At 36.2% G+C, this 65,706-nt stretch overlaps 3 protein-coding genes across 5 annotated transcripts; 1 reads left to right on the forward strand and 2 right to left on the reverse strand.

Moving 5' to 3' along the window:
• Positions 1-3,500: 3,500 nt before the first annotated feature.
• Positions 3,501-7,787, reverse strand: LOC107810588 (beta-glucuronosyltransferase GlcAT14B). 2 transcript variants are annotated; one of them, XM_075242124.1, is made up of 4 exons: positions 7,046-7,787; positions 5,534-5,609; positions 5,309-5,424; positions 3,501-4,288 (listed from the first exon to the last, which is right to left on the reverse strand). In XM_075242124.1, the coding sequence occupies exons 1-4, from the start codon at positions 7,512-7,514 to the stop codon at positions 3,774-3,776; spliced, it is 1,176 nt and encodes a 391-aa protein (XP_075098225.1). In that variant the 5' UTR covers positions 7,515-7,787; the 3' UTR covers positions 3,501-3,773. The 2 variants fall into 2 exon arrangements, with proteins under 2 accessions (XP_075098225.1, XP_016490864.1); XM_016635378.2 differs by having other exon boundaries at positions 6,986-7,787.
• A 3,345-nt stretch (positions 7,788-11,132) lies between these two features.
• LOC107810594 (nuclear pore complex protein NUP205) lies at positions 11,133-51,336 on the forward strand. The gene is made up of 45 exons (XM_016635391.2): positions 11,133-11,497; positions 12,436-12,531; positions 13,811-13,885; positions 16,788-16,892; positions 16,975-17,085; positions 17,528-17,687; positions 18,893-18,978; positions 19,495-19,617; positions 19,695-19,925; positions 23,023-23,112; positions 23,360-23,521; positions 26,209-26,325; positions 26,430-26,636; positions 27,636-27,737; positions 27,848-27,979; positions 28,368-28,498; positions 28,597-28,716; positions 28,865-28,988; positions 29,187-29,384; positions 31,439-31,557; positions 31,893-32,043; positions 35,394-35,506; positions 35,590-35,671; positions 35,851-35,937; positions 36,050-36,127; positions 36,254-36,457; positions 37,994-38,086; positions 38,166-38,279; positions 38,424-38,594; positions 38,702-38,757; positions 38,832-38,904; positions 39,004-39,194; positions 39,288-39,414; positions 39,548-39,625; positions 43,426-43,587; positions 45,176-45,346; positions 45,420-45,557; positions 47,975-48,118; positions 48,283-48,405; positions 48,523-48,618; positions 48,771-48,908; positions 49,023-49,123; positions 49,916-50,035; positions 50,110-50,209; positions 51,031-51,336. Exons 1-45 carry the CDS (start codon positions 11,357-11,359, stop codon positions 51,112-51,114), a joined length of 5,625 nt encoding a protein of 1,874 aa, XP_016490877.2. The 5' UTR covers positions 11,133-11,356; the 3' UTR covers positions 51,115-51,336.
• A 550-nt stretch (positions 51,337-51,886) lies between these two features.
• LOC107810601 (putative late blight resistance protein homolog R1B-16) lies at positions 51,887-59,588 on the reverse strand. 2 transcript variants are annotated; one of them, XM_075242401.1, is made up of 4 exons: positions 55,791-59,588; positions 53,929-55,451; positions 53,142-53,241; positions 51,887-52,597 (listed from the first exon to the last, which is right to left on the reverse strand). In XM_075242401.1, the coding sequence occupies exons 1-3, from the start codon at positions 56,665-56,667 to the stop codon at positions 53,182-53,184; spliced, it is 2,460 nt and encodes an 819-aa protein (XP_075098502.1). In that variant the 5' UTR covers positions 56,668-59,588; the 3' UTR covers positions 51,887-52,597; positions 53,142-53,181. The 2 variants fall into 2 exon arrangements, with proteins under 2 accessions (XP_075098502.1, XP_016490889.1); XM_016635403.2 differs by having other exon boundaries at positions 51,890-52,597; positions 53,929-59,588.
• Positions 59,589-65,706: the final 6,118 nt, after the last annotated feature.

The following is a 65,706-nucleotide window of genomic DNA, read 5'->3' on the forward strand; positions in this document are numbered from 1 at the left end:
AATAATTTTTCGAACACGCTCCTGAATCCAAAATCACCATACAGAGCTATCGGAATCATCAAAACTCTATTCCGGGGTCGTTTACAAATAAATCAACATACGGACAACCATTTCAACTTTGAGACTAAGTGTCTCAATTCATTCCGGAATCTCTCTGGACCCAAACCGACTACCCCGATAAGTCACATAATAGCTATAAAGTACAAAATGAGTAGTCAATGGGGGAGCGAGACTACAACTCTCAAAACGACTGATTGGGTCGTTACACTTATTTACTATTACATGTTAAATTACATTAGTAATATAAAAAGTTTGCATTGATAGTAACATAACTTAAAATTCTATTTCAAATAAATTGTAAGCTTTTTCCGAAATTCTATTAAATAAAAATTATAAAAAGAACATAACCGAGTAAAACTTCATTTTAAATATGAAACTACAGCTCTATAATTCAAACATAAATGTGATTGAACCATAATCACAAGCAAAATATAATTAAAATGTCCAAACAAGTACCTCGCATAGAAAGTATGCGACTTACTCGTATTTTTGTACTAAAACCACAAACCGAAGACCCTGCCCAGTATTTCAGCAGTTCGTGCAAGATATGGGAAGCTAATTTTTAATACCTGCGAGAAAAAAGAAAGAACGAAAGTGAAAGTAACAGAGAGCTACGGGGAGCTACAATATTAGCGTATAAGTTCAGATAAACTCAGTACCTTTTATATAAACTATATATTTGTATTAGAAAATTCATAAAATACGTATAAATATCAAAAGTGAAGCTAGTAACTATAAAACGAGTTATGTGTTCAGTAGCAAGTTCAGACCTATAAACTTAATCCTAGTTTCGCCGCGATTGGTATATGTAGACAATGTCGGAGCAGAATTCACTTGTAGCAGTACGAACTTCTTACTACGAAGCTGGAGTTCACTTACAATAGAGCGTAGTGGTGGCAAAATGAATAAAAAAAAATAGTTATCCACTCATATTATCCATTAAAAATGAGTTGAATAACCAACTTTCTAAAAATATGTTGAATAGGGATAAGAACCATATTATCCATTTAGAAAACTAATGGGTTAAATTTTTACATTTGTAAAGCCTCAAATTGGGGGTTCCTCAAGTTTGGGAGACTAGGAATTCTCCCAAAAGTGATCATATCCAATAAGTCATGGATAATATGGATATTCGTATTATCCGCTGGTTAACCCATTTTTTATCCGTATGAAATATGGGTCGGGTCGAATAATTTATCCCCTTTTGCAAGGTGAAATTAAAAAATAGCCAGATTTACAAGTGGTAATTGAAAAATAGCCACAGTTTCTAAAATAATCGAAATTTAGCCACTTTTCATGTAAAGATAAATCTGAACGAAAACACTATTCAAAATCCGGAAAATAGTCCAACATAATATACTGTAGTTCGAATTTTTTACATATGAACTTCCAGCATAATATACTGGAGTTCCAGCATAGATATTGGTTCAGCATAATATGCTTGAAGTTAATACACAAGTGTTCCAATCTCCAGTATATTATGTCGGAACTTTACGTGTGCTGGAGTTCCAGCTTAATATGATGGAAATTCATACACATGTGCACCAATCTCTATTATATTATGTTGGAACTTTCTGTGTTGTAGCAAAAATTTTCAATGACTTTGCAAACGCTGACTATTTTTCAATTATCAGTCCGAAAACTGGCTAACCCGTGCTATTTTCACGTTTTTGCATTACCCGTTTTCGACTCGTCCACCTGATCCGCCCGTTTGCCATTCCTAGTAGAGTTACACTCGATTCTAAAGTTTGCTTGTAGCTGTTTCGAGGTCTATTTGCTTGTTGCAGTGCAAACTTCAGAACTCGAGCTATATTTATCCTCCATGATTGACTCCATCTTAATAAAGACTAAACTTATCGTAAAATTAATTTTAAATCATCATATGATATAATTTCGTATGGCTATGGAGTAAGTCCACCAATGCGGCCTGGTCTCTATCTCTACGTGGTACGTGCAAAAGCAAAAAACGCAACACTTGCATGGGCAATTAAACAATAAAATTATATAATAAGTACAAGAACTACTAGTACAGTAGTAGATAGAGAATGGAACAGCAGTGCCTGACTGCCAGTTATGAAGAATATGTAACTGTTAAGATGGGGGGAAATGAAGCGGAGCGGTATTTTTGTTCAAATTTTAGTTACTTATTAAAAAGTGGCTAAACTTTAAATAGTTATACTGGCTAGGTATTAAACAGTCTCCTTACAATGGGCTTTTGTGCATTTCGGCCTTCCAACAAATGCCAGGGAGCACCTCAGTATACTATCCGGTATAACATATGGGTTCACGTGAACCCAAAAGTTATTGCCCCTGTCCGTGTTTATGTACAAAAACAACAACAACAAACCTTGTTTATATAAATATTTGTAGATATTTAACTTTTAACTCAATTATTATTGTATATTAATATGACGTTGCTGCAAAAAGTAGGAATTCATAAATTTTAAATTCTGGACCGGTCTCTGATTGGGAGGGCTATGACACCTAAGGCAAATTTCAAATCACCAAACCAAGTTTCAATATTCTGTTGTTATGATCAAGTTATTGTTTCACACTTGACATAAAGAGTTAAAATGTATACCCGCGTTCTTTTCAAGAAACACGCAGGTTATTTAACAAATTTTTGTTGCACACATTCTATTGAAGGTGTAAAAAGTTAAACACAACAAAACCCTTCAAATACTAGCTTTTACTTTGAGTAGAACCGTAGAATATGATTTCAAGGGGCCCTCGGTTTTTTTAAGAAGAACTTAAAAAGGTCAAAAATATCCCTGAACTATTAAAATTGGTACAAAAATTGACTCCGTCTACCAATTGAGCCAAATTTGACCCTACCATTAAATTTTTTGCTCAAACATATCCTTAAAACTAATAGCCGAAAACTAATTCAGAAAATATTATAAATTTATATGACGTGTCTCATTCCTTATAAATTTGTCAAACCCACCCATATAATCTGACCCATTGGACCAACCCGACCCAAATGAGATTCACGGGGAAGAAACATTAATCATGGTAATAATAGCACGAGCTAGCCAATTTTCGGACCGGTCATTCAAAAATAGCCAGCGTTTGCAAAGTCATTGAAAAATAACCACTATTTTCCTGCAACACGGAAAGTTTCAGCATAATATATTGAAGATCGGTGCACCTATGTATGAACTTCTAGCATATTATGCTGGACCGGTATATTATACTGGAACTCCAGTATATTATGCTGGAAGTCCAGTATACTTATGCTGGAACTCCAATATATTATGTTGGAGTTCCAGTATACTTATGCTGGAACTCCAATATAATGCTGGAGTTCCAGCATAATATGGTGGAGTATTTTCCGGATTTTGAACAGTGTTCTCGTTCAAATTTATCTTTATATGAAAAGTTACTAAATTTTGATTACTTTTGAAACTGTGGCTATTTTTGAATTTCTTGCTTAATCATGCCTTCGAAAAATGTACTTCATTCAATAATAACATCTCATCAGCACTTTGGCTAACAAAATTGCAAACAATGGCTCAAACATGTATCCTACAAAAACAATACATTTCTATTCCTGACTTGAGCTTCATAGCAGGATATGTTCGAATATGGTATAGCTGCTTCATCCCCGATTATTAATACATCGTTCAAGGGCAGTAAGCAACGATCGACTAATCTGTTATTGGACTGAGAGACTTTCGCTACAGCACGCCAATTTGTCACACGACCAGGAACTAAAGGCAGTGCTTTGTGTGAAAATCTTTATCAGATAAAAGATCAGAAATAAGAATTTTTATTCTCTGTGCACCTGGACCGGGTCTCAGTGAAGTTATGTTTCTTAGAATGTACTGTGTGATGGTGGCATTTACATCCCCACCTTCAAACCAACTACCAGGAACAAAACCGTCGGCTTCACGCCCCAAGAGCTCAGAATCAATCTTGTCGAGCACTGGCTCGTTCCTTCCAAATTTTCTGGCGAATGATGCATTGCTGTCGACCATGTTCTGGTAATCGTTAAGAGTGAGAAAATGCGGATGTTGCTTTGGAGGGTTGTCCCAGGATATAAAATGCAGGTCGTGACTCACTGTAGTGTTTATGAACTGCTCTGCATTGCATATGACAGTGTGGAAGTATCCTTCAGGCGTCGAAAGGAAGTTGGCATAGTACATTAAGACTATCCTCGGGAGGTTATCCCAACCCCATAAAAGGTACTCCATAAAGGGGCGAGAGAGCATCATCCAAGCAGAGCCTGAGGAAAAAGGATAACAGCACATCTTCAAAATCTTTAATAGGTTATATTGTATTGATTTTTCATTGTACAGAAGCAAAATTTTACATTTTTAATAGACGTGAGACAAAAGTGCAAAATTGAAACACTGATCATATAGTGCTAGCTCAAAATGAGTTTCTCTGTTACTGCCACACTGGTGCAGTATTCATTTCAATATTCAACAAGAAAAAAAAATGGTTGTTTGGAGTGGTGACTTTGCTTTCTTCTTACTATTTTTCAGAAGGCCTAATATATATTTAACTTATTATTCACTTTCACTTTTATTTTATTTTGGTATATGATGATATGATCTGAACTTAAAGAAAGAATCGAGGATTCATGTTGCCGACCCCAACTTGTTTGGGATTGATGGTTGTTTGGTGTGTCCTTGCTTTCTTCTTATTATTCTTCAGAAGGCCTTCTACAAACCCTTGCGAAGGAGGCAAGTACTAGGAAACAGAGGCAAACATTTGAGAGTGTATGCATATCAGGATCTCCTTTTAATTCAGACAAATTTTCTGCGCAGTCATCTTTGTGTAGTTTTGCCAAAAGCTTACAATGTTTCATCAGCTCAGGCCTGATATCCTTCCCAGTTTTGATGCCTCAGATATTCAGAACGATCATGCTTTAGGTTATAACAAAACATAATTCACGGCAAAATGTTTTGAGGTCATATTGTAGCACGAGATAACTCATGCTTGAACTAAGAACTAAGCGACAATAACAGTTTAAATGCATGCGGACAAATAAAACAGACAGCTAATCTCAGACAGTAGTAAGGAAGATAAGTGAGGTGAATCTGGTTTTGGAGTTATAACGTAATTTTAGAAATTCTTGGTATCAACATGTGCAGATACTCTACAAAGAAAAATAGTAAGAAGAAAGCAAAAACACCCGAATCGACAATTAAGGAGGCAAAGGAACAAGGCAGCCAAAAGAGCTTGATCACTTCCTTTTGCATCCACCAGTAATTGACTCAGAAATTAACAAAATTCTCACCTGTGAATAGTTTAAATGCTGTCGGCATACTTCTTTTCTGTGGGATCCAGAAGACGTCTGATTTATTCAGGCTGTACAACCCTGGATCGATTATTACAGGCCTGGCTCTGTGGTATCTACAAGCAAAAATAAAATTCGTAAGCTAAACCAGCTTCCTCAATCTCATTTTATTTTTAGCACCAAAGATATGATGATTAATTGATCAAATGAAAGCGATCCACATACTCCTTCCATCCAATGTCACTTGTATGCTCAATAAAATTAAGTTCTCTTGGCACGGTTGAAAAGGTATGAAGTAAATCTGTCAAACACAATATCAAGGCACAACATCATTAGAAATAGGGTAATCGATGAGCCAGTTCACACGATGAGAGTTATGCTAAAAATGTTTCACAACAATCCCCTGCACACAAAGGTGCTCCCCCACCCCACCCCACCCCTCCACCCCCACCCCAAAAAAAAATAGAGGAATCAATTAAATGTACCAATCAAGCACACCTCGATTCCATAATAGAAGGGCGGCTATATGAATATTTTGCAGCCATTAAACTCTATTTAATTTTAGGCTCATCTCATTCCAGTACTAAAAATTTTGCTTTTATGGCAAATTAGAATTCTCTGAAGTCTCACACTTATATCTACATGAACACAAGTCTTTTCTCAATGAACCAGTTCATGCACTTATATTAAATGGAAGCTGCTTAAAACAATTTCGAACTCCTGTTAAACTTGGATTCAACAAATTTACTAATTTATTTTTCCAGATGATAGGATTAGCATAGTATTCTAAAACTGTTGCACCACAATCCCCTGGACAGAAAGTGCCCCCATCCCCTAAACCAAACAAAAAAGAGATTTCAATCTATGTATCAATCAAGTACACCTATCAATCAAGTACACCTCAATTCCAAACTAGCCGGGCACTACATGAATATTCTATATCCATTAGTTTCTATTTAGGCTCATCTCCAACACTGGAACAAGTGCACTAAGCTTCGGTTATGTGCGGAGTCCGGGGAAGGGTCGGACCACATTGGATCTTATGTATGCAGCTTTACCTCGCATTTCTGCAAGATACCGTTTCAGCAACAACTTAAACCGCTGCGTCAAGGCTCTCATTCCAATACTAAAATATTACTTTTGTAACGCAAATTGGTATTCTCTAAAATCTCACACTTATATTTAGACAAGCATACAAGTCTTTTGTCAAATTCAAAGGGCTCCTGCATTAGAGTAACAACAACTAAGTCTTAATTGAAACTAGTTCGCATCATTTGCAAGCAGGGGTGGAACTAGAGTATTAACTACGGGTACGGACGAACCTAATAGTTTTTCTTTAGACCCTTAATTTGTACGAGGAAATCCATTAGATATGTCTAAATAATTAATTGTGAACCCAGTAAGTAAAACAAGCTATGGAATCGATGGCAAGTTAAGAACCCATAAATTTTAAATCTTAGCCCCGCCTCTGCCTATATGAAACAAAAAGAATGGAAGCAATAGCAAGCACCATATTAACCTAATCTGAAAACCAAGAATCTCAGCAAATGATTGAAAGGAAAACTGAAATATTAAACAAACAATGACAACTAGCTCATAAAAGGATACTCACTAGCAAACACACAGAAAAGGGCAAGGACTAAAAAAGATTGCAAGAAAACAGTTTTAACCACATACCATCTTGTGTAACCAAAGGATAATCAGAAGCACTAAGATTAATAAACCAATCCCACTCACCACCTTCCTTAAGCAAAATAGCAGCAGCATGAAGTGTATTACTAACCATAGTAGGACCTCTATAAGTAACCAAATTAGATCTCACAATAACTCTCACATTCCCAACTTTAACAAATAAAGGCTCATTTTTAACAAAGTTTACTAACTCTAATCTCTCATCAGCTGGTGCTTCAAGGTCTAAATGAACTACATATTGGTTCAATGGATGGTACAAAGCTTTTAATGTTCTCTTTAAACTAACCCCATCTCCACTTGAACCAGATATCAAATAAGCTAATCTGGGTATTGTTGAAATAGGCCTAGTTTGAGATGTATGTAGCTTTGATTCAACAAAGATTGGAACTTTAGCTTTATTGGGTGATTTTTGAAATGGGGTTTTAGTAGAAACGAAAATGATTAGGAAAATGGAGATTAAAATGGTGAAAACTAGAGGTAGCATCCATTTTGTTTTCTTTATGGTAAGTTCCATTTTCTTGATCTACTATTTCCAAGATTCTTTTTTTGTTCTTCGGACTTTATGTATTCTTGGAAAACAGTACTACCATTCTTGAGCTTCGTTCTTTTGCTCTTATGACTTGAAAATCTAGTGTGTGTGTGTGTGTGTGTGTGTGTGTGTGTGTGTGTGTGTGTGTTTTCACTGAAAGTTTGGACAGTTGTAAAAAGGTGTTTCTTGCGTTGGTTCTGGAGCAGTTCGCAGGTTAGGGAATCAATGAATGTTTTTACAAGATTAGTGCAAGTATAAGAAATCTTGCTTAATTCTCTAAACATGATGTTAAATGGAGGTTAGTGGACCCTACCACCAAGATAAGTGTAATGAACTGAATAATCTGTCTTTTTCTTAGGGAATAATTTTATTCTATGATGCTTCAAAAATATTCCAGTGAAAGAATCATTTAACAAGAGTTTAAGTTATATATATTTCATTACTTTAATGATGGAATGGTAAGTATTTTTTCTTTCTTATATTTTGAGTTCGAACTTTAAAATAAAGTCAGTTTTAGCTGGGAGCTTTACTTCCAAAGTGATACCTTGTGGTACGAATACACACTAGTCTGACTCAACGTGAATATTGGATGCTAGGTGAAAAAACCAAAAAAAAAAAAGTTATATACGCCATAATATAAAGAATTTTTATATTATCATGTCATCTAAAGGATATATATAAGTAAGTCTCCTTAAAATATGTGATTCATAATCTTAAAAAAAAAATTACTTGCTACAATAAATAAATATAAACTAATGGTGTGAGAAGTCATTACCCTGACGCGAATAGAAGCATGAATTCATTATTTTCTAGCGAAAGAATATCTTAATCCCTTTATTAAGAGGGTACCAGAAATCTAGCGAAAAAAAGAATTAACTTAAATAATTATTTACTCAACCAAAACTAAATACTAAATATATAATTTTATATATAATATTTGTATAATTGTATTATTTATGTATTAATTATATATATTTGTTGAAAAAATAGGTAATGAATTTGGCACATTATTTATGTGGAAAAAAAAGAAAGTTAAAAGGACTTTGTGCTAAAAGGCAATGATATCGTCAACCATCATAAGATTGACAGCTTCTCCACGCGCGACCCCACACGGTTCATTTTGTAGCATGGATTTGCATCTATACTCACTTTTTTTGTCATAATTTAACTTATACCCGTTTTACAAAAATAATTATAAGCGTACCCGCTTTTCGGATAACTTCAGACATACGGAACCTGAAGTAGCAAGAATTTATGTCTGAAGTGTGACCTTATCAAAGTAAAACTTCAGATATTTTCGTCTGAAATTTGGCCTGACTTGCAAAAGCAATCAAAAAAACTTCAGCTCGTAGTGCAAATTTCAGACAAATTAGTCTGAAAATCTTCAGTTTGTAGTGTAAACTTAGACAAAATCAGCTTGTTATATTTGAACTTCATATAATTTTCTCTGGCATGATAGTTGCAAACTTCAGACAAAATTTAACTTGGAAATGTCTGAAGTTTGGCCCTGCAGTCCCAATCTTAAGTTGATGCTTCTTCGAGTTTTGACAATAAACTCTTGTTTTATTATTTACGTACTTTGTGGTGGGGTGCAAATTTCAGACAAATTAGTCTGAAGTTTTTCAGTTTGTAGTGCAAACTTCAGACAAAATCAGTTTGTTATGTTTGAACTTCAAATAATTTTTTCTGGCACGATAGTTGCAAATTTCAGACAAAATTTAACATGGTAATGTCTGAAGTTTGTCCATGCAGTTCCAAACTTTAGTTGATGCTTCTTCAAGCTTTGACAATAAACCCTCGTTCTATTATTTACGTACTTTGTGTTGAGATGTATTCATGTTTGAGAGGCAGTGGCGAGTCTTTCTTTCTTCTTGATTTGTCGCTTTATCCAATTTCCAGAAACGATAACATGTGTAACTTACAGGATAACATGTTTGAGAGAGAAAAGAAGAAGAAGAGGAAAAGAAGAGGAGGAAGAAAGGAGCGCATAGGTCGCAGGATCTGAAGTTGTCAAAATTAGGGTATATGTTAAATAATTTTAAAAACATGGGTACATGTTAAATGTGGGCGACCAAATAAGGCGCCCCATACAATTTTTACCTAATTTTCGCACTTTTAATGGTAATCAACTATTGCGCTACAACACTTTCTTTTAGTATTGATTATACCCAACAATAATTACATTTTCTAGAAAAATTAATCTTCCTTAGCACATACCTTATTTTTTGTACTTGTATACTCTTGTATAAGTATAATGAAAGAGGTTCGTATTATCATGGTATCATACGGAACATGGGGCAAGGACCTTTGTTTAAATTTTTTAACCTTTCATAATGATTAACGTAATGTAAAAAGGTACATATGCAACTTTAATTTATGTCTCAATGACTATAAACTATTTGAAATGAATTAGACTTTTACGTTAAATGTAACCATTTTCTATAAGCAAAATCTTTGTTCTTTTATTTTTTAAGTGAAGCGTGTTAAATTCAAAATGAGCTTATCTTAATGTATTTCCCACTATAGAATAGAAACACCACTTTAAAAAACTACAATTTACATAGTTATTATTCAAATAAATCAATAAATGTAATCCACAAAAGGCCACTATATGTTCCATGACATGATGATCTTATGAATTAACCTTTGCTCACAAGTTTTTATAGCACTTAAATGGTCAATTTACAAATGGCTTGTCACCGTGAGTTTGGTTTAATGGTAAGAACATAATACGTGATATGCCGATTAAGCATATTCGCCGATTTTCAAGTCATGAGCCACTGTCCTTAGATATTTCTTTTTCGTATAAAAGAAATTCAATACTAATTTTACAACTACAACAACAATAATAATGTACCCAATATTATCCCACACGGGGGGTTGGGAAGGTAGTGCATGTACAAACCTTACCCCTACTTTGTGAGGATAGAGAGGTTATTTCTAATAGACCGTCGACTTAAGAAAGTATAAACACCACATTAATGAAAATATAGATAAGAAGGGACAGTACAAAAAAATATATAAAAACATAATAAAAACAACAAGACAATAAGGTGATCAACAATGAAAGAAAACAGTGGTTAGTCATAAAAACCTACTACTAACAGAAAGTAAGTATACGTGTCAATACTACTGTTATGAACACTCTAGACTATCTACTATACTACCTTAATTCTCGACCTCCATACCTTCCTATCAAGGAGATGAAGCTGCGCCGTGTCTTGCCTAATCACCTATCTCCACCTCTTATTTGGCCTACCTTTACCTCTCCGTAGGCCCTTTAGTGTCAAACTCTCACACCTCCTTACCGGAGCGTATGTGCTCCTCCTTCTCACTTGACCAAACTATCTAAGCCGCGCTCCCCGCATGTTATCCTCAATATAGGCCACACCCACTTTATCGCGAATAAACTAATTTCTGATTCTATCACGATTTTTACAATTATAAAAAAATATAATTTATTCAATTAAATCGAAATTTAAGCAATGCTCTTCCTAATACTATAGTATAAGTTAAATTAACGTTTTAACTCTATATTACTTATCAAAAAACCAATTAAAAATGGAACTAGAACTACAAATATAGAAAAGACTAACGTCTCGAGGCATAAAAATAAGACCGTTGAACCGGAGACTGTAAATTTCCAAAAGAGAAAAAGCTGGTGCCTTTACTTCTTCCATACTAAAACCCTAAAACTAGGGTTTTTCCCGCTTTCTTCTTCCACCCATTTCGCTGCACCAGCGAGAGGAGCACGCTCAGAAAACTAGGATTTATTTTTTATAGTTCCGGCGAAGAAAGCTGAAAAAGCTGAGATTAACGGAGAAACAATGGTTTCTGCGAAGAATTTGTTATCATTAATCGAATCTACCTTATTGGGACCCACCCCTCCTACGCCATCGCAGCGGATTGAGCTGCTTCACGCCATTCGTCATTCTCTTCCTTCTCTTCAAAACCTACTTTCCTATCCGGTAAATTTCTATTCTATACATTTATTTAATCGATTTAAGTTATATAGTATAAAGATATTTTTTACGCTATCAGGTTGTCAATTGATGCTTATCATATGAATTTGGTCAGTATTTACCTTAAAAATGACATGATTGTTTAAATATTTACTATCATTGAATTTTAACATGTAATAGCAAGTTAATTATCATACTTAGTAGGTTTCCAATTGATAATCATAATATAAGTTTACTTGTAATTCCCTTAAAAATGACCTGATTGTGCAAATATTTTCTACACTGTCAGTTAATCTTGACCTGTGATAGCGAGTTAGACAGTTAGTTACCCTATTTACTGCCAATTGATGCTTATCATATTAATTTACTTGTGATTACCTAAAAAATGACATGACTGTGTAAATATTATCTAGACTGTTAGTGCATAGAACTTAAACTCTTATTTGGTATGTTAGTGTAGCTATTGAACTAAATCTTTACACTGTAAATGTAAAGATTCTTTTTAAACTGTCAGTGACTTTTTACTTGTGAAAACAAGTTCGTTTCCAGTTTTACCAGATTACCCAATTAATGTTTATGAACAGATTTACCTGTAATTACCTGATAAGTGACCCATTCGTGTGAATTATTTTTTCACTTGACAGTAATATGGAAGAATTATTGTGAAAGAATGACTGTGTTAAGTATTAAGCATGTGGATTTTGGTGTGCATAGATTTATTGAAATCATGATTGTTCTGGACGGATATGACATGGTTTGCGAAAGTTGGTAGTTTCTCAACATGTGAAGAAGTTCATTTCCATTTTCCTAAGTACTTGGTAATTTGTATAATTGCCAGGGATATTGTAATTCAGTTTTCTGAGTTTGTTTGTGTTTAAATATTGAAATTTTATAGCTTTGTCCAGAGTTCAGTGACCAAGTTTACATTTCTTCTTAATATGTAGCCCCCCAAACCCTCGGACCGAGTTCAAGTCCAGTCCAAAGAAGTGAGGCTTCCGGATTCTGGGCCAATCTCACTGGATGATCAGGATGTTCAAATTGTGAGTTGCATCCCGTGTTGTATTCTCCTTGTGTCCTGTGTAGTTAATTCATGATCTTTCTTAAAGGATTCTTCTATCATTACTTTCAAATCATCATTATCATTTGGAACATAGAACAGGACAGTCAAAACTTTTTATGCTAAGTTTACTGTTAATGCCTGCTATAAATATTTCCTGAAGAACTGAGGGTCTCAAGTTAACTGGCCATGGAAGATAATCTGGAAGGCCATTCCACCCCCAAGAACTGCTTGTTTCACTTGGATTGCCATTCACGAAGCTTGTTTAACTCAAGACAATTTGCAGAAGAGAGGCCTACCGATGTGCAGCAGATGTTCTCTTTGTGAAAAGGATAATGAAACAGTTAATCATATACTGCTACTTTGCACCTTCACGGTGCAGATTTAGTCACTGTGCATAGACACGTTTTTGAGTTCAATGGGCTATGCCAGGGAGTTTACACTTGTTTGTGCAGATGGTATAGACAGTCATTTTCCAAAGGCAAACAGTTCTAGGATGCTGTTCCTGCTTGCATAATCTGGAATATCTGGTTGGAGAGAAATAAGAGGTGCTTTAATGATAGGATGGATAGCATTTCACTTGTCATATTGATGTTTAAAAAGTCTCTGTTTATGGGGTAGGAGAGTATTGTATCTGATTTTGACTCTTTGCTAGACCTTCTGCATTCCTTCAATCTATAGAAGGATGCCCTCTTTTCTGATGTAACTTCTCAGTACCTTGTTGGTACTTTTTAAAATAAAATCTTACCTTTTCATTGAAAAAGAAGAAGTCTTCACTGGCCTCGCCGGACCGTGTCCTGACCTATTGCAATCCCTAATGTCAAGTCTAGTCCATGTAGGTATGAGATGAATTGTATGAGATGAATTCAAGCAAGATCTTCTGATGCACTTATTGGAGATAGTGATAGGAGAAATATTAGAGTAAGAGCGTTGGAGGAAGAGGAAGACAGAGGTTACTTAGAGTGAACTAAATAAATTATTGTGGTCACTTCTTGCTTCGTGGTTAATGTTGCCTAGATAGAGAAAAATATAAGCATTGTATTTGTCTTACCAATCACTATTTCTATTTTTGTCTGGATTAAACTGTGTGTCTGTGTGTGTATATGTATCTATAATGGTGGAGTTTTAAACATATTATAACTGCTTTGTTGCTGAAGAGGGTTCATTCTATATCTCTGTGTGCATATTTTGAATTTTTCTCTTTTTACATTTGTTCTGGTGTAGCAAACCATTTGCATAGTCTCATCCTATGTTACTTTTAGGCCCTGAAGTTGAGTAATGATCTACATCTTAATGAAATAGACTCTGTTCGGTTGCTTGTTTCTGCCAACCAAGAGGTATGTCATTCTCTTTACTTGTTTGTCTTGTTGTATTTTGAAATTTTTTTGGTAATTATTTTGCTCATTGCGATGAGCAATGTACAATTTATAGGGTTCTAGTTTGCTAAGTGATGGAATTCATTGTAAGAGGTTTGATGATAAAAGAACTAAACAGAAGTCTTATAAGCTAAACATGCAGCACTGAATTTAGTATTTAAGTTGTATGCTTCATCCGTCCAATATATTATGGGCAAAATTTTTTCTTTTCAATGCGACGCTATTGTACTTTTTTGTGACCGTTCCGGCAACACTGCGCCCATGTGATCGTTTCCTGGTGGCGGTGCACCTCTTTGTGGTAGCCGTTTTAGCAGCAATGACTACTATTCCAGCAACCTTTTCATCAACTTTTTCTGGCATTCCTCTAAATACTTATCAAGCTACTTTAGCACAAGTTCAAACTTAATGATTTCATGAAGATTTGCGTCCACATACCTGTTGAATTTTCGGTAATTGAGAGATTCGTTTCTGTTTGTACTTTAAGAAGCACTTTATTTTCTTCCTTATAAAAAAAAAGCACTTTCTTATCTTGTGCGATTATCAGTGACTATCCAACGGGAAAACTGCAACTTCGATTTTCTTCTTGTTGATTATTCCTCAGCAATTGTACAATTTAGGCATCTTTGATAGGGTATATATTGATGTTGTAAGATTAGAGCCGTGTATACACGTGATATCCAAAATGTAGAGAGCCTATTGACAGTATAGTTTGAGGGGCCATACCGACAGTCTAGAAGAGCATTGACAATATTGTGTATATATTTTTAAATGTTATGTTATAATAACCAGATTTCAAAGCTTTGAAATTTTTTAAAGTTAAAAAGAAAAGCTTTCTTGTATGCTCATGGACAATTTCAATGGGAGTTTCTCCTTTTTTCTTTTCACATAACCTGTTGTGTATTCTTTGTTATTTGATTGTTAAACCATAATCCCTCATCCTTGCAACAAATCCATCATCTAGCAAGGTTTTTGATCTGAAGAGTATTCTTTTTTACTTTATCTCTCCACCATTCAATTTGAAGGGTTCTCTCCGTTGCTTCATATCCCATCGCTAATGTGTTTAATGAACCCAAAATGAATCAAGGCTGAACGTGATTGGTGCTTGTGTCCTCATTGTGTTAATTCTTCTTTACGTTGTTAGAATACGTTGGGCTGAAGCAGTGGCGCTGTTCGTTTGACGTCTTAACTGGATTGTCCTTTCCGGTTTGACGATCAGCATTGGGCCTCTTTAACCTCGGCCGATCCTTTTCTCACTTCTTAGCCTCTTACTTGTAGCCTAAGTCGGTACCTCTGCACTAACTCAATTGTCTAAATCTGAAATTCGAGGTCAGTTTATGCTTCAATAACTCTTTTGTATTGTAATTTTGTATGTTGGACTCTGTTTATGCCTCCTTAGTGGAAATTTGCAGTGTTTTCCTCGTTTATTCCTCTCCGGTATTGGAAAATTGGCCTTGTGTCCTTTCTGAACAATTGTTTTTGCCACCTCTAGTGTCTATCCTTATTGGAACAATGTAGTCTCACTGACCCTTGTGCATGGTGATCATCTACTCGATAGTGTCTTTCTAGTTACCGCCAGCAGTTGCACCTGGGATTGATTTTTAGGCCTCCTTGTATCTTTGTTTGGAGGAAGCCTCAAGTTCTCTCACCTTTTAAACAGTTGGTTTGACCAAAGGTGTAGCTGAAGTCTTTTTAGTCTCATTTTAACAGCTCTAGGTTGTTGATTGACTTGATGCAACTGGCAATTCGAGACCACCAGTCTATAACAGAGAATTTCCATCATTCTCTTGCTTTTCCACTTTGATCATCTTTTTCCTTTGATCTTGATGGGAACGAAAAATTGAGATATATCTCATTCACGTCTCTCAGCTTGATGCTGGCCGAGAGTCCCACTTAGCTTTAACTCATCTTTCTATTTCGTCCTTGCTGGCTACCTCCAATGAGATTTCACCATAACGACCAATCTAAAGATTTTTTTGGAGATCACTGTTGACTTTCCTTGAGATTGCGTCGACATATGTCAAATTCTTCCTCTCCCTTGCATGTATGAACTTTTGATCTTCTAGCTATTGGAACATTGTCGAGGTTGGACGTTATTTTTAGAAACAATGCATTACAAGCAACTCCCTCTTTCTACAATTTTTTCAATCGTGCTCTCAAATTAGCCCACCCAGTGTTGAGTCTTAGATTTGGAATGATCTAGACGCGCTTCCCTTCCATTACGGAGCTTCCACCCTTAAAAATCTTCCAAAAGAGTTGAAGTTCCGTGTCACATGATATTCATAAAGATCAGGCGTTCTGTTCTGGTTCCACTAGATTTACCCTTCTTCAATGCTTGCTTTGATGTATCACAACCCCATCAATAGTTTGATCTGTCTAGAGATTCTGTTCACTGAGCCATGTATGTCTATGTCTGACGTTTTAAACCATAATGTGGACTGCTCAATAATCTTGAACGTTTCAATGAATGAGGTTTTTCTCTCTCTAGACATCTCTCTGACTTAAATACATAAAGATCAGGCGTTCTGTTCTGGGTCCGCTAGATTTACCCTTCTTCAATGCTTGCTTTGATGTATCACAACCCCATCAATAGTTTGATCTGTCTAGAGATTCTGTTGACTGAGCCATGTATGTCTATGTCTGACGTTTTAAACCATAATGTGGACTGCTCAATAATCTTGAACGTTTCAATGAATGAGGTTTTTCTCTCTCTAGACATCTCTCTGACTTAAATACATCTGGTTTTAGGAGTTGAATTGGGTTTTCAACCACCTCCTCCTAAGTTCCTTTCGGCACACAAGTTTTCTTATGTTACTATTTTTTTGACCAATTTTCGCCCTCACTTTCCAATTGTTGATGCATGCAGTGGGGATTATTGGGACGTGAGCCATTAGAGATATTCCGCCTTGCAGCTGGACTGTGGTATACAGAGAGAAGAGATCTTATAACAGCACTTTACACACTGTTGAGGGTAAACCTCATTCTCAGTTTCAAGGAATGGAGATTTATCTCTTGTTATCTGCTTGTTAGATATGACTAAAGTGATTTTGCAGGCTGTTGTCCTTGACCAAGGACTTGAACCTGATCTTGTGGCAGATGTTCAGAGATTTTTGGACGATCTCATTAATGCTGGAGTTAGAAAGCGGTTGATTTCTCTCATAAAGGTTGTTAGATTAACTTAGTTTGTCTTTCATGTCTATCCCTTTGAGTTACATCTTTTCATATTTTGAGAATCTTCAGAGCTTAGATAGAGACTTTTTTTTCCCGGTGAGTATCTTATTTGTGTATGTTTTCCTTCAACTCAATCATTTTTTGTCCTGTTAGTTTAAAGTGTGAAAAAGTCATGATTTTGCTGGAAAGTATCTTCCAGTGTCATCTCAATTAAATTTCAGGTTATTTCGAAACATAGGGCAGTTGTCCTGTTCCCTATTAAACTGAGAACGTTCCTCAATACTTTACCTTATCAATTAAAAAAAAATGAGAATGTTTCCTAAGTGCATGTGATCATGTGAGTTTATAATTTGTTCGCTGTTCATTTTGACAGAAGTGAGGTGAATGAATATATGCTGATGGTTTCTTGATATTATATCTTGAGTATACTTTTAGGAACTCAATCGCGAGGAACCAGCCGGTTTGGGGGGGCCTAACTGTGAACGCTATATTCTTGATTCAAGAGGAGCATTGGTGGAAAGGAGGGCTGTTGTTTCCAGGGAAAGGCTCATTCTGGCTCATTGCCTTGTCCTTTCTGTTTTGGTTGTCCGTGCAAGTACGTTATGAATGTTTATATTTTGATCTTCTCTTTCTTTGTTCACTCCAAAAATCATAGAAGTTATTTTTTATTAGGACATACATATAGTAGCTCTGTTATTTTTATTTTTGATTGCGCGGGTTAGTAAATGAGTGGCTACATTTTGATTTGCAGTTTATGTGCACTCCAGAAAGGATATAGTTAAGCAAGTGTAGTTTTTGATTAGGAGTTGCTCTCTTAGCTCCCTGTTTGTGCTTAAGTCTGTTTTGTTATGCCTTTCTGTTTCTAGGCTTCTATCGTTTTCGTGCATCATCAAATGGCAAAATGGAGCTGCATTATAATGAGGGCTTATCCTTTCTTCATTCTACTTGGGCTTTTGAATGGTTTCGGGTAAAGATGTTTGTGCCTTAGATGATTTCAGGGTAAATCCTATATCGGACCATTTGGAGGGTTAATCATTCATATATTTTCTTATTCTTCTTGACGATGGCTGGTTACAACTTGTTTGTGCATAACCAAAATGAGTTTTCATGTTCAAGAGGCCTGGTGTTTTATACCATGAACACTTAGCTAACCTAGTTTAGTCACATCGTTATAGAAGACCCCATGCTCATAATATCAGCCATATGTTTCTGAAGTTATACGCTGTATGCTAATAAATGTTAGTTAAATGTTTTTGAAGTTATTTATGTTGGAGTCCAACCATTCCTTATCTGCTATACGTGCTTGTCTGGCCTTATTTTTGTGCATATGACTCCAAAATTGAAGTGAGAACATCCTCAATGTGCATTTGCATTGGAATAGAAGAGACTGGATTCATTCTATTTTTAAATTAATGTTGTGGTTTTCCCCTTACCAACTGCCCAAGCCTCGGTGGGCAGAATTACATGGTACCAGTGCTGGTAGGAGGTAGAAGGTACTGGTCTGAACTCTGCCGTTATAGAAAAGAAATGTAGTGGTTCCCCCCTTTATGATTCGTTGTATGACTTTGTCCCCCTGAATGGATCTACTTTTACTGAAGCTTCCAATGTGCTTTGAACAGCAGAAAATGAAGCAATGCTCCTTAGCCAGTGTTTCTGTTTTCAATGTAGTCAGGAAAAAGCATATATGCGTGGACAGCTCCACACCTCGTTTATTCTCCTTTAAAAGCAATATAGTTATTCTGTAATGTAGTTACTTTTCTCTTTTACCACTGAAAAGTAACTATCTATTTCTTTTTGTAGGCCCTAAAGATGTGAAGGATGTCTTTTCTGCTCTAAAGGATAGTGCAGCAGGGCTTAGTGGTGGCACTGACACTTTAAGGCATCAGGTTTTCGCAGCTTCTGGCCATGGTTCTCTCAAGCTTAATGATGAATAATTGGTTATGAAATCGAAAAGAGTAATATTGTAGTGGTTGAGCTGGGAAATTAAGCATTAGATCTTATGCGTTTAATTGATGGTCCTTTTTTAGCCGTATCTTTTCACATAAGAACCATGTAGCTTCTCCAAGTGCCACTTTATGCTCACTTGTCATTTATTATTAACCAGATCGTATTTCATTTTCGCCAGAATTGGATTTTAAAGTTCAGCCTGTTTCTATATGCCATCTCATCTTTTGTGCCATTTAAAGGTTCCAAATCTTCTGATTCTGTGGTTTTTGGCTCTATGATTATCCAGCTTTAGATTTTCTTTTCATTCTCCGTTTCTTTTTCAAATGCTGAATAGAGGACAGAAACTAAGTATTTTTATCTCGATTGCATGCCATGTACCCTCCAGCTATCCTTTTTCTTATTCTTCAGTATTTTGCTCTATACTTTTATCTGATCCTGCTTTGAAAAAACTGCAGATAACATATAGTCTTCTCTTCTCTCTTGTGGTGGCCCTCATATCAGATGCATTGAGTGCAGTACCTGATAAAACATCTGTCTTGTCTCGTGATGCTTCCTTTAGACATGAATTCCAGGAATCTGTAAGCAGACAACCATTTTTAAATGTTTGACACCAACATTGTGTCATTTTCAAAACCCTCTATCACTTTTCTTCTAGGTAATGGTCGCCGGGAAAGATGCTGTTGTTGAGGGCTATGTTGATTGCTTAAGGAGTTCGTGGGTTGTACATCTAATGTTAATACATGACGGGCTTGATGCAAAAGACACAGCAGCAAGTGCTTCGTCAAATAATGATATAAGGAACATCTATTCATGCTTGGAAGTTATATTCTCCAACAATGTCTTCCAGTCTTGGCTGAATAAGATCCTCCTAACTCCTGCCTATCAGGTGAAAATTGACTTGTTGTATCTGATTAAGGAACTGCTGATTGTTTTTCTTAGCCATTCTCCTTACCAATCATTGTTTTGGGTCTGATCATGACATTTGATTTACTTGTCATATTATCTCGTTGACGAGTTCTTACCCGCCAGTGATGACTAAGTTTTTCTCATTGATCAGCCATATTATGTAACTTGTAATTAGAGTTAGTCTGATTCTTTATTAAGAATTATCATTAGTCTCATTGGCATGGGTAATGGCATTCTCCTGTTGTTTTTTTTTGTTCTAAGACAAGTATGCAATTTTGCTATAATAAATGTAGGACAAATCTGAATCTGTTACTTTGGGATTAGCTTATGGCCGAGGAGTGAAGGAAAACGTTTAAGCTATAGTAACTTGGTAATGGTAAGAGTAGTTGATGGTTTGCAGCGCACAAGAAAATTTGATTAGGTTAATGTGTACGTAATGTATTCTATTTCTTGTGGCTTTGAGAGTCTCTCGCCAGCAACAGTTAGCTTTGTTTGTCCTGAGTGTTTCTGACCAAGCAAAGATAGTGAATTTGCTGGCCAAGGATTTAGAGGTGCTGGGAAAATTGAACGATGAGGATGGGATAAAGTTCCGGTGATCACTCCTGGCTGTTTCTGGTCCAGCAGAATGATTTCGATGGGAAAGGAAGAGATCCAAACTGAATGCGTGGACAAATTGAATAATGTTTTGATCATTTCTTTCTCCGGTATGAGGTACTGCTTCGGAATTAGCTGTAGTGCTTGTGAGCGTGAGACACATTGGAATGATATGTTCAAGCAGTGCAGATTGGATATTGAAGATTCTATAGCCGATCCCAACTTATTTTGCGATCTAGGCTCTGTTACCAGTCTCAAAAGAATGTTTGCGGTTTAGGCTTAATTGTTGTTGCTGTTGCACTATGAACTGGCATTCAGAGCGATAAGGGGAGAAAAAGCAAGATAAAAACATGATCAGTTGATGTTTCCTTAATTTCTAGTGCTGCCGATTCGTTCCCAAGTATTTATTTATTTCTTTGTTTTTCAAGAATGATACACAGATACTTTTGGAGATGTATGAACCAGAACAACATTTTTATGATTTAAGGCAACATGAAAGTCTTCTTTCGCACTCCCTTTGGGTTCTAATTGTCTTGTTTTTAAGTAACTATATATTTTCAAAAGTAGGGAAAACGGCCAAAAGGAAAAACATAGATGAAATGTGGAAGAAACATAGGGCTAATAATTGAAGAATGCGAGTATTAACGAAAGAGCTGTGAATAATTTGAAGTGGAGTAGGACATTAGATTTACTTATGTCCTAAAATTTTATTTGGGCGCATAACGGGTAACTTCCTATTGGCTCAAAGCCTCAAGATATTTTTAATAGGTTAAGAATGACTTTGTAATTTGTCGTGAAGATATAGGGAAGAAGAGAGTGCTCATTGAATTGATTGAATAACAATGTATAAGAAGGGCTCCGTATGTGGGAGTCTTGAACTATGTATATTATTTTAACTAGTAATTCACTCTTTAAGTGATTGAAGTAATTTATTCTACTGCTAAATACAAAATATTTTAGGCATTGTAGGGAAAATATTACTCCATTGTTCCTTTATATATGACCTCTTTCCTTTTTAATTTGTTAAAAAAAAGAACGATACTTTTCTATATTTTGAAATATTTTAACTTTAAACTTCTTATTTTTCCTTAATAACATGCTTTTATAGCCATAGAAATGTCATGGTATGTTTAAGACCGCAAGTTCTTAGGGTTCTTTTTGATAATGTGTTTTTCATCTGAGCATTAAATTTGCGGTTACACCTTGAGTGTCACTTTTGGAGACTTACACCTTGAGTGCCCCAAGGAAAGTGGCTTCCATGGCCCTGTGGGGTGTGGTATGTCTAACTGGTGTCTTTTAATTCTTAAATTTAACTTACTTCTTTTTTCAGTTTTCCTTTTTTCGGGAAGTTCGAAACTATTAATCTTCCTCAAATGAGTACGGGTTTTGTGTTTAGAAATGTTATATAATTGTCCATTAGTTCTCCTGAAACTAAAGGCCAACCAGCATATACCCAATATAGGAATCTAATGCTTTTAGGAAACAACTTTGGGCTTTAATAGGAATCTGTCAGACTTGGGAAATGATATTTTGGAATGTGAATGTCTAAAATAGCAAAAGGTGTTTTACATATGTCCGATGGTTTTTATGTGTAATAGCTCGGGTGAAGAAGTGGACCATCTTCTTTTACATTGTTGGGTAGCATCTCACTTGTGGTTGGAAACTTTGTTGCTCAGATCCTTCAAAGATGTCGCCGGGTGCGTGTCCGGTCATTCGAAGGCTATGCATTTTTGGAGGGTGTGACACGGATGCGGCGGTTTTTTTGAGGATCCGAACAACATAGCTGGAAAACACTAGGATGGTTTGGAATTCAGTGGGTGATGCCAATTGTTAAAGAGTGATGTTTAGCTGGACTTTTAGAAGACGTAAGAGAAGACGCAGGGCGTGGGATGTTGCTTCACTAGCACTTATATGGGTCGTATGAGTGAAATAGAAAAGTTTAGGAGTAGCGAATGATTTTGTACCGTTCAAGTAGCCTCTTATCCCTTATTTCTTATGGTGCACTCACGGGGTTCTTATAGTAGAAAAGATTGGCTCTCGTTCTTAGAAAGCCACATATTTTTGTTAGGTTTTCTACTTTTTGGTATGCTACTTGTATACAAGCTTTTTTCCCCTTCATTAATAAAATTTATTACTTTTATCAAAAGAAAAACAAAAACTAGCAAAAGACCTCATCACTTTAATGCTTCCAGGTTTCCACATAATGTACTGATTATTGGTTGCTAGCCTACTGCCACTTCTTAGGTAATTTATGTTGTTATTTCTTTTTGTTCACTGTCTCAATGCCTTGTGATCATTCACCTAGCCTTAAGATATTTTATTCCTGTAGCTTGTCATGTATTGATGGCAGCATATAATTTTGAGCTGTATAACAAATAGATGTTACTGGTAGCAGATTATGCTAGTTGGTTGACCCAACTTTTATATGTGTATTCCTTCCATTTTGTAATTATCTCAAGTTTCTTTTCTATTTTCATGGGCAGAATGACGATGAGGATATGATCTACATGTACAATGCTTATTTGCACAAGATGATAACTTGCCTTTTGTCTCATCCACTGGCCAAGGACAAGGTTTGTTTAGTTTCTTTTCTGCAGTGATTCTAATTTCTTTTGAGGGTAGATGGTTGAAATTGCCTCTAAAAAAGAAGTTATGTTTGTTATTTTCTCCCAATTATGTACTTCATTTCTTTTTAAGGCGTGATGTGCAGTTAAAGGAGTCTGAATCATACTTTGCTTGCTGTCCATTTACCAAGTGGGAAGTTAGAAATTGGTGACTTCCTCATTTCCTTTCAATTTTTTACTCACTCTTTTATTCCAGGTTAAAGAAGCAAAAGAGAAGGCTATGTCGGCACTTAGTCCGTACCGCTTGTCTACGTCACATGATTATACTGTGGATGGAATTGGACATTTTCAAAATGCCACTGAACCAGCGCCACAAACTTTTGTCTCTCTCTTGGAGTTTGTGAGTGAAATTTATCAGGTTAGTGCCGTTTGCTGTTTTTTTTCCTCGGTGGGTGGGTGAGTGGGGAGGTTTCATCTTGGGTAGGCGGTGTTAACTTATTGTTTTTTGTGTGATGCTGATGTTCTCTTTGTGTTGGAGTCTTCTGTTACATAGTGGGTTTTTTGGGGAAGACATTATCAATGTTTGCTGTACTGGTAGTCTCTTAGCTACTGAGTTTTGCCTGGTTTCTTAATTTAAGCACTGGAAAGACTTAACACTATGCTGTTACCGCAATCAGTAAATGATTTAAGACTATCTTGGGGTATAATCAAGCATAGGCAACATAAATAAAGACCCGGCTTCTTTTTGACAAGGCACAATAGCGCAAAATGGCCGCCCTTGCTCAATTTGGCTGACCTTGAGCTGAAGTTTTCCTTGTATGGGAGTCTTTTGTTACATACAATGTTATCAAAGGCTCGGTTGAGTTGCAATTAAACCCTGAAGCTCAGTTAAAGCTGAGGTATGCGCTTCGCCTCTCTTAGGTGGCACTTTAATGTTGGTGGTAAGGTGATAAGGATGCACCTCATCACCTATGTTGCTCGGACTCTCCGAAAATGTCGACGGGTGCGTGTCTGATCCTCCAAAAGTAGTGCATTTTGGAGTATCCGACACGGGTGTGGCAGCTGTTTTGAAAAGTCCGCGCAATATAGCTCATCACCCGGGGACTCTTCTTTAAGTGGTCATCAATAGACAAAATATTGATGGTAATCTAATATATTAATTGTTAAAAAACGTTATGGATGAAATTTTAGTAATCAATAATAAGAGAGTAAAAATTTAGTATAAGAAAACTAGCTTAAAAATTAAACTACGTTTGTCCACCTGAATCAAAAGTTCAAAATGGGTTTTAAACTGATGGGCATGATTTTTACTTCATATATTGTGCTTTGTTATAATTTTTTTTTTCAAATTATTTTATCCAAACAATAAATGTTTGTGTTTGTAGTTCTTTTTCTTGCATTACATATATAAATTTCTTTTTTTTTTTTCATTAGTCCCATTCTTTTTTTTCCATTAGTGGACCTTTTGTTGTAGATGTCAAACATTGCTGTTCACTGTACTGTGCTTTTTTGCTTTTGGCTACTCTAATTACATAGTGGACCTTTTGTTGTAGATGTCAAACATTGATGTTCACTGTACCTATGATCTCTGAGATATTGAGCTTGTCTGGTTTCTTTATTTAAGCACTTAAACAGATTTAACGCTATGCTGTTAGCAGCAGTGGTATTAAACGCCATTGCTTCGTAGTTTAAAGCGACGTCAAACAAGGAGTTTTTCCTTCATGGCAATGCCATGCGCTTCAAAGAAGTGTGTACTTTAAATAATGACGCATAATGTGATCCAAAAAACAAAGCATTGTTTTTTGAATGTATGTGGGATGCTAAATTTAGTTATTTTAATTGCGCTTTGATTATTATAGTACTAAATTCAAGTATGTTTGGTCTTTTCTATATTTTCCATAGTTTGGGTTACTTCAAAGAGTCTTTTATTCATTTTGCTTTGCTATATTAAGGAATGATTTAAGACTATCATGGGGTAGAACTAAGCGTAGGGCATAGGCAACACAAATAAAGACTAGAATTCTTTTTTGATAAGTTAGGTAGTTAGCCTCACTAAGAGAGTGCTGAAGTATGTACTGAGAGTTATGTACTGAGAGTGAGGGCCATCTTTCTTGTAACTATGTACTATCTAATTCTCTAAGTAAAAGTTAGGATCTACTTTTTGAGCCCTCAAAGATCCTCAAATTTATGCCCAAGTGATTCCTAGAATAGATCATGAAAAGCATGCTTGTGTAACCAAAACTTGTGTACTGTATCAATTGATACCTTTTACATATTTTAGGCTGTTAAAGGGAAGTCGATCTGCACTGTTGCATGACTCCTTATTACAAGGTAATCTATCTTCTTAAACCTGTTACGAAGTGAGATTGACCCGTTCCAGTAGATGTTTTATGTATTTTTTGAAGGCCGTTAAGGATTGTTTCATCGACGTCGGGGTACATGGTGTCTGCATTGTCTTGAGGTAATTTTAGTGAGTCTCTGTTAAGAATGAGGTTGTGGTGACGAAACTAAAGTTGTGGCATCACAGTCAATGAAGTTGGAATTAAAGCCCTGGAAGATCAAGACCTTATGGTGTGACTTAGTGGTCAATGAAATGGGTGCAAACCTTGAAAAGCAGGGTTTAAATCCATTAGAGATAAAAAAACACTAACTGATTTCTTCCCGTCTAGCTAAGCTTTAGTAGATAGAGTTACTCCGTACCTGCGCTGGTGGGAGGTAGTAAATACTCGGTGGAATAATCGAGGTGTGCAGATGCTGGACCGTGTACCACCGTTATAAAAAAAAGAAAGCAATGGAAGACCAAGATTCGAATCCCAGTAGATACAGAATTGCTGGGTTATTTCTTCCCATCTGCCTAAGCTTTGGTGGGGCATTGGTTATGCTGTACTGATAGGAGGATACAAGTATCCAGTGAAGCTGTCAAGATGCATGCAAGATGGCCCTCTCACAACTCACAACCATTATTTTAAAAGAAGTTAAAAAACATGAAATTGTGGAGACAGAAGTTACAAATTGCTTTTTCTTGTTCCATCTTTCTTGTGTTCTTTTCCCCCGTATGATTGTTATCGTCTTACTTTGACTTCCTTGTCTGTGATCTTTCATTAGAGAGAACCCGAGTTGCTGTCTGGTAATGATGTTCTATGGACATTTGTCAACTTTGCCGGGGAGGATCACACTAACTTTCAAACACTTGTAGCATTTTTGAGAATGCTGAGTACCTTGGTAAGTAAGTTTGGCTATATTGTCAAGTTGGTAAAAGTTTCATACCTTCTAATGAGATAAGCATGCTTCAACTAAGTCTTGTGATTGTCATGCATCTAACCCAGGCTTCTAGTGCTGAGGGTGCTTCCAAAGTTTTTGAGTTACTTCAGGGAAAGACATTCCGTTCTATCGGATGGAGCACTTTATTTGATTGTTTATCAATTTATGAGGAAAAGTTCAAACAAGCTGTGCAAAGTCCTGGCGCAGTTTTGCCAGAGATACAGGAAGGAGATGCCAAAGCACTTGTTGCTTACTTGAATGTTCTGCAGAAGGTGAGTGATATCACTGGCCTAGCTCATTTTTGTCTATGTTCTTTACAGTTTTCACTTTATAGACTAGAATGTAATGTGGTGGAAACGTTATCTCCTTTGTGTCTCAACTAATTTCATGTCTTAATTTTGGGGAGCCTTTGCATGGGAACATATCTTCAGTTATATATTCAAAATTACCTAGGTATTTAGCCTCCACGAAGTCTGAAACTCCCTGCATTTTATATGTGTACTACTTTGGCTTTATGTAAAAACATCACGTTGCACTCTTTCTGTGAAAAATAATCGATAATCAGTTTTTGGTGGGAAGCCCTGGTAGTTTCTAATGAATGTTGGGTACTATAAACTGCAAACCTCGTGGTTAAATTAATTTTATAATATCTTAGAGAATTGGATAAATAATAGGCTTCTGATATTTATTTAATCAGTTAATTTTTAATTCATAGTTAATTTTCTCAACTTCGTTTTTGATAAGGAGAATCCCCGAGGGCCAGCGGTGCTAGGTTGGAAACTCGGTGGATAATGGGCCCGGCCCTCTACCCTTCTCCACTTAAATATCAGGCTTTTGTCTACTTTAGGATTCGAACCCGTGACGTGCGCCTACACATGTACCACTAGACTAAAAGCCCTGGGGACTGGGGGCAGTTAATTTTCTCAACATAACCTACTTATAGTTAGTGTGGTCTAACAAATTTTGTAAGATGCTAATTGTTTTGATAGCAGGTTAGAGATAATAGAGATACCTCTGTTTAGCTAAAAAGGCCGGCGGAGGAACAGCTTTTGTACCTCAACTAAACCCTATAATGCACTGAGATAGAGATGAAATAATATTTTGTATGGAAGGTCATGGATTTTTCTCTCTCAAGTGATTAATCAAGAGATCTCTCAACATCTGATTTTGATTTATTTTTAGGAGATTGTAACGGAAATTCAGTCTATGTACGCTTTTCTGCTCCGGTGCGCGGATATAACAGACTTGAGATGATTTTTTGTGTGGTGCAGGTTGTTGAAAACGCGAATCCCGTAGAAAGGAAGAATTGGTTCCCTGATATCGAGCCGTTGTTCAAGCTCCTTGGTTATGAAAATGTCCCTCCCTATCTTAAGGCAAGTCCTCTATTTTCTCGTCTCTTTTGGTTCAGTTGCTCTTTCAGTTTCATGCTTATATGTTGCCACTGAGTTCTGCTACTAATTATTTTTGTGCCTGTGATTAATAGGGTGCATTAAGAAATGCGATAGCTACTTTTGTTCAAGTATCACCAGTTATGAAAGATACAACTTGGAGGTATTTAGAGCAATATGATCTACCTGTAGTTGTTGGGAATACAACACAACCCTTGACAACACAGGTTGGTGTGTCTGTGTTATTTTATTGGATTGGCAGTCTATGTGTCTTGTTTTTTATATATAATAAAGTAATCATTTTATTATATAGTTGGGAAAATCCCGTGTACAAGAGGTCAAGCTATTTGATTAAGTAGAGCTCGATTCTGTTGGATCTGTATTGCTGGGAGGGGTTGGAATGGGTGGGTGGCCGGTGGAATAAATTAAAAGATTAGACCATCACTCTGCTTGAATGAAGTTGCAATTTTGGGTTTTCTGATAAGGCGACTGCTTTTCATGGTCTAATGTATTGACATTTGCCTTCCCAAGGCAATTCCTTATTCTCTCCCATCTTCCCTCTGTTTCGTCTATTTTTAAAGGGGAACTATCTCATCCAAAACTTGTTTCTTGCAGGTTTATGATATGCGATTTGAGCTGAATGAAATAGAAGCTAGAAGGGAGCAATATCCTTCAACTATATCATTCATTAACTTGTTGAATACACTTATTGCCGCTGAAAATGATGTTAGTGATAGAGGGCATAGGTATTGGGCTTTTAGCGATTACATGTACCATAACATGGTTTCTAGTTAATATTTTTCGGGAATTGTATCATTTCTCATTCCGAGTTACACCTCTGCAGATTCATTGGCATCTTTAAATTCATTTATGATCATGTCTTTGGGCCATTCCCACAGAGAGCTTATGCTGATCCGTGTGAAAAGTGGCAACTTGTCATAGCTTGCCTCAAACATTTCCAGATGTAAGTCTTTATCTCAATTTCCTCTATGGCCCTTTGTACATTTTTTTATCTTTTTCTCTCTTGGGCCTTGTCTATGAGGGGTTTAAGATTTACTCATAGATTTATGAAAGAAGTTGCTGACTTTCATGTCCAATAATGTTATATGCAGGATGCTGAGCATGTATAGTATCAGAGATGAGGATATTGACAGTGTCGTGGACCAATCTCAGCTATCAGAAGCAGGGCAATCTACGCCGCTGCAGATGCAGCTGCCTTTAATAGAATTGATGAAAGTATTACTTCCTCAAACTACTCTGTTACTTTACTTTAGTGTCTCTTTGTCCTGTTGATGCAATCTGATTTTGTTTTAGTGTCTCTTTGTCCTATTCATATCTAGTAAGTATTTGCTATTATTTGTATGCTATAAGTTACTATTGCCATACTTATCGTTGGCAACATGAGTTATGTAAATTCTTTTTGCTGTTACGCAGGATTTTATGAGTGGTAAAACAGTGTTTTGGAATATCATGAGTATTCTTTCACCAGGAGTCAATTATCTAATCGGTGAACGAACAAGTCAAATTTACGGGCAACTTCTTGAAAAAGCTGTCCTGCTTTCTCTGGAAATTGTAAATCTCGTATTGGAGAAAGATTTAGCTGTGTCTGATTTTTGGCGTCCTTTGTATCAAGTAAGGATCCTAAACTTCATCTCGAGTTTCCTGCCTTTTGTTTTCTGTAGCCTGACCTCCACTGGAAGAAGCTGCTAACTTGAATGAATATAATGTTTTGCTAATTTTAGTGTAACCACTATTCACAGATTACTGCCTATACCTATTGTAAAGTGTCATAGTTGTTGTTTTCTTTGCAACTAGTTAAAACGGTCTAGCATAGATGCTGTCACTTTGGTCTGATATATGTAGTGACTGTTCATGTTAATTCACACTACCCGTTTTTATTTTTATTCAGATTATTTTATTTATTCTATGTTTGTTCATAATAAAACTTGTCAATACCAAAAGTTTTTGTCTTTGTTTTACATGATGGGAAATTTAATGAAATAATTTGTTGGGTCAATGGTTGTCTATAATTTTGACAATATTTTTCTCATACCTTAAAATGGAGAATAATTGTGTCCCCCTGAGGGCAGATGTTATTTTCTGTGAGAAATCTGCTTGATTATTCCCTCAAGCTACTGGGATTAAATAGTGAGCAGCATAGTTGTTCACCAATTTTATTCATCCCAATTGAATGAACATGATGAATAATTTCAAGGTTTGGAAACTGTTTTTCGTGAGAACATTACATCATCCGAACAGAGATGGCGAATCTAATTAAGAGCCATCGCTTCGTCGTTTAAAGCGTTGAAGAGATGTGGAACGTGGGGTTATTGCTTCATTGATAAAGCCATGTGCTTTAGAGAAGTTTGGGCTTCAAACAATGGTGCACAAAGTGTGATTCTAATCAGAATTGGTCGCTCTTTTGAATCTGAGCTTTGAGGAGTTGGATTAACCTCGGCATTACTGTATATTGGATGCTGAAATCAATTAGACTTTAATTTAGTTTCTCAAAAAAATTAGTTTTTGTTATGTTTGATTATGTTTGATATACTTTAGTTTCTCATAATTGTGCATTTGCCTTTGTAGAAGCATGCGCTTTTCTTCTCGCTTTTGGCTTCGAGCACTATGAATCTTGTCGCTTTGTTGTGCTTTTAGCTTTTAAAAAAATTGGGCTGGGAAATGATTAAGCAAATCATTCACTACAGGTGGTTACTGGTTAGTGTAGAGCGGCCAATATAGGGCTGTAGATATTAAAACAAAACCAATCATAAGATACTGAATCTAGGACGGGTTATTTTAAATTATCAGAAAAGAAGATGATGTTTGGAAATTTCACAATCTGTAACTCTTGACGCACTTTCTTAGTTCTGTTATATTAAATGATTTAGAATCTGGTTTCTTGAATGTCTTGGCTAGGTTTTTTGGTATATATTCTAGGTCTCTTACACTACACTTCTTATAGATGGGTAGCTGCCACCCCTTTTTTGCTGTATTTTCTGCTAATACAATTTCTTTTTTCCTTAGAGACCTTGTAATGTTATTTGTTAATAAGATTTTATGCAAGCATGTTAATTTTTGAACCTTTTTCAAGTGGACACTGGTTCCATAGTGGCCAGAACATACAGGAATAGTTTTGGCCATGCTTTTAGTTTTACTTACTATCAATGCCACTTTACAGGGTAACATGTTGTCTTTGCCACTAGCAGCACTATTTGATGTTCAATTCTCGAGTAGTTACAGGTGTTTCCGTGGAAGAACATTAGGGAAATATTTTCGTAGATGGAGAGTAAATGATATTAAACGAATCAATGTTACTACAATGAATATTCTTAAAATGAAACATGTTGCACGTGATTATGTGTATGCACTAAAACTTATACTCCCTCTGTTTCAATTTATGTGAACCTATTTCCTTTTTAGTCCGTGCCAAAAAGAATGACCTCTTCCCTTATTTGGAAACAATTTACCTTTATGCAATGATTTAGAGCCACACAAAATATATGTGCCTCATTTTACACCACAAATTCAAAAGTCTTCTCTCTTTTCTTAAACTACGTGCCCAGTCAAATGGATTCACATAAATTGAAACGGAGGGAGTATATGATTTGGTCGAGTTGTTTGGCTGCATATTCTTACCTTCTTTTGCTGTCATCTCATTGTCTAACTGGTGGTTCTTGTTTATGCAGCCTCTGGATGTCATTCTCTCACAAGATCAGAACCAAGTTGTGGCTTTATTGGAGTATGTCAGATATGATTTGCAGCCCCGTGTTCAACAATCCTCTATCAAAATAATGAACATCCTAAGGTAATACTTTCATCCTCGCCTTTTCATTTCTACTTCCTTAGCCCCAAATGTTTGTCATTCTCTTAGTTCCAATTGTTCAAACAACATGATTAAATGCATTGATTGAAGTTCTGTTCCTTCACGCCAATGATATTTCTGTTACCAACTCAAATGTGGGCATTTACCTTTTACAGTTCCCACCTTTTTTCTTTCCCTTCTAATTAGTTTTTACTGAAAGCACAAACTATTTTAGGGCAATCGAAAGAAGAAATGTAGCATCATATTTAGAATTAAGAAAGGATGCATTGTCTCATGTTACAGTACCAATTTCTGACGTTGATGGTGCTTTATGGCAGTTCTCGCATGGTTGGACTTGTTCAGTTGCTCATAAAATCCAATGCTGCAGGGAGCTTGATTGAGGATTATGCTGCCTGCTTAGAGCTGCGATCTGAAGAATGTCAAATTATTGAGGACTCCCGTGAAGATTCAGGTGTTCTCATACTGCAAGTAAGTTCCTGGATCTAAGACCTTCAGAATTGGAAGGTGAGAAGATTTTAATCTAGCAAATAGGGATCCTGTATTCTGTAGCCAAGTTTCACTGGACTGATGGGAATGACGGAGAAGGATGCAATATAGAATAGTTGGTAGAAGGGCAAAAAGTGCCATCAAATGACTGGAATGTTTAACTGAAACATTGAATTAGGTGGAATCTGTATTCTTTTTTACTTGGTATGATACTGTATAATTGTAACCCTAATCTACTTAAACAATGTACTATTAGAGGAACTTGAACTTTCTAGTTTAACTTCGAAGAAGGGAATGCATTGCTATATGCAGAATATGCATTGCTATATGCAGAATATGCAAATAAAATGATTTTTTTTTTTTTTTTTTTGAGATGGTAACATTTTGTATATTATAATAAAATCAGTACATAGGTTGTACTGAAACCGTATTTATAAGTGAGTAGCCAAAAGAAAAAAAACTTGGACCTCAGACCTAACAAGATTCTAAGACATCTAGGATTGAAACAATATCTTCTGCGTAGATCTGGTTACACCAAAAGCAAAAAAGCAAAACACAATTAAGCTTGATCTTCTGCACATAATTTCTTCTATCCTCAAAACATCTGGAATTCCTTTCTTTCCAGATTGTCCACCAAATACATGCTGGGATAGTTCTCCATCTATCTCTGTCTCTTGCTCCAGTTTCAGCTTCATCCCAACTGAAAAGAACTTTAGTAATCTTACTAGGCATTGTCCAAGCTATGCCCCTGAGATTAATAAAGATCTTCCATAACTGGTCAGTTATCTTGCAATGTAAAAATATATGGCTAATTGTCTCAACATCTTCTCCACATAAGTGACATCTTGAGCACAATTAAATCCCTCTCTTTATAAGATTGTCTTGTGTCAGAACAGCCTCCTTTGCTAGTAACCAAGAAAAACATGCCACCTTATAGGGAATCTTGATTTTCCATATATGCTTCCAAGGCCAGTTATTAATCTGCTGGCTAGCTTGATTCAGGATTTTGTATGATGTATTCACCTTATAGATGCCACTGTTATTTCTTTGGCACCTTATTGTGTCCACCCCACTCTGTAAACCTATGAATTTTTCCAGATGTTTGTAAAATGAGTTATTTTTGAGAAACTATGATTAAAAACAATCAATAGCATCAATTTCTAAGAACTTGCTATGGTAATTGCATATGTTGATCGAATATCTTAGTTCCTCATTAACAATATATATTTAGAAATGGTAATATTATGTGTTCCCTTGGGATGTCAAGATAAGTGTCTGCCCGCTATGATGTGTTATAGTTCTGCAGTTAGCTTTTATAACTGTTTAGTGTTGTCAAAGGCGCGCTTAAGCCCTGAAGCGAGGCTCAAAACATGTTGAGCGCTTCGCCTTGCTTTGGGGCCGCTTCAGTGTCGCATCAAGGCTATAAGGCATACTTTTCCTTGCCAATGAATGTAAGCCTGAAAAGGCGACACTAAACAATTGATATTTCATTTTATCATAATTCTTTTTCAACTTTTTTTGTCTGCATATGTGTTAATCATGCTTATAATTATTGGTCTTGGACTACATATATATATTTTTGCTTTTTCTCCTGTTGCGCCTTTTTTCACTAAAACCCACGCTTTATTTGCGCTTTGTAAAGATATGGCACTTGGGCCTAACTCAACCCCAAAAGCTAGCTCATGAGGGAAAGATTGCCCAAGTCCATATAAGGAGATCACTAGTCCATTTCCCAACCAATGTGAGACTCTAACCCACTCTAACACCCCCTCGCACGCCCAGACCACCAACTGGAGCGTGGACAATATATCACAGGGTCCCAAACGGGAATGAACCTGGCTCTGATACCGTGTAAAGATATGGCACTTGGGCCTCCTAACTCAACCCCAAAAGCTAGCTCATGAGGGGAGGAATGCCCAAGTCCATATAAGGAGACCACTAGTCCATTCCCCAACCAATGTGGGACTCTAACCTACTCTTATAACACGCTAAAAGGCCCAACAGACCTTGGAGCTTTTTTGCGCTTTTCGCCTTTGATAACACTGTAACTGTTATGTGCTTTCAATTTCACATATTTCTGCATTTTATATTTGTAACCTATACATTTATTTTTCCTTACAAAATGTAGCATGCCCTTTCTCTCCTTCGCGAGTTTTTTGAGTCCTGATCCCTAATTTAAATATTAAGCTTCCCTGTGTCTTGTTTATTAGTTTGAAGTTCTTTCCTTTTTTAATAAAGGTGTGAAGTTCTCTTTTTTCTTTCTTTAGGCAATCATAATCAGTGGGTTCCTGAACTTGGAACGTTAAGAAGAAATTAAGTTGTAGTGTTGTACTCCCTCTATCCCAATTTATGTGACACTATTTCCTTTTAGTCTGTCCCAAAAAGAATGACACCTTTTTATATTCAGGAACAATTTACCTTAAAACTTCTCATTTTACCCTTAATGAGATGGCTTATAGCCACATAAATTTCTAAGGCTTGTTTTAGACCACAAGTTTCAAAATCAATCTTTCTTCCTTCCTTTTTTTCTTTCTTTCTTAAACTCCGTGCCCAGTCAAACACCATCACATAAATTTGGATTGAGGGAGTACCTTTTTCCAAAGCTTCTGGTTCCTTGAACGACTTTGCCTTATCTGTTTGAATAAAAAGAGATGTTCTTACTTAGGCATAGATGTAGCATCCTGAAAAGTATTTGTAACTACAGTCAAATACATGCTGGAATACCGGCATGTATTTGGTGTACCGTATGGAAGGAAAGAAATGCCAGATGTTTCGAAGCCAAAGAATGCTCAATCCAGCAAATCAAATTTAAGCGTACACTTTTGTTTTCATTTTTGTGCAAAAAGGAATTCGTAGAAGAAGCAGAATCAATACTTAGCCTCTTAGAATCCCTATAAGATTAGAATAAGATTTATAAGATTAGAATAGGATTTTGTTTTGTTATTTGTTCACTTGTATGTAATTCAGCATTTTCTTAGTGCTGCTGATTTTATAAAACTTTCCATTTCTCAAAAACTATACTCAAATACAGATGTATTTCTTCGCTTTCTTTTTGGTGTAATATGGCTTCATTTAATGATGTAGAAGCCATGATTGTTTGAGCACATTACCTGACATGTAGTGGTGCTATATTGTACATACTCACCAGCATTGACTTGATGTTGGATATCAATAAAATCTTCTTTTTCCAATCAAAAAATTAATTAGTACTTTTAATTATCTTCACTTTTGATTTTAAAGAATGAAATCGGTCAAAGCTAGTGCTCTTTTCCTTCTATTTTCTTCTAAATTTTGGTTAGGATCATTGACTGATTCTCCGGTTTCAATTGCAGCTACTTATTGATAATATTAGCCGGCCTGCCCCGAATATCGCACATCTATTACTCAAATTTGATGTTGATAGCCCTGTGGAGAGGACCATGCTTCAGCCAAAATTTCACTATAGGTTCTATTCAATTGACATGTTTTTTCTATTCCCGTGCCCCTTTGTTTACTCAAGGGCTTGAAATTCCTTTCTTTCTACTGCAGTTGCTTGAAGGTCATTCTTGATGTGATGGAGAATCTTTTGAAGACTGATGTCAATGCTTTGCTCCATGAATTTGCATTTCAGGTTTGAATGGTTTGACCATCGTATTGCATTGTAATTTGTATGTTCTTGTTTAATGCCTTTTCATGTGAAAAGGGATTGTCTAATGACTTTAAGCCGCAGAGGCTTTGTCAGTCTATATTCTTGAAAACTGCTATAACTCCTTTAACTTTGGCGTGCTTATAATTGGTTACTATATGCAGCTTCTTTATGAGTTATGTACAGATCCCCTGACTTGTGGTCCTATGATGGATTTGTTAAGCACCAAAAAGTATTGGTTTTTTGTGAAGGTGCATATCAACTAATACATAGATTGAAATTATGTTATCTATTCACATTTTAGAAAAACTTTCTTCTTGATCAATGTTGTCTCAGTTGTTTGTTTAAATTTTATCTTTACAGCATCTGGATATAATTGGTATTGCTCCACTACCCAAAAGGAATAGTAGTCAGGCACTTCGCGTCAGTTCCCTTCATCAGGTCTGTTTTTGAGCTAGTAGTTCTTCCTTCTTTCTTCTATTTAACAAGGTAAATATGCTTAAATTATTATCCAAGTTTGCTTACCTGATCTAATTCATTTGTCTCACATCTCCCTTGTTTCTTCAGAGAGCATGGCTGTTGAAGCTGCTAACAGTAGCATTACATGCGGCTGATATGTCTAGTTCCACCCATCGAGAAGCTTGTCATAGTATCTTATCTCAATTATTTGGGGACGGAATTTTTGAATATGATGCTGATCTCGGTGTATCTTCTCCCAATCATCAAAGCAGTCCTGCAATGAATGGAGCCAGAATGATTAGTAAGGCTAAGGTGAAGTTTTCACTGCTCATTGTGTCATGAGTTTATTCAGGAGTATTATTGAAGTGTGTGACCATCTCATCAAAACATGGAATTCTTTTGGCATTTTTTTGATAATGAGTGGCAGTGAGAGTTGAACCTAGAAACCCTGCCTGCTCTGATGCCATGTTGAAATTCCACCCTCTGATGTTGATTCCCTTTGATAGTATGCACTTGTGTCATGTATAAGTCGCTCCTAAACCTGTGCACCAAATTATAGCTTTTACTACTATCAAGTATTTATAATGATTCTGTGACTGCAATTTCAAACCCTTTGGTGGTCGTTTCTTTGCGGACAAAATTATGATGGGATTATAATGCAGGATTGTGATACTGGGACTAATAATCGTTGGATTATAATGCTGAGATTAATACTTTATGATTTGCTTCATTCATTGCATTAAAAATGAGATATATGGTGTATAATCTAAGTTTGATTTTAAACTGGAGAAACTTGGATAGATTTTTGTTTCTGGATAAACTTGACCTGCGTACATTCCCATTGTCCCATTTTATGTGAAGCTTTCCTTTTTAGCTGATATGCAACTAGATTGTCAAACTCCTTCCCGCTATACCCAGCCAATTCTCAAGAACAAAAGGTAAACCTTACATTTTAACAGACAAAATGAAAGCCAGGTCTCTACTTCTTCTTCATTGAGGATGAAAGGCCTTGTTATCATCTAGGTCTACGTTTGTCCCAAAAAGGACGACAACTTTCTATATTTAGAGAAAATTTAACTTTAAACTTTCATCATATTACCCTTAATGAAATAATTTATAGCAACAGAAATGTTGTTGGCATGTTTTAGACCATAAATTTAAGAAAATCTATCTCTTGTTCTTGTACTCGGTACCCAGTCAATACCATCACATAAATTGGGATGAAGTAACTTTTGGAAAGGGCTTTGGCGGAAGGGCCATTTGCCATGTTATTTGTTTTATCTACATCTGGCTAATCCTTTGATTGTTATCTCACAATGGATGTGGTATACAATTATACCTGTATTACTTTTAACTAATGTGGAAAGATGTAACCGTCTCACGTGAAGTTAAACAGTTAGAGAAAACACACCTTTATATACTTAGTTATGTATTCAACACGCACATAAACAATTTTTTGATAACAGGTGGCAGTGAGAATCGAACCTAGGATCTAGCCTGTTTCAATACAATGTTAAAGTCTCTGACCATGACCATCTCATCTAAAATGTCTTCAAATTTAAAGAAATGCCACCTAGGAGATGTCTTCAACAGTAAGAATCGAACCTAGCAGATGTCTTCAACATCGAAAATAAAAATGCAACCAAATGATGTATAAAGTAATACCAAATTTAATACTGGGATTTTCGTAACCCTGGTAACTAAATGAGCCGTTATTGTGGTATTGCTTCCTTGTCATTTGTGTTTTCTTCTTGCCTTCTGTTTTATTCTTAATATTTTTTGGATAAGTATCTTCTATTTTCTTTATTAAAGCAAGTTAGAACAACTTCCTTTTGCATTCATGTATAGGTATTGGAGTTGCTTGAAGTTGTCCAGTTTAAATCTCCTGATACTTTGTTGAAATCTTCACAAGCTGTTTCGAGCGCGAAATATGGGTTTCTGGTAAGAACCATATTGTGTTTGAATCAGTTTTTCCTTGATTTTTCTGGGCGTAGGCTTTTCATTCTCTGGCATTCTGCAGGCTGAAGATATACTTACCAATCCTGCTACTTCTGAAAAAGGTGGTGTTTACTATTACTCAGAGCGTGGAGACCGTTTAATTGATCTAGCTGCATTTCGTGACAAATTATGGCAGGTGCAGTATTTTTTATCGCCGCACCACACTTTTCCTTTGTTTTGTCACCTTTATTTTTGTAAGATCCCTTTAGCCAAGTGAGATTGCTTTTACCCAGTGGAGGTGCTACATAACGGTTCTTTTAAATTTTGATCCCTCTTTCAGAAGTACAACTTTTTTGATCCCCAGAATAGCTCCTTTAATGGTGAAGTTGAGCTTAATGAAATTCGAGATACAATTCAACAACTGTTACGATGGGGTTGGAGATACAACAAAAATCTTGAAGAACAAGCAGCTCAGCTTCATATGTTAACTGGCTGGTCTCAAATTGTTGAGGTGACATTGCTTCTCCTTTGTCACATTGTTTTCAACTCATCGATATGCTCTGATATATGTGAGTGCGTTGGGCTGACATATCCTGTTTATGCAATTTTTCTTGCTAGGTCTCGGCCTCCAGAAAAATATCCTCTCTTCCCAACCGTTCTGAAATATTATTTCAGTGGGTGACCATTTCATTTTTTTTCATTTTTTTGCTAACCTGTGATCCCGTCTAACCTTTACTTCCATGCATAGGTTGCTAGATGCTTCTCTCAGTGCTTCTGGTTCTCCTGACTGTTCATTGAAGATGGCACTGATATTGACGCAGGTTGCACTTATCTCATCTTCTTGGTTTGTTGAAGTTGCGGCACCTTGTATCTAAGTTACCTCGATCATTGTCCTTATTTTGTTTAAGATATTTGTCTAGGTTGGTCTCACATGCATGGCCAAGCTACGTGATGAAAGGTTCTTATGCCCTAGTGGTTTAAACAATGATACTGTCACTTGTCTTGACATCATGATGACAAAACAATTATCGAATGGAGCATGCCACTCTATTCTATTCAAGCTCATACTAGCAATTCTTAGAAACGAATCATCAGAAGCATTGAGGAGGCGGTATAATGCTTCATATTTGATTTCTCCATTCCTTTATCTTTGCTATAGAAACAAAGGAAGTTCTGACTTTTGGTGTATGTTTCCTGACTACAGCCAATACGCTTTGCTCCTTAGCTATATCCAGTACTGTCAGCATATGCTTGATCCTGATCTTCCAACCACAGTTCTGCAATTATTGACAATGGATGAACAGGAAAATGGAGATCTGGATCTGGAAAAGGTTATACAATCTTAGTGGGGAAATCCCCCTTTGCACCTCCCTCTTGTTATGTTCTTACTGGATCAATTTAACACAATGATGTAGAAAGTTCTTTCTTCATTTTTTAATTCTGTTCCGCCTTAAACATGAACAGATTGTCAAAGATCAGTCTGAAATGGCACATGCAAATTTTTCAATAATAAGGAAGGAAGCTCAATCACTTCTAGATCTGGTGGGTATACACAGATGAAATTAAATTCTTAATTTTATTTGTTGTATCTTCTGATGCTGGTCTTAATGTCTTGATCCTATGGTATATAAATATTTGCATTTCAATTCTCTCTCCTTTCTGCATGCCCACAAGCCTGTTGAAGCTAATTAGGATCTTTAAGCTTGTCCCTTAACCCAACGAGACAATGTTATCAGTAACTTGAATATTCTCATTTGTATGCTGTGATGGATTAATGGTAATTAAGTACTTGTCAATTTATTTAAACGGTGTTGCTAATTAGGATTATAGAACTGTTGGATTTGAATACAGAACCAACTTAATAAGATCCATTTCATTAGCTAGAATCATAGATCATACAGTATAATCTGTTAGATTGCAACAGAATGAGAAGATGAATGAGACAATTTTGGGATGGGAAACTATATTTTATGGACACTACATGTATGTATGGGTGTCAAATGGGCGGGTTGGGCCAATTTTGAGCGAGTCAAAATGGGTTGAGTCAATAAATGGGCGGGGTCATTGACCCGTCCAAAAGTTAATTGGGCTGAGATTGGCTGGGTCAAGATGGGCTAAAATTTGGGTCATAACCCAACCTACCCAACTCTTAACATGTGTGTTGTTTTCTTATGAATTGTATAATTACTAAATAAGACTTTTTTCTTTTGTTATGGTCATATATAACATATCAAACAAAAAAAGAAGTGATTTCTAAGATATTTTGGTAAAGTTACTCATGGATTAATTTGGGCTAAAATCAGCCTAACTTTAAATGGGTTGAGATAGGTTGGGTCAAGATGGATTGAGTTTAATAAATGAGCGGGTCAATAACCAGCCCAACCTTGGGTGGGTTGGGCGGGTCATTTGGGCTTGGGCCAAATTTGACAGCCCCACATGTATGTATATGATCTGGTATGTGGAAGTAATTGGTACTTATATATGTTATTTGGTTAACTTTAGTGTATCTTGAAGAACATACACAAAGTGTCCTCACCCATGTCACACATTCGCTTTGGGTACGTCAAGGAAAATAAGGATCCTTGTAACATAGGTGGGAATTGGGGACGGGCTATCATGTCCTAGAGGCCCTGTGTTTCTATCTGCCAGGGAATTAAACTTTGGGAGTTAAAGAGGGAATAGGAAGACATGGGTTAACTGAGGAGAAAGAACGAAAACAAAAATGGCTAACACATTACGTAGGAGATTACTTAGAGACCAAAGCTGAGGGTATTCTTAGTTTGATCAGCTAAGCTAACAGGAGTAGATTCTGTTAATGGAGTACAAGCGAGGGGCAGATACGAGGGAAAGAGGAGATAAGAGTGGCTGCTGGCAATTTTTTACGTGAATGTGTTAGGAGGATCTGGAGTGGAGGCTAAAGCTAGAGTGAATAAATTTTATTAATAGAGAGCATAGGGGAGATGAGGTAGGCTAGTGACTTCCGAGTGGAGAGTGTGAGAAAGAAGTTGTCCGGGAGGCGAAACTCTGGGTGTTAACAGCTTCAATGTTGTTTTTGCATCAATGTTGGAACACAACAAAAGAGAATATTGTGGAGATATACTAAGTTATTTCCTCTCTGCATTTAAATGAAATATGGAAATTTGATAGGAGCCACATCCTATCCTTTATCACCCGTATACTGAAGAAGAATGTGATATTGAACATAAAAAACTTCCGACCTATGTCTCGTGGGAAGCATTTATAAATTTTTTGTATAGTTGCTTTCCTTCAGAGTAGGTCTTAGATACTACTAGTGTAAACGTCTTAGAATGCTTTCGTGGAATGAAGACAAATATTGGTTGCGACTTTCATTAGAATCCAGTTAGCGGACGCCAGGATGAAAGGTGGGTAGTCAGGAATTTTGTGCAAATTAAACATGGAGAAGCTATATCATCGTATCAAATGGGATTTCTTTTGTCTTTGTAACAGAGAAGATGGATTTGGAGAGAGATGGAAACATTCAATATACTTTTATATATACTTCGAAGTTTCACTCGTAATCAACAGGAGTCTCACAGGGTTATTTAGAAGCTCAAGGGGTCTATAACAAGTGATTTCTTATCTCTTTGTTTGTACTAGTCGTGAAAGTACTTGGCTAACTAATGGATAAAGCAACAATGTTGTTATCTGTGGAGCTTACATCTTTTTGTTTTGGTTATAATTAAAAGGAAAATTTTATTGATAAACTTTCAGTTCGAAGCTAGTATTGAATTGGTTCATCCATTGCAAGCTGGGAATCTTCTAAGACTGCAAGGATTCCAAAACCTCTAAATTTACATCAGTGTCATTCGCAAAACAACATTATACACCATATTTGTAGATTTTAAATACGTCTGTTCTTTGGTAAGAAGATGTTTCCTGCTTCCCATCAAAGCATCTTTTGCTTATTCTTTTCGAGCCAGTTACTCCACATTACATCTCACGGTGGAGCTTACATCTAACGGAGGAAGGCATTGACATAGCGGATGACAGTTAACTGTTAACTGATGCTGAGATGGTTTAGGTTCTTCATCTGGTGAGCAATCTACTATAGTGTTGTGCAATTTTGGGTCTGAGGATTTTTTTGAAATATGGTATCCTAGCCCTAAAACCCTGTGTAGGACTGAATAATGACCTTTCCCCCTTTGCTTCCCTGAGAATAAATCCGAATAAGTGTGAGATCATCAGAATGAATGAGTTGCATAGCATTAAACAGTTTGGGGAAAGCCCTTGGAAGTAAATTGAGCTTCTATCGATGACTTATCTTGGACTTCCGGTTGGTTGTGGCTCACAAGGAATGTGTAGCATGGAATCTACTAATAACAACATTGCAGAAGATGTACTTTCCAGAAGGGGAGGAAAAGGCTAATGAGGTACTCTGTCTGGCATTTAAATTTACGTCTTTATTGTTCGTAACTTTGATCATAGTAGAAAGATCAGGATAATGCAAAAGAACTTTTATAGGACATGATTGAGGAGGTACAGAGTACCACGTTGCTAATGAAGTGGATTTTTTAAGTTTGGTATGAACGGAGAAGGTTCATTGGCGAAAAATATAAGTAAATTGGGGGGTGGTCATTGCAATAGGGAGTACGTGGTGTGAATGGTTGTCATAGAGCATTAAATAATGATGACGTAACAACATGTGCAATATATTTTGATTAATTGATCACAGCGCTAGCCTCAATATTTGAAGCTTCTCGGATCCTTAGTTATCACTTCTTCTGTAGCATAGCCCAGGAGATAATAAGATTTACATATCCGTATGTTCGATATGAAGGAAAATGTAATATCGAAATTTTTTCTCCTTGATAAAAATTAAGTTGTAGTAATTGGTTACATTGAATTCCCCAACTAGCTCATATTGAAGCATAGGTGTTATTGTGGTGGTTGTTTGGTTGCATTGAATTGTTGAATATATTTTCTTTGTAGATTTTCTACCAAATGAGAAAGTAACTTCTCTCAGTCATTGGTGCAAATTCTTTGCTTTAAACTAGCTCAAATGTTACTCGATATCACTTTCTTCAGCTATCACTTTGACATTGTTGTCAATGTTCAGTACATAAATATCCTCAGAACAACAAAAAAAAAGCTCAGAACACTAGTCTCATATCATATTCTCCACTTTCTATGATTATCATATGTCATCTACTTCTATACTCGATCAAACACTTAAAAATGATTTCCTGCGGTAAAAGCATTTTCCACCATATCAGACACTCCATTACTCTATATTTTCCTTTTGCATTTTGAGGTGTATATGTATTAAAATTGCTGTTCTGCTGCATTAGCTTACTGTGTTCTTTGCTTTGTTTGAAAAATAGATCATAAAAGATGCAACCCATGGCAGTGAATCTGGAAAGACTATCTCGCTCTATGTTTTGGATGCTTTAATTTGCATTGATCATGAAAAGTTTTTCTTGAGCCAACTGCAAAGCAGAGGCTTTTTGAGGTCTTGCCTTGTGAGCATCAATAACTTTTCTCAGGTATTTGATCCATCTCCTCCATAAGATCTCTGTTGATATCTGGGCAGTCTTGCCTTTATGTCAACCATTACTGTTATACATGATAGAGAGCGATAAAAATCTCAGTTTTCCTGTTGGAGCATCTGATCTCTTTTCCACTAAGTTCATTTTTTTGGGTGTAAAATATGTTCCACTAAATTTTGTTTACAGGTTTCCATTATTTCCTTCAAGTTTCACTTTTAAGTCGTCAACACTTTGTTATGTCATTATTTATTAATTAGTAATAACCAAATTTATAGTATGTTCACTAGAGTGTCATTATTTCATGTGTCTACCCTGTATTTGTTTCCTTAGCTGTGCAGCATACCGTTATTTAACTGAAGCGTAATTCAAGCACATGCAAAAGCCTCTTTATTATGACATTTATTCCTTTGCTAATTGAAAAATCCTAGTAAGCCAGCTTACTTCTATTTTAATATTCTTCTGTTTTGGTAATAGAAGTCAAACCATGACTTCTATTAGTACCAGAAATGGCAAAAGAAATGAGTAACAAAAAATGTTGATGAATGAAGCATATGACTTTTTGTATCAACTTCAGTAGATCCAGTGTCAACCACACAAATCAGAAGGTTGCGTTTTTTTTTGGTTGTTGATGATGATGTTTTAGAGTTATTTTGGATCTTATTCGAAAAACTTTTTATTCTTTTTCTTGTATAAGTGAGTGAGCCTTGGAACAACAGAAACGTTGTCTCCTTGTGACCTATAGGTCACGGGATTGACCAGTGGTTGATTCCACTAAAGGTTGTTAGGGTAGACCGCCTACATTACACCCCGGGTGCGGCCCTTCCTCAGACCTTGCGTGAATGTCGGATTCTTCGTACACCGGGCTGCCCTTTTTTTCTTGTGTAAGTGAGTCTTTGTATGCAAAGTGCAGTGAAGAGTAAGAAGATGAAAGCAAGGGAAAGTCATGATTATGTCAAAGTCCATGCAGCGCAGTGTTGTCAAAGGCGCGCTTAAAGCGCGCTTAAGCCCTGAAGCGAGGCTCAAAACATGTTAAGCGCTTCGCCTCGCTTTGTGGGCGCTTCAGTGTCGCATCAAGGCTCTAAGTCATACTTTTACTTGCCAATGAGCGTAATCCTGAAGAGGCAACACTAAATAATTGATATTTCACTTTATCGTAATCTTTTTTTTTTTTTTCAATTTCTTTGTCCATATATTTGTTATTCATGCTTATAATGATTGTTCTTAGACTACATATGCATATTTTTACTTTTTCTCCGGTTGTGCCTTTTTTTTTATTTTATATTAAAGCCCATGCTTTATTTGCGCTTTGCGGTTTAAGAGATAAAAGGACCTTAGAGCTTTTTTGCGTTTTCGCCTTTGATAACACTGATGCAACGTCATTAGGGGTGTGTTTACCCCTCCCCTTGAAATGTGTATTAAGTTTCCAACCTGACCGAAACCGTTTGAGTGTTTTTTGTCTTTTATGACACAAATTCAGATTCTATGTATTAACTTGCATGTAATATGTTTTTAAATTTTTTTTGTTTTTGTTTTTGTTTATATATTTTTCGTGGGTTTTAAAAGTTTGATTGGAGTCCCTTATCAGGATGGTGGGCTATCTTTGGAGTCAATGCAGCGTGTCTGCACTCTTGAAGCGGAACTTGCTCTTCTTCTGAGAATTAGCCACAAGTATGGGAAATCAGGGGCCCAAGTGCTTTTTTCAATGGGTGCATTCGAGCATATTTCTGCCTGTAGGGCACTGAGTATGCAATTGAAGGTATTTGTTCCTCTCTTCATGTGCTTTAGTTCGCAATGACATTTTTCATTAAATTGTTACAACCTATTATCAGGGAAGCTACCGGCGCTTGGATGGAAAATTTGGAAGAGAATTGTCAGTTGATGTTGATAAACAACGAATGATCATTGCTCCAATCATGAGAGTGGTGTTTTCACTTACTTCATTAGTTGATGCATCTGAATTTTTTGAGGTTAGCTCCGTTTCTTCAATATAATGCACTATAAAGTCGTAAAGACATGTAAAAGATATTTCATATTGAAGTCAAAAAATTGTTGATGGCGAATAGTGCATAGAATTCTTGCGAGTAACGTTTTGTAGAAAGAAAAGAAGAATGCACTTCTGATAATTTGGCACTTATGCACATGATGTAATAATTTTTTTTCCTAAAAGAGACTTTGTTTTCGAATGGGATGGGCTCATGAAAATGAGGAAGGGGAAAATAGAAGTGGAGAGGCCTTTTGACTGAAGTTCTGTAGCACTAGGTTCATCCACAATCCCATTGTATTCATAAACTCATATACTCTTTGTTTTGAGGTATTTGGTTGATTGCAGAGTTTAAGAAAGAAACAAATGACTTTTGTCATGTAAGTTGAATATTTTGTTTTGAGGCATTTGGTTGATTGCAGAGTTTAAGAAAGAAACAAATGACTTTTGTCATATAAGTTGAATATGCAAAAGATATAAAGTAATTGATGCAACACGGCTGAACTTAAATGTCATGAAGAAGCTACTATGTCTTGATATTAATTACTCCCTCCGTTCCAATTTATGTGAACCTGTTTAACTAGGCACCGAGTTCAAGAAAAAATGAAGACTTTTGAAATTTGTGATCCTAAACAAGTCAAAAAGGGGTCAAAAGTATTTGTGTGGTTATAAAAGCTTCTCATTAAGAGTAAATTGAAAGTTTAAGCTAAATTGTTTTCAAATTTAGAAAGGGATCATTCTTTTTGGAACGGACCAAAAAGGAAATAGGTTCACATAAACTGGAACGGATGGAGTAAATGGTTTAACATTAACAATCTCCTTAAAGCTTATTTCTTTCGTGGGGTTTTCTTCATTTAACCTCACTTTTCTGTAGTGTAGTTGGTCTTTTCCATTGGGAAATGCTATCTTTCTTAAGTTTTGAAAAAACTTATGACATCCTAGGTCAATTACTAGAAAAATGTAGCCAGCTAAAGTAATATTTACTGTCCTTGATAATATTAATTAAATATATACATTGTTTAATATCTAGCACTATGTTGGTATGCATGGTTGTATCTGTTGACATTTTGTATATTTGCTATATAGCACCTCGTAGGCAGCATGCAGTTGTTCCATGTCCAAGGTACTATAGGATTCTATTTCCATCTTTTGGACCTCGTGGAATTTCTCTGCAAAGTTTTGACACTGATGGTTATTTAACTGCTACTGTTAGCATAGTGTACAGCTGCAATCTAAAACTGTTTTTAATCCGAAAATCAGGTTTTAGCTGTATGTTGAGTTAAGGAAATGGAAGTAGCACAGAGAAGTGCTACACTACCAGCTTTTGTTTGTATATCTATCAAAGCTTACATTACAATGTAACATCTATCTCATGCATAGATGAATGCGTTTATGTTTTTTCTTTTACGGGTAAAACTGTAAATGACCACATATATCTTTCCTATTGTCTAAAACTTTCTAATTGAATACTCCGTACTTTCAATTTGCTATGATAGATTCATTCACTTCTTGTATTTCATCTATGTTCAAGAGGTTCCACTTTGGTCATTGTTGTCACAGGCATTATGTATGAGGTGCACTTAAACCCTCTAGCACTTAGGGCATCCCTCAGCAAAACCAAGCAGCCAAGCACTCACTTATTCGTTAAAAAATTAGGTTGAGTATCAAAATCAAGTTAGGTTAACTTACAAGGCTCCTGTTTTCTCTCTTGCAGGACTGTGAGAAATACTAAATATAGTTAGCTAAAACGATACTAATGTATATTATGGATAAATGTGAGTCCGTGACTGTGATTAGAAATAGGAAATTAGAAACTAAATAAGAATAGAATAGTCATTTAATTTGGATTAAAATTTTTATTTGCATTATTCTTTCATGTATATCACTAAAATGAAGTTGAAGCTTTCTTTTTATGTGTATAGTTATGTTTTCTTGCTTGTACATGTCTATGTGGGTGTCTTTGTACATATATTGTTCGTGTATATTTCTTCATGCGCTCGTTTGTTGAATTGTAGGGCTTTGGTACATTTCTACACATTTTGCTTTTGACAATGCTGCTTTTGGTGAAATGAAATCCTTTTACTTAGATATAGGAGAGGGAGGGCGGGACCGAGGGAGGGAGGGAATATACAAGTATCACTGTGGGTATGTAACACCATGCATTAGAAAAATTTCAAAATTCTAACGCAATGGTGTCATACACTCGTATATGTAAATATACATGTATGTAGAATAAAGGATTCTTTATTTTCTAGTTTAAGACCCTTGAACTTTGTCACAACATTTTCCTGTTGTTTTCTGCTACTCCTGATTGTGCTCGACCTTCTCATTCCTGTTGAATTTTGGAATTGTTTTACTTTGTATCTTAAAATCTGTCATCTTAATTACGTGGGTGACTAGCAGGTTAAAAATAAAGTTGTCCGTGAAGTCATTGAATTTGTAGGAGGTCATCAATTACTTTTTGATCAAATCCTTCGAGAAGATCTTTCTGATGCTGATGACTTGACAATGGAACAAATAAATCTGGTGGTTGGCATACTTACAAAGGTACAGATATGTGTAAAGTTTGTTTGGCATTACTGTCTTTTAGATTGATTTCAATCCCAGTGATGGGTACATTCTGATGTTTTAGCCATTTAAATTACCACTTGCTAGTCCTTCTCTTATGTAACACTTCTTCTTGACCTACTTTTAACTGTAAATCTGTGCAGATCTGGCCATATGAAGAGAGTGATGAATATGGTTTTGTTCAAGGGCTTTTTGTGATGATGCGTTTTCTTTTCTCTAGTGATCCAGACTCTTTTATTACAAACCAATCCATACGTTTTCTGGAGGTAATAAGAACTCCCAGGTGTAGCTTGATTGTGTATTCCGGAGGCAAGATATATTTATAACGTTGAAGTCTGTATAGTCATAGTTCTTCTCAGTTGTGTTTCCTTTTCTATTTTCAGGAAAGGCGGAAGGCAGAAGTGAATGCTTCTCGTCTGTGCTTTAGCCTGAGCGCTTATCTCTGTTTTCTTGTAACGAAGAAGTCTTTAAGATTGCCGGTACATCAATTTTGCTTGTTTAACTATTTTCTTCTTATTAACTTTTAACTTAACGGTTAGGCATGAAATGCTTATGTCTCTTTCTCTTGCTGCTGCCTTGAGAATAAAGAATGGCATGTGTCATACAATTTTGTTCACTGTATTTGGATCAGGTCTCAGATGGTCCGATGGACTATCGTGCTTCCGCTGCTCAGCAACAGCCAACCTTGAATTTACTTGGTTTTCTTCTGAACTCTCTGACTACAGCATTGGAAAGGGCTACGGAGGACAGATATTTACTGCTTAGCAAGGTGAAAGATCTGTGTTTTGGCTACTGAATAAAGAATAAAAATTGTACTTTTAATCTGAGTATAATTATCTTATAAAAAAATTAATCTTAGCTTTAAATCTCTTTATTTTCCCAGCTCCAAGATATAAATGAATTATCAAGACAGGAAGTGGATGAAATCATTAACATGTGTATTCCCAAGGGCTGTATTTCGTCATCTGAAAACATTCAGAAAAGGTATGCAGCTTCATGTAATACAATTTCAGGAGAGATACATGTCCAGTTGTAATATGATCTCTGATCTAGATTATTGAACTTTCAATACTAGCTGGAGGGTGGTCGGTACTGACTGGGAGAGCATGGATAAGATTTTGTTTTCTCATCCTTCTGCTGTAACGTGTGAGAGATTCAGATAGGCTTACTGGGTAGTAGTGATTTGTTGATGCAAATATGCATATTCCGGAATGTCATCTATAGTTCTATTGGAGGACTAGATGATCTAACACTGTCTGTGCTTAGGAAAAATATGCTATTTATCTTGTAATTCCTGTATATATCATTCAATGTCAATATGCTTCCTTCTAATTCATGTTTAAGTTTCTCATTGAGTGTCAATGAACTTCCTATTAGTACAACTCCATCGGTCCAACTCTCTGTGTTTTGGTCTATCTCACTTTCGATTGCTGATAGAAAAGACAGATCTTTCGCACCAGCTCTGATGATAGTACATAATATCTCCTTGGAAATTTCCTTAATTCCAGGACACAAAATAGATCCTGTGGGTGGTCAAATCTTAGGAATTGCATTAGTTTTTATTTCATTAAATAAACACTGATACAAAAAATAAATTCTCTTTCCATCAAATATTGGAAATAGAGTTGTATGCTTAGTCTTGCTTGCAATTATTGTGCTGACTGGATGGTCTACATTGCTCAGAGGTGAATAATTATCATGACTAAAATCTCGTTAGTATGCTAATCAGACTAATTTCTTGATTGGTCCCTCTGTTCACATCATTTTATATTCCAGGAGATATATTGCAATGGTGGAGATGTGCCAGATTATTGGAGATAGGAATAAACTGATGACACTATTACTTTTACTGGCGGAAAATGTGATGAATATTATCCTTCTCCATTTTCAGGACAGGTATTGTTAATACATTTTTCTTTTTTTCATGGTTATGCAAATTCTGTTTGCTTAACTTCAATTGGGCGTTGCAGTTCTTTTGAATGTGGCACCAAACCATACGCAAAAGACGACTTGAATTTACTTTGTGGAAAGTTAATCTCAGCTTTGGAGAGGCTTGAACTTTTAAGCGAGGTATGCTAACTAAAACTCCTCTCCTTCCCTGCACCCTAAACAATATAAATTAAAGAACATCCAACTTTCCAGCACTAGTGGAGACCAATGTTTCTGTTCTGTTTGTTGGACCTCAACTCCTGGCTGTTACTTTCATATGGTTCACTTGTGATTGGCATACTGCTCTAATCCTTTGGATACCATCTACTTTGACCAATCTGCACAGTGACTGCACATTTGCTATATTTCACTACGAGGACAATATTTTTGGCAGTTAAGGCGAAAACTTCCTTTCTGTAGAAAGTGGAAAGAGAAATACCATCGCAAGTAAACATTCCACTTAATATGATATGCTTTGGACGTTTATATTACTGTTTTGCATTCTTTTATGATACAGTCCTAAATTAGCTTCTAAAGTTAACAATCCTCTAAGTATTATGTATATGATTCTTAGTATGTTGTCCCTGCCGTCATACTTCAACGAGCAGCCATGTTCAGCAAACTTCCTATACTTGCATGCCAATGCTTGTAATAATTCTCACCCACAAGGCTTTGTTTTAATGGTAAGAGCGCAATGCATGATGTGGATTATGTGTGTGTCACGGGTTCTAAACCTGCTGCAAAACCCTTTATTCATTGAGTCTTCAACTGTGCGCTTATTGGCCCTTGAGGATTTCTCGGTTATCAAAAAAAGAATAAAATGCTTGTGATAATTCTCTTGTTCAGCCATGCTAGCAATATTTAAACTTTGTAACCTGCATGCTAATGCTTTTTATAATTGTCTCTTGTTCCTTAATTATGGGAATTTAGCATTTCATTTTTTATCCTTCATTCGTCTGCAGGATAAAACAGGTCATGACCTTAAGGTGTTCCGAAGATTAGCTAGTTCTCTGAAAGAAATATCGATTCAGAAGTCACCTGTTTGAGTAGAGATCTTGTTCATTCTTTTTCTTTTCTAAATTTTGGCATAGGGAGGATGAGTTTGGATGTCGTTTAAATGTAATTGTATATCGTCTTTTATCCAGTGTCGGTCTTGTAATTTTTTTTAATCCTCCAATCAGTTGTACATATTGTATATCATACAACTTGCTGTAATGTGCAATTTAGTATTTCCCATTTCAATGGAGTTTTGTTTTGTTTGTTCTAAATGTTTGTACATTAGAATTGGATTATTATGATATATTTTCCAAATGCTGTATGAAATGTTTTACTGACGACATAGTAATTTTATTGGAGTTGGGCGGTGGTGTTGCGAGTTTTCTAGTGATTATGGTGAATGATTCCTAGGTTGCAGGTAGTGGCGAAATCAGAAATTCGAATAAGGGGATTAGAGAAACAATACACTAAAAGTTTTCTTAATATAAAGGAATTTTATAAGTTTTATGTATATTTAAAATATTTTTCTCTCTAAAGATGCAATATAATTTTCCAACTCACTTGAACCCATTCACCGTACATAGCTCTGCCACTGAATGTAGTTGTCTGGTGAATATTTGATGAAGCTTAGAGGAAAAATGGGTACTCCTGTGTTGATGGCGTGAGTCAATTGATTTTGTACTCTATTACATTATTTTTAGTTTTATGTCAAATCTTTCAAGAGATTTTTATTTTTACATATAAGAGATCAAAGAATAAAATACAAGAGTGTTTGCAAGATCCAATAAAATTGTGGGTACTTGTTAATAAAAAGGTGGTGTTTGTAAACAACTATTTCTCAAAGGTTGCACATATTTGAATTCAATACCCCAAGATTTTGCAGATATAGTCACACTTGCTCTAATTGATATAAGCTACTGAAAATTCTGTCGGGAATTCGCCGAGCAGATTCAACAGGACATGCAAGACAACTATGAAACATCTGTTGAGGTCCATATCTCTTAAGCTTGTAAGACATCTTCTTCCTTCTGATAATAATAATAATAATAAACAAAGGTAGTCCGGTGCACTAAGCTCCCGCTATGTGCGGGGTCCGGAGAAGGGCCAGACCACAAAGGTCTATCGTACGCAGTCTTACCCTGCATTTCTGCAAGAGGTTGTTTTCACGGCTTGAACCCTTGACTTCCTGGTCATATGGATACAACTTTGCAGATATCGTACGCAACCTTACCCTGCTTACTGAAGGAGAAGTTTTCATTTCCTTGTTTATACAGGTCTATTTTTATTATAATCCACCAACATCTAGAAAAGACTAAACAAAACTCCAATTTTGACCTACCAAAATTTAGAACATACAAATAAAAAATCCACCAAAATTGGAATTGCTAAATATGTACATAAAATTTGGAGCATTTAAAAAAACACTGACAGACGGCTATACTCAAAATCATATAAAATTAAGTTATGAATTGACTTTTCTTTCATAGAACTGGCTAATCAGTGTGGCACCTTAATTAAGGTCATCACCTGTTTCTGCAGAAAAAAAAAATAGATTTCCCAAAATTAAGGAACGAGAGAAAATTATAGTAAGAAAGAGCATGTACGTATAAGAACTTACACATTATTGGACGGATTTGAATAGATCCAATGACAACGTAAAGAATTTTTACGCTGTCAATGCAATTTAACTTATTAAAGAAGGTAATTGTAGGTTACTGTATTCAGCTTGCTATAAAGAATTATATGTTATAGCAGATTTTTACTGTTGGAACAATTTCACATGAAGCAATTTTTTTTTTTTAAAAAAACTTAACACTTTACTGTTTGGATTACAAAAACTATTTTTTATTTAAACAAAAACGGTTGTATAATAGGGAAAAGGTATAATTAAACTTAGTGGCTCAAATAAAGATCAGATTCTTATTTGTGATCACCTATTTTCCCAAGACATTATATCTTCTTGAGTAGTTCTTAATCTTTAAAGTACAAAAGAGATATTGTTGATGGCCAAATTTAGGAAGTATAATCATGATTAATTTAATTTTATTAATCTTGAGAATGATCAAAGCAACTGTACCAATGACATTTTCATTTGATATTTCAATTCCTCAAGTTGATCAATATGTTTCTTCTTCCTCTTCCTCTTCCTCTTCCTCTTTAGGCTTGAACACGGATCCCTGTTATATAAGGAACTTTTTAATCCAAAATTTCAATATCTCGAGCTGATTTAAGTAGCAAAAATAATGAAGGATGTTTCCCTTACTTCAATACCACATACTTGTAACTTCTTTAGATTGCAAAGTAGTCTAAAGAAAGATGTAAGAATTACATATTTGTCTTTTTTTATCATATTTGATTTCCTGTCTCTTGAAGGACAGGTCAACATATTTACCATAATGGGGTTTTCCTTATTTTAGAAAGAATCGAATCACGTTTAATATATGTCTCTTTTGGTATATTTCTCTTTTGTTGTCTGATTTATCGTCGTTCAGGATTTGCTTAACTAGCTTCCGCATGACACCTGATTAGAAGCTATGACACCTGATTATTTCGATCCTTTTCGTAACCAAACTTTTCTCTGTCAAAATGAGTGATCATAATAAATGGATCACTCTTGACCTAAAAAACCATGGAAATTCAATTTGAGCATTTCAAGATTGGGGAAATTTATCAAGCACGTCAGGTCACAAAGAAACGTTTCCCCTAGTATGTACTTATTAACTAGTGATAGGTTAATGAGGTTCCTATCCTAATTTAAACAGAAAACAAAATTGATCTCTACAACGATTTCTATAGATGATGGAGTAATGGTTAAAAGTAAATGAATGATATAAGAATTAAATTTAAGGAAGAAGATGTCTTACTATATGGACCACAAGGGATGAACTACCATAGTTGTCTAGCATGTCCTGTTGAATTTGCTCGGCAGAAATCCCAACAGATTCTGCACACCCAGTTACACTAATACGAACAAGTGTGGTTATATCTGCAAAATCTTGAGGGATTGAATCCAAACACCAACAATGTACAATAACTAGTCGTTCAAGGCAGGGAAAGTGATGACAACTAGCTCTCCAGTACTTAAAATCCACTTCTTCCAGGTACAAGAACTTCAAGCAAGGAAAACCATCCTCAACTACTTCCCACTCTTTCCCTTTACAAGGATCAGCTATTAGTTTAAGAACCTCGAGTTTGGGCAATTTACCAACAATGCTCAAATCCTTCCACCACAAACAAGTCATATAAAGACTTAATGTCTTCAGATTTTGTGGAAAAGCATCCGGAGGAGGTAGGAGCAAAGGTGGAACAGCATCTGGAGTAGGTGGAATAGTATGTGTAGGAGTTGGACCTGGCATTTTCAGAAACCTCAGAGGATCTTGTGGAGTAGCACCTGAAGGTGTAATGCTTTCTAGAAAGCAAGCATGATAATTTAGATGAGACATATGAAACTCCAATTCCTCGAGTTGATCTAAGCAGCGAAAATCATAGAGGTCCTTGCGACTACGAAAGTCTTCTTCAACACCCCATATTTCCAACTTCTTTAAATTGGGAAATAGTCTGAAGAAAGATCCAGTACAATACCAAGGATTCCACCCTGAGAGATGTCGCAAATTTTTCAGAACCAAACTGTTCTCTGTAAGCTCATGATAATGCAAGTAATTCCAGCCCAAGCGGAGGTGTCTCAGTTGTGGCATAGTCAAAATTTCCGATGGTAATATAAGAGGATGTCGTGGGGCCTCGTAATGTGGCTGACCAAGAATAAAAGTTTCCAAATAACATAGTCTAGATATGGAAGGAGGAATGTCTATTGATGAGAGAGTCTCTTTTCCTAGATAGTAATGCACAGTAGGAGAAAGACGCAAAGCTAGGTATCTCAAGTGAATTAGATCAAGTATCCCGCTTGGAAAAACAATAAAATTCATTAAAGAAAGATCTAGTACTCTTACTAGCTTGAAAGGCAACAACTCTGACATGAACCCTGACTTACTATTGAAAAAGAAAATAGAACGAGCCTCATTATTAGGACATCTAGCCAATTTTTTCACAATAATACGGTAGTTCAATTGGGTACTGGTCCGACCTCGACTATTTGAGGAAAAATGCATGGATTGTGCAGATGGATTTTGATCATTCTTTTCTCCAATAAAATTCACAATATTCATATTTCGAGCTTCCTTCAAGCAGAGTTCACGGATCACATCATGTATTCTACAAAACTTGACACGTCCATCACCTGTCACATAGTGGATGGAAATTAAACTTCTATCTATTAGATCTTTTAGACATTTTTCTGCCACTTCTTCTATGCTTTTCATCTCTTCTACCTTCAAAAATCCATCCGCTGCCCATAATTCCAAGAGTTTATCGGCATAAATCTCAGCATCCTCTGGGAAGATTCCAAAATACAAAAAACATGCTTTTAGGTGATGTGGCAAGTGATGATAACTCAAAGCAAGCACTCTCATGCATTGGACGTCAACATCAGTGCTTACCATTGATCTTACTTTCTCGGCAACACTTTGCCACTCATCCAATACTTTACCAATTTTGGAGAGAAGTCCAGCAATCACAGCAATTGCTAGAGGTAATCCTCCGCATTTTAATGCAATTTCTTTTCCAATTTTTTCAAATTCAGGAGAGAAACAATCTTTCTCAAAGACCTTTCTGTGCAGTAAATCCCAACTTTCATTAAAATCTAAAAGGCGCATTTGACAAGGAGGGTTACCTGAGCTAGCATATTCAGCTACTTCCACATTCCGAGTGGTCAAGAGTATTCGGCTTCCATTGGTGTAGTCCGGGAAACATAACTTTATATCATCCCAAGCTTCTGTAGTCCATATGTCATCAATGACGATCAAGTATCTCCTGCCTTTTAGAAGCTTTTGCAGTTGGTCTGCTAGTTGGCCATCATCTTGCTCAAAATATTCATTAGTCCTTCCACTTATAGAAGAAAGAAGTCCTAGTAGTACATTTCTCACGCAATACTCTTGTGAAACAGTAACTTTTGCACGAATGTCAAAGCGAGACATAATGAATGAATCTGTGTAAAGCTTGTTAGCTAAAGTTGTCTTACCGATGCCACCCATCCCTATAATGGAGACAGCTTCTAGTTCACTTGATCCTCTGGCAAGCTGATCCTGCATCATCTCGAACTCAATTTCATGGCCAACCATAATATTCTCGGGCTCTACAACACGTTCAGGTATACTGGCTAGAGAAAACTTTTGTGCTTTCAAACCTTTGATGTTAGTGTACCAGTCCCGTATCGCCATCCACTGTTTCATGATGGAATCAATGCGTTCTACCGCTTGTTCCAAGCAACAACAGAGTTTCCAGAAAGCGTTGTTTCGTAAAGTTGGTGTTTTTAAACAAAGAACTTTTATTGATCTCGAGTCAACCTTATCTTCTGCGCTGAATGCTACCTCTTTGATTTCAGCTTCCAAGCTTGTCAGTGCTTCAATATCTTCTGTTATATTACAAAGTTTCTCCATAATAGATCTCAAGGATTCAAGCTTTTCATAGAACGATCGCAAATTACATCTAGTAAGTTGCATAGATTGTTGTATGGTGTTCATAAGAGAAGTAATAGCAGCATAAGCCATAAGTCCCGTGTCCAAAGTCTGATTCAACAAATAATACTCTCTCAACGGCAATAAACCAACTTTCCTAACGACTAGTGCGTCTAGCGCACTCTTCGAGCCATGGAGCCACCGGATGGCGACCAATCGGCGCGTCCGGCTATCCAAACTGCTCCCCCAGATGGTGCGACCATACCCTCTGAAGGAATTCAATCGATAAAATCTTATGCTACAGCAATCACCACGACAGGGAAACCAAACCCTTCCCCAAATCGACCACCGGTAATAGCTCGAACCTCAAGTCACAATGCCATGCCAACTGTGATCTTCAAAACTAAAGACTATTATGGAGTTATGGCGGAAGAGTGCAAATTTCCTATTGTGGGATGATTCATTAAAGTGCGACCTCAAATCAACCTTTGAAGAGAAGATTTCAATTAAAGGTAACTCTAAAATTGGAGTCTTTGATCTACATAATGTTTTTATTGAACTCTTTAACGAGGAGGATTACAATACAGTGAGATTTAAGAGGAGAATTGAAGTTGAAGGAAAAGATATGTGGTTAACAAAATGGACTCTTGATTGGAAACCAGAAGAGGATGTCCCATACGCCCCAGTTTGGGTCTTACTTCTTAAGCTGCCTATGAACTGTCACAAATGGGAGTATATCAAGCAGATTTTAGGACCTGTTGGTACTCCCCTAGCTTTAGACACAGCTACGAGAGGCATGACTAGGCCTAGCATGGCCAAGGTTAGAGTAGAAATTGATTTACTAAAACTCCAGCTTGATCAAGTTTGGGTTGGCTTAGAAGATGAAAATGCTGGTTTGAAAGGCTTGCTCAAAAGATAGAATATGAAGTTGTTCCAAAATACTGCAAACATTGTAGATTACTGGGACATTCTATAGCTGAGTGCAGAGTCTTGGAGAAAAAAAACCAAGCTGATAATAGCAAAGTAGATGAGGGGAAACAAGTGGCAGCTAACAATGAGCCAATTCAAAAAGAAGGCCCTAAAGACAAAGAACTTGAAAATGTGATGCAACAAGGAAGCAAAATACAAGAAGTACCAAAAATAGATCAGGGTGAAGTGCCACAGGTAGAATCTTCTAAGAGGATAGGCAAGGAAAAGGAAAAAAGGAAGAAGAGAAGACAAAGAAATGCTCTCAAAGTAGTTACGCAGAAAAGGAAAGCCAAGAGCTCAAAGCAACAAGAACTGGTGGAAGGTACTTCCAAGGCACCTAGAACTAGTTCAGACCACACAAAATAAAGGACACAAGATCAGATGGTGGAGAGTGTGAACACACTAGAATCCAGTGAAAGGATGAAACAAGGAAAAGTTATTGTTGTAAAAAATCAGAGAAAGGGTGGTCAGGACCTCAGCATTTCTGCACTCCTAGACCCCCCAATTTTGATCCAAAACACTTTTCAACAGTTATACCAGGAACAAGTCAATGAAGAGGAAGCCCCCTCCAAAGAAGATTTGCAACATGACACTTTGGCGGGGAATCTGATACAAAGCAATGTGGCCTTATCAAACAGACAAATTGATAAAGTAAGTAGTCAACAACCACACTTATCCGATGAAGAAGAAGTAGTGGCTGACAGTTTACCAATTGCCTATATTCTTGAAGTGGATAATCAAACCGATGAAATAGCAAATCAAATCAAGGAAGCTGTAGATAGAGGTGACTCCTTTAGCAAAGAAAAAATCTTTCAAAACTTACCCTCCTTCCACTCCTGTTACCAGGGGCAGGGGGAAATCTAACAAAAATAGCCAATCCCAAGTATTCCAATGATTACCATAATCATATGGAATATTGGGGGTGTAGAGTCAAAAGGAGCGTTTGACAGATTGATAAGACTCACTAGAAGGCACAAAGTTAGTTTTGTTGCTCTACAAGAACCTTTCATACACAGTTCTCAATTAGACAACTACAAAAGGAAACTGGGAATGCAAGGGGCTATTGCTAATCGCAATGGAAAAATCTGGTGTTTCTGGGATTCTAATTACACTTGCACTAAGATATGTAATTACAAACAGCAGCTTACACTTTCTATTAAGCACAATACCACTCTTGAGGCTCACTGGGTGACCATTGTATATGCAAAATCTTCAACTAGAAGGAGGAAGAAGCTATGGGAGAGCCTAGAACAAATTAATAACAAAATTCAAGGACCATGGTCTATATTTGGTGATTTTAACTGTATTATGAATACCTCTGAAAAGGATGGAGGCAGACCTCATAGATTGAGCAAAAGTTTGGATTTCATTAACTGTATGAATGAATGCAGTATGATGGATGCTAGTTATTCTGGTAATGATTTTACATGGACTAATAACAGAAGAAAGAGGAAAAGGATAAGAGAGAGACTAGACCGAGTATTCTATAATGATGAATGGTCTGCGACTTTCCCTCTTGTCAATGTTAGACACCTTCCTAGAACAGGATCTGATCATAATATGCTTCTTATGACCTGTTCAATTCAAGACACTCCCCCCATTAAATATTTTAAGTTTCTGAAATTTTGGACAGAGCAAAATGACTTTCAAAAAATTGTGCAAGACTCGTGGGATGAAGAGGTTACTGGCAATCATATGTGGATAATGCAGCAAAAACTGAAGATATTAGCTAGTTCACTCAGTTACTGGTCTAGAAACACAATTGGTAACATGTTTGATAAAATCAAAGATCTGGAGGATAAAGTGGAAGTTATGGAGGCAACTTATGGGGAAGACAATAGTGACACTAACAGAATTAACCTGAACAAATTCTATGCTGAGCAGATTACCTGGATTAAAAAGCAAAATGATATTCTCAAGAAAAAGGCTAGAGTGAAATGGGAACTGGATGGTGAGAGTAACACAAAGTATTTTCATAATACTATTAGACAAAGAAGGAAGAAGTCTTACCTCCATAGAATAAAAAAGAGGAAGGTAACTTGATTCAGGGTAATATGAAAATATTTGAAGCTGCTATTCAATATTTCAGCAACTTATTCACCCATCCAGTGCAAGAGTCAGATTTTAGTATATTGAACAAGATTGATAATCACATCACTGAGGAGGATAATATTTTTCTCACTACTATACTGACTACTGAAGAGGTTAAGGAGGCTATTTTCTCACTTAACCCCAACAGTGCAGCAGGTCCTGATGGTTTCAATGGGTGCTTCTACCACTCATCTTGGGACATTATATCCAATGATGTGGTGAATATGGTTCAGGCTTTTTTTGAAGGCCAAAGGATGTCTAGATTCTACGCTAGCACTTGCTTAGTACTTATTCCAAAAGTGGAGTCCCATAGTTTCTTTTCCCAACTCAGACCAATCAGTCTCAGCAATTTCTCCAACAAGATAGTGTCTAAGATTGTCACAAATAGAATCTCTTTAATGCTGCCTAAGATCATTTCAGAAAACCAAACAGGTTTCATGAAAGGAAGGCTTATAACTGAGAATATCCTCTTAACTCAGGAGATTGTTAAGGACATTGGTAAGAAAAATATTGGAGGGAATATGGTTATCAAATTGGACATGGCTAAAGTATATGACAAGGTTTCTTGGAAGTTTCTCTTTGCTATAATGAGAAAAATGGGGTTTTCAGAGGATTTCATTAATATCATTTATAGGTTAGTGGCTGATGTCTGGTACTCTATACTAATTAATGGTATTAGACAAGGTTTCTTTCACTCCACCAGAGGTTTGAGATAAGGTGATCCACTATCCCCTTCTATATTCATCATAGCTGCCGAGATTCTCTCAAGATCCCTTAACAGTCTACACAATAAGGAAGGGTATGTGGGATTCTCAATGAACAAAAATAGCCCTCAAATTAACCATCTATGTTATGCAGATGACTTAGTCATCTTCACCTCTGGGAATAAGAGGTCAATGAAGATGATAATGAAGAAGCTGCAAAAGTATGAACAAGCTTCAGGACAAGAAATTAGTAAAGAAAAGAGCTTTTTTCTCACTCCTACGCATACTCCTCAATCCAAAAGAGAGAGAATTTAGAGAGTGACTAGTTTCAAATACCAACACTTTCCACTAAAATATTTGGGGTGCCCTATCTATTGTGGTAGAAAGAAGATCAGTTTCTTCACAGACATGGCTACTAAAATTCTCTACAAAATTCAAGGATGGCAGGGTAATCTTTTATCAGTGGGAGGAAGGGCCACCCTGATCAAACACGTTCTTCAGTTACAGTCACTACACATAATGGCTGCTATCTCCCCTCCAAAGACCATCCTCAAACAATTAGAAAAGCATTTTGTGGACTTCTTTTGGGGAAACAATGATACGGGGAACAAACTGTGCTTTCCTACTAGTGAGGGAGGAGCAGGTTTCAGGAGTTTAGTGGATATTACCAAGGCCTTTGCAGCCAAGAGGTGGTGGAGGTTAAGATCATAAGACAACCTTTGGTCTAAGTTTATGCTAAGCAAATACTGTCAGAGGAGTCACCCTATGGCAAAAAAGAAGCTGTCTAGAGATTCTAGCAGCTGGAAAGAACTTATGGATATTAAGGATAAAGTTGACTCTCATATTTTGTGGAGAATATATGTAGAAGATTTATCTTTTTGGTGGGATAACTGGAGTGGGTTGGGCTACCTAGCCTCCTTACTGCAAATTCACAATCCTGGTACCCTTCTGGTAGAGGATTGCATTGTCGATGAAAATTGGAACCTTGACCTCATTAGTCAACTAGTTCCAGTTACTATTTTACAACACATCAAGCATGTGAAGATTGAGAATAATGAGGATAAGGATAAGGCTATCTGGAAACCTTCTACTAATGGTTTATTTTCAGTCTCCTCTGCCTTTGAACTACTCAGACAAAGAAGGGAGCAACAAAAAATCTCGAAACAAACTTGGATCAAGCATATCCCTTTCAAGATATCTTTCTTACTTTGGAGGATTTGGATGAAGAAGATCTCACTTGATGATATTATACTCAAGTTTGAGCTTACTATTGTTTATGAATGCTCATGTTACAGACAACCTCACGCAGAAACAATTGAACATATTTTTCACACTAGTGAAAAGGCCAAACAAATATGGTCTTTTTTTCCACAGCTTTGGGATTTACATCAGACTCTCCTACTCTACGAATGAGATTTTTCACTTGGAACAACTTCAATTCTACCAATTTCTATATTAGAGCTCTGAGTCACTTTGCTCCGGTTTATATTTGTTGGGAAATCTGGAAAGCTAGATTTGGAAGAGGATTTCCTCATGTGGAAAGAATTTGTGAGGAAATTCTTTTTCATCTGAAAATCCATTTAAAGAAGATTGGTGCTCCAATTGACTTAAAATGGAATTGGCATACCTTATGTAATGCTCTAGACAGTACCAGACCTATGTTAACTATTGTACCAGTTAGTTGGAAAAAACCTCCACTTAATTGGTTAAAAGTTAATACAGACGGTAGCAGTAACTCAGCTAACCAAACTGCTGGTATTGGAGGTATTGTGAGGGGTAGAAATGGAGATTTGATTATGGCTTTTGCTAAAAAACTCCATTTCTGCACTAATAATCAAGCTGAGGTGCAAGCAGCCTTATTTGTAGTTAATTGGTGCAATCAACAAGCTCACAGTAACATTATTTTGGAAATGGACTCATTGCTTGTTGTAAATTTGCTAACTGACAGGAATGTTATTCCATGAGAATTAGCTCAATGGGTGGAGGATATTAAACAAGGTCTACAAACCCATCATTTCAAAATTCAACACTGCTTTAGAGAAGCAAACACTGTGGCAGATATTCTAGCAAAAACTGGGAGCAACTTATTAGATGGTACTACTGTCTTGTTTGATGAATGGAAAGACCTCCCTAAGAAGGCTAGAGGATGCTCCAGAATGGATCAAAATCAAATTCCTAATTTCAGAATTAGAAAAAAGCACAAGAATGGAACTTCCTGAAGCTATGTTTTTACACATCGGTAATAGGGAGATGTGTTCCCTCATATTTTGGAAGCTTCACTGTTTATTTCTAGCCAATCCAACACTAGGATCAACTTATTTATTTGGTGATCAATATGGGAATGACCTTACATCATGTAATATTTTGCTAACTTTACGGTTAGGAATACCTAACTTACTTGTTGTAGAAGGAGAGGTAAGGTTTTATTTCCCCCGTCTCCATGTATTTCCTTTTTGGATTCTAATATACAGGTTGAGGTCAGCCTAAACACCCTTGATGGTTACTAAAAAAAAAAAAAAAACCATAAGTCCCTAAGTATGCGTGTGTGATAAAAGGAATTTGTGCAGAGAAAAGAAGCAGAATATCTCTCAATGTATATGTGATGCAATTTTAGGAGTTTGTGCATGATGAAAAAGGAATGCAATTTCCCCTTTTTTTAAAACAGAAAGTGGAAAGGGCTTTCTTTTGTTTATTGAGATCACAAGTTACCTTCCATCACATTTCCAGCTTGGTCCACTCTCTTGTGTCTATCAACCAGCTGGAAGTAGTTTTAGTTTCATACTTACTAATATGAATAGTCCCAAAAATATATTTAAACTGTTAATAGTCTTTTTTGTTCCAAATTAAAATGTTTGTCACTTTTTTGCTTCACAAGAGTTATACCAAGAAAACTTCAATTAATATTTTAAATCACATCACCGTTTTGGCGTAAATAAAATTCTCTTTTTCAGTATTCCTTTTTAATTTCTAGATGTATAAAATTCTCTTTTTCAGGAATAAAGGTCCATTTTTTCCTAAGTTCGTTAAGAAAGCAAAATTAAAGCCATCTTCTTTGAATGCTTCTCAAAGTGATGAGCACTTAGATTTGTGTACCACTCTCCACCATAGGCATTATTGGAGTAAAATTGAGGGAAGACTTTCATTCTGCCAAAAGCTACAATATTTTACTATCCAATTTCCTGCTCAGCTCCTGAGCTCGCCAAGAAATCAGCACAAAAGCTTGTGGACTAGGCCTCATTTGCTTTTATTAAAATAAAAACGTTTGAACCGTATACACCTATAAATATTAAGATGTGTATTGAAATTTGAATATTGAATAATTAGGCATTTGAATGTATAAAACTAATTAATATAAAATTCACCTAAAATACTAATTAATCTATTATTATATCAATAAATTATTTTTTAAAAATAATATGATATTTGATAGTGGTTGTGGGTGCCGACTAGGGTGGTAGTTGGTGGTTGGTGGTTGATGGTGTTGTGGTTGTGGATAGTCGCTAGTAGTGACGGTGGCTAGCAATAACAGTTAATAATGGCGGTTGATAATGGTCATTATTGGTGGCGGCTAATTATTGTGGTGGATGATAGTAATAGCTAATGGTGATGGTGGCAGATAGCTATGATTGGCGATATATAATAATGGTTGATGCGGTGACTGTCGTTGTGCCTATGATTGTGTGATAACATTGGTTGGTGATGATGAATTGTAATATGTGGCTAGTGGTGGTGATTGTTGACGCGGTGAATCGACAGTGGTGGTTGTAATTGAGGGTATGCGATTGTGGGTCGTGGGTGGTGATAGTTGATAATGATGGATGGCGGCAACGGTTAGTGATGAAAGTGGATGATAGCATCTTAATGATGATATATATTAAGATTTTGTTATAGATTATAATCACTCAAATCTATTGCACACTAGAGCGTGGTGTGTGTTTTACAATATGTACAACTAGGGGTATTCATGGTTCGGTTTAGATCGATTTTTCCCTCAAAAGAAACCAAATCAAGTAAGTCACTTTATCAAATATTGAAATCAAACCAAACCAATTAAGTCGGTTTTTTATCAATTCGATTTTTGTCAATTTTTCGAGTTTTTCGGTTATTTATCGTTTTTTTTAAAAAATGGGACATACATTACTAAATACATATTCCGGTGACTACATTTTTAACGTAACACTGTCAAACCAATTGCTCTCTGAGAAATCTATCATTTACCACGATATATTGATGATAATTGAATCAAATAGTGATGAATAATTTAAGAAATCTATCATTTATCAAGATATATTGATGATAATTGAATCAAATAATGATGAATAATTTAAGAAATCTATCATTTACCAAGATATATTGATGATAATTGAATCAAATAATGATGAATAATTTAAGAATTAATTAAAAATAGATTATTTGTCTGGATAAGACTGATAAAATTCCAATTCCTCGAGCTGATCTAAGTAGTGAAAATCATAGAGGTCTTTGCGACTACGAAAGTCTTTGCGGGTGCCATGTATTTGTGACTTCTTTAAATTGGGAAATAGTCTAAAGAGAGAAACAGTACAATACCAAGGATTCCTAAAGAGGAAGAGGAAGACGATGAAGAAGAAGAAACATATAAATCAGCTTGAGGAATTGAAATACAACAACCCAGTATAATCTCACTAGTGGGGTCTGGGGAGGGTAGTGTGTACGCAGACCTTACCCACAACTCAGTATAATCTCACTAGTGGGGTCTGGAGAGGGTAGTGTGTACGCAGACCTTACCCCTACCCTGAGGTAGAGAAGCTGTTTCCGATAGACCCTCGGTTCCCTCCCTCCAAGAATTCCCCACCTTGTTCTTGGGGTGACTCGAACTCATAACCTCTTGGTTGGAAGTGGAGGGTGCTCACCACTAGAGCAACCCATTATTGTCATTGGTACAGTTGCTTTGATCTTTCTCAAGATTAATAAAATTAAAATTAATCACGATTATACTTCCTAAATTTGGCCATCAACAATATCTCTTTTGTGCTTTAAAGATTAAGAACTACTCAAGAAGATATAATTTCCTGGGAAAACATGTTATCAGAAATAAGAATCTGATCTTTATTTGAGCCACTAAGTTTAATAATACATTTTCCCTATTATGTAATCATTTTTTTTATATTGACTGCGCATCTTTACGTTGCCCACTTCGGGAGACGACTTAATTAACCTAAAATGGGCAATTAATCATCTTCAACTCATCTTCAATGGGCTATAACATAAATTCCATTCCCTTAAATTTGTGGGAACTAAATATTTATTGATTACTTGTAACTTTTGATTTTTTTTATATTTTTTTTTACAGATATTCACTTTTGGGATTTTGTTACCAAGTATAGGT

This window comes from Nicotiana tabacum, chromosome 21 (genome assembly GCF_000715075.1).
Source record: "Nicotiana tabacum cultivar K326 chromosome 21, ASM71507v2, whole genome shotgun sequence".
NCBI classification, from domain to species: Eukaryota; Viridiplantae; Streptophyta; class Magnoliopsida; order Solanales; family Solanaceae; genus Nicotiana; species Nicotiana tabacum.

Bases quoted from the DNA above. Each gene is read 5' to 3' on its own strand.
- LOC107810588 (XM_016635378.2), bottom strand. From the start codon at position 7,514: ATGGAACTTACCATAAAGAAAACAAAATGGATGCTACCTCTAGTTTTC. The intron at 5,610-6,985 runs GTATGTGGTTAA...TGTGTTTGACAG, and splicing joins TCCTTTGGTTACACAAGATG to ATTTACTTCATACCTTTTCA. The intron at 5,425-5,533 runs GTATGTGGATCG...TTTTGCTTGTAG, and splicing joins AGTGACATTGGATGGAAGGA to ATACCACAGAGCCAGGCCTG.
- LOC107810594 (XM_016635391.2), top strand. From the start codon at position 11,357: ATGGTTTCTGCGAAGAATTTGTTATCATTAATCGAATCTACCTTATTG. The intron at 19,618-19,694 runs GTAAGCAGACAA...CTTTTCTTCTAG, and splicing joins GACATGAATTCCAGGAATCT to GTAATGGTCGCCGGGAAAGA. The intron at 39,195-39,287 runs GTATAATGCTTC...TCCTGACTACAG, and splicing joins TCAGAAGCATTGAGGAGGCG to CCAATACGCTTTGCTCCTTA.
- LOC107810601 (XM_016635403.2), bottom strand. From the start codon at position 56,667: ATGGCTTATGCTGCTATTACTTCTCTTATGAACACCATACAACAATCT. The intron at 53,242-53,928 runs GTAAGACATCTT...CTTATATAACAG, and splicing joins CATCCCTTGTGGTCCATATA to GGATCCGTGTTCAAGCCTAA.